This window comes from Coenobita brevimanus, chromosome 80, assembly GCF_032717465.1.
Source record: "Coenobita brevimanus isolate Jiangsu-jjx chromosome 80, ASM3271746v2, whole genome shotgun sequence".
Classification (NCBI taxonomy): domain Eukaryota; kingdom Metazoa; phylum Arthropoda; class Malacostraca; order Decapoda; family Coenobitidae; genus Coenobita; species Coenobita brevimanus.
Genome location: NC_137033.1, coordinates 1,597,001 through 1,669,089, shown reverse-complemented (window position 1 = coordinate 1,669,089; position 72,089 = coordinate 1,597,001).

The window sequence follows — 72,089 nt, the reverse complement described above, 5'->3', positions numbered from 1 at the left end:
ATGACTCATTCTCGGCACGAAAAATATAATCTGAAGTTAGCTTGAGTTGAACTGTAAAAAGATGGGGTAAAGACAGGTTTCTATGGTCCAGGGAATACGATATAAATTTCCCTTGGCTGGATACAGTCATGTGGGGCAAGCAACAGTAAACAAGTGCATTCTGTATTGCCATGCAATACGAGTCCACTACCGGATGATAACCATACATATGTAATTGATCTTGGCAGTAGACGGCTGGTTGTTGCGCGGGACACACCGTCATGGTATGGGGAATAACTGTGTGAAGTTATGTCAAAATCTGTCCATCCATGTGGAAGTTACAAAGCGGACACGAACGTAGGTATGGCTGTTGAATATGACAGCACCCGACCTTGTTTGAGCCCCAAGCGTGACCTTGACCTTGGGAGTAGATGGCTGGTTGTTGCGCGCGACACACCGTCATGGCATGGGGAACAACTGTGTGAAGTTACATCAAAATCTGTCCATGCCTGTGGAAGTTTCTGAGCGAACACAAAATGGCAGACGGACTGACGGAACAGCGCAAACCTAGAATCCCCCTTCATTCTGAATGGTTAGCGTTGAACCTGTTGCTTTCCTTCCTCTTTCCCTTCTCCCCATAGAGGTAGGATGCTTCTCCCCCTCCCCCTCCCTACTTCCCTTTCCTTTTCCCCTCCCCCTCCCTACTTCCCTTTCCTTTTCCCCTCCCCCTCCCTTCTCCCCCTCGCCGTTCCCCTCCCCCCTACCCTCTTCCCCCTCTCCCCTCCTCCCCCCAGGAATGTACTGTAGAGTGGAGTCGCCTAATGGATGTGGGTGCAAGCCTGGGGAAAATCCACTGGCTTAATGGCTCTGTAATTATTCGTGGCTTTTTATTCTCGACGGAATGTAATAGTTTATACCAGATTTATTAACTTCCGTATATAGTGGACGCACGGTTAGTATATGACATTATAAACATGTTTATATAGGCAGACAGACAGACAGACGGACTGGCGTATATAGAGACAGACAGACAGGTAGGCAGATATGGTAGATACACAAATAGATAGATACAGCTAGAGAGAGAGAGAGAGAGAGTCAATCAGATGCACAGATCATGGAAACTTCATGGATGTGCGTACGTGGCGGGATTTAAACTAAATGGGCGGGCTTTGGGAGCGGTGGGCGTGGCTAGGAATGTTGAGAAGGGGTGGGAGACGCACCACCTTGGTTATAAAATGTGGAATATATTCACTGCAATCTTGGCGGGATGTCTCTCTCTCTCTCTCTCTCTCTCTCTCTCTCTCTCTCTCAACAGGGTACTAACTTACAGGCCAGGGAGAAGATTAATTTTCTGACGTGCAATCTCTCAGTTTGTAAGATCAATTCGTCTCTCTTCCACCTCGTACAATAACTTGCATTCCGGATATTATAGAAGGAAGAACTCCTTTATTGCTTAACTTAGCCTAAAGTAATCGTCCCTTCATAGTGAATGCTAGCCTGTACCACCAGATTAACAGCAGGATATGGTGCTAGTCAAAGAGAAATGCTACGGAAATGATTTAGCAGATGCCATTACTTGCCAACTATTAACACCACTGCAACCACCTGTGCATTACTGTTACCACTAAGGGCGCAGCTACACTTGCTCCAAACACTGATTGACAAGAAACAAGGCTCTGGGGTTCGTTCAACGCTCAGACACGGATATTGCAGTGGCTCTAACCCGGTGCTTCGTTTCATCTTGTCCATCACATGTTTCGTGCAAGTGTGGCTGCACCTTCACGCCTTCATGACCAACCTCATCGTCACTAACACTACCATACAACACGGACAACATCATTGTAAAGTTTGGGAATCCTAAATTAAAGGATTACCAGAACGTTTATATTATCTGAAATGCAGTCCTTTATGCCTTCTCATTCTGTCCTCATGCTTAAATTCATCCATCTTTTTCGGACACGTGTGCATCTCTACATTTCATCCTATTCATCATTCCTCCTCCCGGCTTTCATACCCTTCACGTTTATCGTTGCTCAGTTGCAGCCATTCCATCCATAACAATTTATCTCGATGCACATACTTCTCAGTCTTCTCTAGACCTAAATGCAGTTCATTAGTCTCATACTACCGTCTTTCCCTCTCTCTCTCTCTCTCTCTCTCTCTCTCTCTCTCTCTCTCTCTCTCTCTCTCTGTCTTTTACACATCGTATCTTCAGTATTTCATCTTACACTCCACCTTCCTTGCAGACACTCGTTAATCTTATCTCCACTCAGCTGCAATCCTTCATCCTACCCCGCTCCATCATTATGCATAAACGCCCTAATTTTATCTTGACCTCACTACCTTATTTTCTTCTTCCATTATATATTTTTCCTACACATCAAGCTACTTCTTCACTTTGTCCTGAGCCAAGTACAGTCCTTCAGTCCATATTATTCTGTCTTCACATATCCTTCTTCATCTTGTCTGGTCTCATCTTAAGTCCCTCTAATCCATTCTGCTTCTCAATTTTGCAGATGTTCCCTACTCTCATTCTGACTCAGCTACAATCCACCTCATTCCAATTCTTCCTCCCTGGATTATACTCTTAATCTATGCTGAATCAAACGCAGTCCATCGATCCATTTTAGTCTAATTTCATGCATATATTCCTCAATTTCATCTGAACTCAACAACAGCTCTTTTACTCACTCTATCCCAGTCCACCATCCTTAAACCTCTTGACTCATCTACAATCCAGCATTTCATCTGACACTTCACCTTCCTTGCAGACACTCATTAGTCTTATCTCGACCCAACTAGAGCCATTAATTCCACCCATTTGTACTTTTCTGCATAAACGCCTCAATTTTATCTTAACTCCGACGACACGTTAACTCTTCCATGGCTGCCCCGTCTCTCGTATTTCATTCCGATTAACGCCAGACGATTGTATTCAGCCCAAAGTGTATTTATAGGAAGCTGCGGATGTTAAAACTGGGACCACTAACCCTCACGGCCAGGACGAACCTAGTATTATGCTTCAAATTGATCGTGATTTTGTTCAGCTGAGTTATGTTAGTTTAGGCGTGTTATTAATGATACCATCGACCTCCTTATGACTGGAATAAAGCTACTGACATACACACACACACACACACACACACACACACACACACATACACATACACACACACACACACACAAACTTTCATAAACAATCGTATAAATGAGGGGCGTACACACACACACACACACACACACACACACACACACACACACACACACACACACACACACACACACACACACACTTTTACGCTGCCTGCCCCCACATTACAAAGCAAACCTGGCCACAGAAGGTCAGAAATTGGACATATAAGGGTAAAGAATGCTTAGACCTGATGCCAGGCCCCCACAGCCATCATCCCCAGTTCCCAGACAGGCAGGCAGGAGGGGTAGGAGACTGGGTGGACCCCCTTGGTGGATCAGGGGCGTCTCATATGGAATACATTTGGTGGACTCGCTTCATTGGGAGTGTTGGTGGTTTGATGTAGAGAAAAAAAAAGTAAAAACAAAGACTCTCCTCCTCCTCGTATTCTTCCTCCTTCTCTCCTTGCTTCTGTTCCTCCTCCTCCTCCTCCTCAGTTTTCCTCCCTTTCCTTCTTCTCACTTCTCGATCTCCTCCATCTCTCTCATTTCCCATCCTCTGTCTCCATCTCCATCAACACTTCAGCTGTTGTATTGCTCTTCTACCTTGTATGTTTTTTATCCCTTCATTGTTTTCCTCATTTGTCTCATACTTCCCTACCTCCCTCATCTCTGTATTCCTCTTCTAATTCTTTCCTATTCCCCCCCCCCTCTCTCTCTCTCTCTCTCTCTCTCTCTATACCTCATTCTCACCGCTAATCACCTTGTTTTTAAAGCCTCCTCCTCCTCCCCTCCTCCTCCTCCTCTTCTCTCCCTTCTTTACGCATTATCACTTCCATCTCTTCGTGCTACAGAATAAATCAAAGCTGCGGAATTTCGTGTCTCTCTCTCTCTCGCTCTCTCTCTCTCCCTCTCTGTCACACACACACACACACACACACACACACACACACACACACACACGCACACACGCACACACACACACACACACAAACATCTCAAAGACAGGCCACGGAGACCCCGATCATTAAGTCCTTTAGTTTGTGAAGCCCTTTGGTCCAGTACAATATTATCATTTAGTAGAGAGAATAATGCAGAGAATTAAGAACGAATCGGTTGATAAGATTTTCTCCTTCATAATAGGTTTTGTGTGTGTGTGTGTGTGTGTGTGTGTGTGTGTTTCGTTTGTTTGAAAGGAGGGAAACCCAGCGTCAAGGGAGAAATGAGAAAACATAAAAATTCTCCTTAAAAGCATCATTAGAGCGCACTTTCCTTTTTCCATTTTTATGAGAATCATCTGCTATAACCTGGCTCCCGAAACTAAAGGCTGCTGAAATGGAAGAGGAAGAGAGTAAAGTGAAGGAAAAGAGAGGGTGAAGAAGTGAGGAGTGCAAGGTCAAGGATGAAAATGAGCATCTGAAAATGCCCCTTTAATTCCCTCTCCCTAATCATCTTCCATCAGAACCACCTGCTTCGTACTGACTTCTGAGGGTAAGGGCCTGGGGAATAACAAGGGGAAAAGAAATGGAGAATGGCAAGAGAGGGAGGGGAAAGGTAAGGCTTGTAACACCGAGGAGAGTAATTAGGTCCGCACGCACGCACACGCACATTTTTTTTCTCTCTCTCTCTCAACAAAACCATCATCAACATCTATGCATCCAAGAGAGCCAGAGGAAGAACATGGAAAAATATGAGATTGGGAGGGAGACGATAAGATTGAAATAACATTATCTATGAAATGAAATACAACCATTCGGGGGTCGGATACATTATGTTGTTGGGTAAGGTATAAATTACCTACAAACCAAATGTGAAGAAAATTCGCAAATCTCTACGGAATTCAGTCACCGCGTTTCAAAAAAATCCATATTAAGAAATATGTGGCGGCTGGCATTCTGTTGTCTGTGATCAAATCCCCACAAGAAGTTTAGGCTTCTGTACAACCACATAGTTGCTATTTCCTGAAGGTTTGGTGAAAATTGGACCACAACTTTTCGAGCTATTTTGGTATCAGATACACACACACACACACACACATACAAAAGCTATAACGCCTCGCCTTGCTAAAGGCGAGCAATAGTTAGCCAGTGGAAAAGAAACCTACACTAACAAAACCACAACCATCTCCAAAACTTCTATGGGCATCTTAGCTTCCGAGAGCAAGAAAAAGAGGCCCCTAGCATGATGACCCTCCCAGATAGGCCAAGGCTGATGAAGGCTGGGTGGGTGCTGAAAGATATCCAGCAAATCACAGGGGCCAGGCTGTGTGGGTTGGCTTGCTTCCTTTTCACGCGGGACCCCTCTGGATTTCCCTGTCTGATGCTGCATGCCATTAACCTTACTTGTCTATCTAAACATCACAGCCCAGTCTCCCCCCCCCCCCTATCATTAGTAAGGAAAGGCCATACAGTATTGAAAACACAACCGCCTCTGCAGCGGTATCAGGAACAACAGCAGCGACCTGGTTTTTCTCTGAAAGGTGTAGCCACGCACTAATACAATACGTGAAGGAGATATATTTACTTGTTCATCCAAATATCACGCCTCAGATTCCCCTGTTAGGAAAGGCCATACTGATAATACTACCGCCTCTGCAACTGCTGTCTGGAATGTCAGCAGCGATCTGGCTCTAATTTCAAATTTTATGCGATGCTGAAGAGATTTTCGTCCTTTTGCAGTTTATTTCTCATAGTATGGGCACTGTAAGATGACACAGCGGCTCTACAACCTTTCCACAGCACTTTTTCGTGACAAACATCACATTCTAGGGTTAAGTTCTTGCTACAGAACAGAACTCAGAGATGACACTTTTAGGTCAATTTAAAGAGAACAGAATACAGAGACAATCACATTTACCTTACTACTCAGATATCTCGATTCTGGTTCCCCTGTCATTACCAAGGGAAGGCCATACTAATAACAGTGCATCTTCTGCAGCTGCCAACTAAAATAACAATAGCTATCTGGTTCCTTTCACAAAGCGCTGGCCGTCTGACAAACACGCTAATACAATACTATGAGATACACTAACCTGACTATCCAAATATTACAGCTTACACCCCTCCATCATTACCAGGGAACTAACAACACTGCTGTGTTTATCACTGTTACCTGCAATGTCAGTACCGACCTAGAAAGGGATTCACAAACTTACGATAATCTCCCTGTCGTTACTATGATAATTAAATGCTTGCAGGAAGGATATAAAGAGTGTTGGACGTCCCATCTTTCTTCTTGTGAAAATACCCTACGTTCTCACCACAGCCTAATACGGTACTAGGAGATACTGTACACTATTGGTCATCTAAGTACTGCGGTCCTAACTCGTCCTCCATTATCAAGGGGAAGGCCATATTAACACTACAGCTGCTATTTGAACGTTTGAAGCATGTTAGTACTTCTCTTTAAAGACCTTGCTGCCTTACAAGCATACATATAATGATGCAGGGAGGAATTTACTTAATTTTATATATCACTAATCACCATCACAGTACATCACACCATCATCACCAACATTACCCTATCACAATACTGCTGCCAAACTACCATCACCACCACACTACACACCACCATTAACATCACCATCACCACTCTATCATTATACATCTGCCGTTCTACCACCATCGCCACCACACTACACCACACCACCATCATCACCAAATCACATCACACGGACACACCGCAACCGCCACTACGAAATTAACAGAATACACTAACATGCTCACTAAGACCACAACCACTACCACAGTAATCTAGAATGTCACTAGCGACCGCGTTCCACTGCTCTCATTACTACTACTACTACTACTACTACTACTACTATTACTAGTACTACTAACTACTACTACCACCACGGTTATCTAGAATGTCACTGGCAACCGCATTCGCCTGCACTCACTGCCCTACGCCGCCCCGCAAGCCCGCTAATACAGTGTTGGAGGCAGATACAGCAGGGTAATTACTGGCCCCACAGCACATCACGGCAAGGATCCATCACTGTGCAGGGAAGGCGTCCGGTGAAGCTGTCGGCACCTACTATCAACATTCTAATTTAGTTTTTTTTTTCTCTCTCTCTCGTTTCTTCCCCTCTCCCTCTCGCCCTAGTCTTCCTTGCCCTCTCCCTCCCCCCCTGGTCCCCACTCCCCTCTCCCTCCCCCCCCTAGTCTTCCTTCCCCTCTCCCTCTTTCCCTAGTCTTCCTTCGTCTCTCCCTCTCCCTCTCTCTCTGGTCCCCATTCCCCTCTCCTTCTCCCCCTGATCTTCCTTTCCCTCTTCCTCTCCCCCTGGACTTTCTTCCCCTCTCCCTCTAGTATTCCTTTCCCTCTTCCTTTCCCTCTAGTCTTCCTCCCTCTCTCCCTCTGCCCATGGTCTTCCTTTCCCTCACCCTGTTTAATAATCTTCCTGGGTGTCTCCCTCTCTCCCTCTCCCTCCAGTCTTCCTTCACCCTCCCCTGGCCTTTAGTATTATACTCTTGCAAATTTACTTCGTCATACAAAAGACATTTAGAAAGTTATGAAGGGGCTACAACAAATCTCACAACCCATTCAGTACAATGACGTCCATATATAACTTGTTCTTGCTGTTGTCAAACGATTTTATCCAGGTCAAGAACGATTTAATGGAACAATGAACTTAAGAAAAAGAAATCTCTATCCACCCACATCATTTTGCCGCAGTGTGTCGCTAACTGTGTCACTCACTCACTCACTTGTAAATGCTGATTTTTAAGAGTGTCACACTTATGGAGGGAGTGGTATTCTGGGCTTGGGGATATTGGTGGTGTCTGCTGCTCGTCTGGGATGTACCCTGTGTGTGTGTGTGTGTGTGTGTGTGTATGTGTGTGTGTGTGCGTGTGTGTGTGTGTGTGTGTGTGTGTGTGTGTGTGTGTGTGTGTGTGTGTGTGTGTGTGTGTGTGTGTGTGTGTGTGTGTGTGTGAAGTCCATGCGTGTTTTGGGTGTATTTGAAGTGTGTTCAAAACCAGAGGACACCTTTTGCGGTACAATGGGGTAGGTGCGGCTATCAGAGGTGTCCTTTGTCTTGTTTTCTTTAATCTTCCTATCGCCAGAATTTTATCATAAGACTAAGAAGAGGCCTCTCAGTGAAGAAGTGAAAGCATTTTCCATTATCATCTTTAACACAATGACCAAGTATTTTATCGTACACCTGCTTCTGCTAGACAATTATGCTCGTGAGAGAGAGAGAGAGAGAGAGAGAGAGAGAGAGAGAGAGAGAGAGAGAGAGATTCCAGTTTTTACTACATCCATTCACTAAGATGTTTTTTGTTACCTTGTTTACGTCTGATATCGTCACATTTATTTTCGGCGTTAAATTCCTCGCCTTTTTTCCCCCCTTCGTGTATCTTATTAATGGTTTGTTTACTCAAGTCCTATATTACTGTCACTATCTTGATTCAGAATCTGTATTTCTCTCTCTCTCTCTCTCTCTCTCTCTCTCTCTCTCTCTCTCTCTCTCTCTCTCCACAGTGAACACATTTAATGGATTTTCCTGTGTCATTAATCAAGATGGATGCAAGCCAACCCGTCACTCTTACCTGCCTCTCTCTCTCTCTCTCTCTCTACTTATGTATGTAGATATCTTTTCATCTTCCCTACTTTTTTCGCATCAACCTACTTGCCGATGTATCTATCTGTCTGTCTGTCTGTCTACCTATCCATCTATCTATCGATCAATATACCTATCCATCTATCTGCCTACCTCTCAATCTATCTATATAACTGCCTCTATATTCTTCCCTATCTATCTGTCCACATACAGACAGACAGATTGATAGATAGATTTTCCCTTCCTCTCCTTTCCCATTTCTACCCGTTTTATTCCATCCTATATCATCATCCTTCTCCCCTTTCTTTCCCTGCACCCATTTTCCCCCATCTCTCTCTCTCTCTCTCTCTCTCTCTCTCTCTCTCTCTCTCTCTCTCTCTCTCGTTTAGTCGACGCCCTTGTTTTGGTCTCCATCCAGCTCTCTGCCCGTCGTACCAATTTATCATGAGAGAGAGAGAGAGAGAGAGATGAAGGTAAGAAACGAATAGAAACAACGTCACTAAGCTACGAACGATTAAATGACAAAGGAAAATTAAGAAAAGAAAAAAAAAAAGCTTAGAGTAACACGAAAAGACAGGTCAACACAAAATAAAAATGTATGGGAACCTGAAGGTAGAATCGTAGAAAAATCCAGAGGGAATGAGTAGACGGTGCAAGCCAGAAAGAATAGTAGACGGTGCAAGCCAGAAAGAATAGTAGACGGTGCAAGCCAGAAAGAATAGTAGACGGTGCAAGCCAGAAAGAATAGTAGACGGTGCAAGCCAGAAAGAATAGTAGACGGTGCAAGCCACAAAGAATAGTAGACGGTGCAAGCCAGAAAGAATAGTAGACGGTGCAAGCCAAGATCAATTAAAGAAAGAAACAAAAAGGAGAGAAAAATGAGAGTCAGGAGAAGGACAAGACAAGAAAATACAAGCCAGAGAGACAGAGAATGGAATGAAGAGAAGAGGATGTGAAGGAGAAATATGAAATAAAGAAACTGAGCGAAGCAGAAAGTGGATTTAAAAACAAAGGATGATGATGAAAAAGAAAGAGTAAGACAAGACAAAAAATGTGAAGTGGAGAGATAAAACAAAGATAAAGATGAGGCAATAGGGGAAAGAGAAATACGGGATGAGTAAATTGAGTAAATCGAGAGGAAAATTAAGATATTAGCAAAGGGAAACAGAGGACACAGCGAAACGTTGACAAAAATAACAACTTCTAGAAACATACAAACAAGTAAATGCAAGAGGCGAGAAGGAAGAGACAGAAATGAACAATACAGAAAATAGGAAATGAAACAGAAATTGGAAACAAAAATATAGAGAAACAGAAGACAACGTGAGCTGGGGATACACAGAAGAAAAAAGGATGAGTAAGACGAAAGAAATTATGATAAAGGAGATTGGAAAAAAATGACAAATATGGAGAGAGAGAGAGAGAGAGAGAGAGAGAGAGAGAGAGAGAGAACTAAGAACTATAAAAAACCCAAACAGATCAACACAAGCTAAACCATTCCTTCACCTTGAACCCTCACCCAGTGTTGCAATCGCTGTCACAAACACATACATAATACTCATTCCTATTGCCTTACGATCATAAACTTAATGCATTCTTATTTTCTTCAAAATCCTTTTAAAACTAACGTCTCAGTTCTGTTGCTTCATCTCTATCGCCTCTTCCCTTCTCACTCTCTTCCTTTTTACGTTTTTATATTTTACCGTTATCTTTATTCTGCTCCTTTCCACCTTCTTTCTCTTCTTCTTTTCCTTCTGATCTTTTATTGTTTATTATTATTAATATTATTATTGTTATTATTATTATTATTATTATTATTATTATTATTACTATTAGCAGTTGTAGTAGTAGTAGTAAGAGGAGTAATATTAGTAGTAGCTGTAGTTGTTGTTGTTGTAGTAGAAGTAGTAGTAGTAGAAGTAGTAGTAACAGTAGTAGTAGTAATAGTAGTAGTAGTAGTAGAAGTAGCAGAAGTAGTAGTAGTGGTAGTACTTGTAGTAGAAGCAGTGGTATAGGCTCACCAATCTAAAACCAAGGTTTGGGTGGAGTCCAGCCGGGGATTTCCCGGCGTACAGCGTTGCCTTGTTTCCTCTACTCTGATTGGGTAGTGGCTGACCTGACACCGTTAGAGTTCGTCCGCTCACACCTCGCCACCTGGCCTGACATGACTTCACCCACTTCTGTGTGTGTGTGTGTGTGTGTGTGTGTGTGTGTGTGTGTGTGTGTGTGTGTGTGTTTTGTGTGTGTAAAGACAAACTAATTTAAGTTATAAATATAATTTAAGTTACCGGTATATATATAACAAAGTGAACAGTGGAAGCACGTGACAGAAGCTTAATCTCCCTCCAATGGATTAACTCCCAGTTTGGGCCTGGATGTTGCCGCTCGTGAGTGTTTTAACTTATTTATTTCTATTAAGAAAATAGCGTATGTTCTACTGATTCCTTCAAATTATATTATAAAAGTAATTGTTACATTACTTACCCAACTTAGAACTACCGTGAAAGTCGGTAAAAGTAACTACATTTTTTTCAGCAACACTGTAAAATATGTATGCCACGATTCTTTATTGATGTACAAGAGCCATATGCATTACAAGTTTACCTTCCTTTGATATGCTAGAATACTTACGTTTATATTGTATTAGTATGTGTGTACCTATCTGTGATGCCTATTACATATATAACAGAATCTACTCATCGCTCGTTTAGGAAGTATGGCATGGCAGCACCCAGCGCCAGACCCCACCCAAACCTTGGTTTTAGATTGGTGAGACTATAGTAATAGTAGTAGTAACAGGGGTAGTAGCAGTAATAATAATGCGAGTATACTCTCTCTCTCTCTCTCTCTCTCTCTCTCTCTCTCTCTCTCTCTCTCTCTCTCTCTCACACACACACACACACACACACACACACACACACACAAACCTTGCTCCTGTGTATGCTTATCTCATTGCATACATTTTTTTCTGTCAGTCTCGAATGCACTCAATGCAAAACGAACAGAGTCCAAAGAGTTGAGGGTTAAGTTTTATCCTTAGATATATTTTACACGTGAATAGTGGCACTCTGCCTTCCTCATGGCTGACATTAAAATTTCTTCAGCTGATGTATTTTCTGCCATCACTGGCCTCGGTACTAACAAGGCATATGGGCCTGATGGGGTCCCTCCTGTTGTTCTCAAGATCTGTGCTTCTGTGCTCACACCCTGCCTAGGCAAACTCTTTCGCCTTTCTCTGTCAACTTGTACCTTTCCTTCTTGCTGGAAGTTTGTTCTCATTCAGCCAGTCCCAAAGAAGGGTGACCACTCCCAACCCTCCAACTATCGTCCAATTGCTTTAACGTCCTGTATTTCAAAAGTTTTCGAGTCAATTCTTAATAGTAAAATTTTAAGGCATCTTTCCTATCACAACCTTCTTTCCGATCGTCAGTATGGGTTCCGTCAGGGACGCTCCACTGGCGATCTTCTCACCTACCTTTCAGACTCCTGGTCATCCTCCTTTCGGGACTTTGGCGAAAGCTTTGCCATTGCACTTGACATCTCAAAGGCTTTCGATCGAGTCTGGCATAAATCTTTAATTTCCAAACTGCCCTCTTACGGTTTCTATCCTTCTATCTGTGCCTTCATCGCTAGCTTCCTTTCTGGTCGTTCTATAGCCGCTGTTGTAGACGGCCATCGTTCTTCTCCTAGATCTATCAACAGTGGTGTTCCTCAGGGCTCTGTCCTATCACCAACTCTCTTCCTTTTATTCATCAATGATCTTCTAAGCTGTACATCTAACCCTATCCACTCATACGCTGATGACTCCACCTTTCACCTTTCCATTCGGTTCCCGCAACGCCCATCTCAACAGTTACTTCAACAAACAAGGGATGAGGCTATGGCACACCTAATGTCTGACTTGGCTCGTATCTCTGACTGGGGTAAAACTAATATGGTTGTCTTTAATGCATCTAAGACTCAGTTCTTACACCTATCAACCCGACAAAATCTTCCACTGGTATACCCACTAATGTTTTATAATATTCAGCTTAATCCTGCATCATCCTTGAACATGCTTGGGGTTTCATTTACTCGGGACTTATCTTGGAAAGATCATATTACATCTCTTGTAAAATCTGCTTCCAAGAGATTGGGTGTGCTAAGCCGACTCAGCTCTTTCTTTACCCCTGCACAATTGTTGACTCTATACAGGGGTTTTATCCGCCCCTGTGTGGAGTACAACTCTCATGTGTGGGGAGGCTCCCCACATACAGATATTCTCAATAGGGTGGAGTCAAAGGTTTTTCGTCTCATTAACTCTCCTCCTCTTACTGACTCCCTTCAACCTCTGTCTCTTCGCCGCACTGTTGCATCTATCTCTTTTCTATCGCTACTTTAATGGTCACTGCTCCTCTGAACTGTCTGCTTGCATTCCTCCACCTCTACGACGGGCGCGTAGCACCCGTCTGGCAGCAAACTCTCATCCCTTTTCTGTCCAACTCTCTAATGCAAGAGTTAACCGTTACTCCCAGTCTTTTATTTATGCAACAGGTCAGCTCTGGAACTGTCTCCCTCTGTCTGTATTTCCTGCTGCCTATGATCTCCAGTCTTTCAAACGCAGTGTGTCCAGGCATCTCAAAATGATCGGATATTGAATTTGGCTCTATATTGTATTTTGTTTTTCTCTTGGAGGGAACTGTTACTGCGGGCTCATGGCCTTTGGTTCCTTCTTCCTCGCATTAAAAAAAAAAAACTCTGCCCTGCCCTGTACTGCCTCGCCCCTTCTCCCTCTCTCTACTTTCTTTTTCTTCTTCTCCTTCGTCTTCCTCTTCCTTCTCCTCCTCCTCCTCCTTCTTCTCCATCTTCTTCTCCTCTTCACCCTCCTTCTCTTTCTTCATTTCCTATCCTTCTTCATCTTAGTTTTCGTCTTCGTCTTACAACTCCTTATTTTCTTATACAGGAGCATCTCAAGGGGCGGCTCTGTCACCTGTCATCCTCCTCCCCCTCCTTTTTCATGAACGAGGTATTTCACGCCCATAGACTTTAACGAAGCCTCATAATAGGACCCTGAAGGTCCCTCATAAATAGTGTACTTTTGTAATTATTCCTTACTTCTTTTCTTCTGATTATTTCTCTCACTGTTTTTGCTGTTGGTAGTGTCGTTGTTCGTCTTCTTCTTTCTCACTCTTAACGATCTTATTATTACTTCTCTTTTCATTTCAAGTGGCTCTACACTGAGTGACGAGCCTACTGTTTCCTGTAACCTTGAAACAATTTACAAAGCTGGGTGGTAACCATATAACCAAATAACGGGCTGATGTGGAGCTTACTATGGTGACCCTGTTAACTGGGTAAAAAGACGCAGATGCGGCGTTCATCCGGGAACCAAACGTCCACGCTCTTCCCCGTTTATCGTTGTCGTGAGGCGCTGTCACCCATCAGGGAGCATCGGTTAACTTCACGGAATGCTACTGCACGGGCGGGTACTTGCCTGCAGCTGATGGGCCTGCTCGTACGGACAGAGAGGAGATACTCAACAACAACTATAACGGCAAGTGCGACTGTCCACCATCCACTTCTTTGATGCTGTTTTTTTATTATTTCCAGGTAACTCTACACTGAATGACAAACCTAACTGTTTCCTGTAGGCGAGACAACCATATACTATGCTGGACTTACACCCTTGTGGCAGCCGGGGTTTACTGCTCACATAATGCTACTCAGGGACGAGCGACTGGTCACTTGCCTTGAATGACTGAATTAAATAGTTTAGCCAACAGTCTATAGTTCCTGATTGACAACTACAGGCTTGGATTACAGAACACATGAAGATGATGATGATGATGATGATGATGACGATGACAATGACGACGACGACAACGATGAATAATAATAATAATAATAATAATAATAATAATAATCCATCCATTGCCAGACGCCATGTATCCCAAATGGGGTGGTCAAGGGCTTAGAGTTAATTGTTTTACACGGAGGGGCACTAATCCTCCACCAACCCCACTTGACACGTAATATAATAATAATAATAATAATAATAATAAGCATCTCACCTGAGAGTCCCAGGTTCGATTCCCGGCATATTGGTAATACACTGGATGATACAAGACAATGTTGTGTAATATGCAGATTAAATCACTAAGGACTGGGCTTTACAAAATCTCAAAAGCAAATCAGTATACGACTTTACAGAGCTTAATGGCAATCCTTCATTCCCTCCTGACTCGCCTTCCAGCATAAACTGTCATCTTATTTTATCCTCACTGCCGTCCTTTAAGCTATCTCGATCTGCCTTCCACCATAAGATTACACACCTTCAGTTCTGCAGTCAACTCCAATTTGCCTCTCCACATAATAATTCTTAGTCTCCGTCCTCCACACTGTTATATTGCAGTCTTCAGGTATCTCCCTCCTCTACCTGCTGTCCTTTACTTTATCCTTTAATATTTCCTTATTATATTTCTGATTATTCTGAGTCAGTTTCAAGTCTTCAGTCTATCCTAATCTGACTCTCAGCATAATTCACAGCTGTCGTCCTTCTCTCTGTCCTATCACTGTCTTCCAAACTCTACCCTAAACTCTACCCTTTCACCTTATCCTGCAATCCTTCATTCCATCCCAGTCCCTAATCCACCCAGAAGCACAGTATTTTCCTCCAACTTAGTCTTAATACTCGTTATCCTGACATGCACTTAGCTATCGCGGCACCCATCTCCCCATTTCCCAATTGGACTGACCACCTCATTGAAGAGATGGAGTAGGAGATAATTGTATACCCGGTCTATATATATATATATATATATATATATATATATATATATATACATATTAATATATATATATATATATTAATATATATATAAATATATATATATATTAATATATATATATATATATATATATATATATATATATATATATATATTAATACAGTATAAAAGAGAGAGAGAGAGAGAGAGAGAGAGAGACAGACAGACAGACAGACAGACACACAGAGACAGAGAAAGAAATTCTGTGAAGGAGAGATTTTACAGAATATTTTATTTCATCTCTGTCCATATTAACGATCTCTCTCTCTCTCTCTCTCTCTCAGACCGTCTCTTCAGTGAGGTGGTCAGGCCAATTGGGTAATGGACAGATGGGTGCAGTGATAGTCAAATGCATGTCAGAAGAACGTGTATTAAGAATAAGGTGAAGGAAAATACTGTGCTACATAGTGGATAAGAGACAGAGGTGGAAAGAAGGATTGCAGGATGTCACGGGGTTTTTCTATAATAATATCCGGGTAATTTAGATATAAATGGTTAAATATTATTTAAATTGATAATAATATTCAATAATATTGAAGAGCAGAGACAATGATTGTCTTGCTACATCAAGCAACGATTACTTTACGCTGGCTTAGCACGATTCTCTGAGAACGAGAATTTATAAACTTTCTCAACAGTACACAGCAGAGACTAATTACTCACAATTGCTGAATTACTGTACTGTTAGCCTCTGGAGAAAGTTACATCACCCCTGACAATAAATAACTAATACTAACATCAGGTTCTTGCCGATGCTTAACTCCCAGGTGGCACAACGGATATTAAGTTAATACAAGACTGGTCTAAGTACCAGTTATGAAAGCAAACGTTTATGCAAGCTAGGAGCTATATGGAAAATAAGCTTAATTTGGATTAAATGAAACAAGATTTTACTTTACATTGAAGCTCAAGAAATAGAACTGTTAAATTTATTAATCCCAAAAAATAAATTTAACGTTACATTTCAAATCAATGAGACGCACTCACTCACTCTCACACGAGCTAAATACTTACGTCTAAAAAAAAAACACCTTAATTAAACTCTTATAACTAGAAAATACACAAAAGAAATACTATAGTCGATGAATGCTGCGTATCACCAGATGGGTGGGAAGACTGGACTAACTGTGAAGTGGAGTTTGGGTACTAGCTGACCTCTCACACTGCGGCACAGGACCTTCCTCCGTCACAACAAACACAAGACTGAGTAAGTCGTGGGAAAGCGGAGCACTCGGCCGCATTTTTTTAACGGTCGAATGAGCAGGGGCGAACAATAAAAAACAATAGTATCGCTCAGTACAGCACTTAGTGACGTGCATTAAATCGGTCACCTTTTTGAAAACGGTGACGAATGATTTGAAAGTATACTCCGTAATGGAGGGAGAAACGGTTAGCTGAGCGATACACAGTGAGTTTTCCACTAATAGTTCGTGGCTTCTCACAAAAGGAAATGTCGCGAATTGATTCGTGACATTACGCCCTTAGAATGTTAAATTTTTTCCTTATGGGAAAAAATTTGTGGATATATATATATATGTGTACACATCCTAAGTCATTCGCACGAGATTCACACTGTGGTGTGTGTGCTATCCTGCTACAGGAGAAAGTCGCAGTCGCCAGTGAGCGAAAAAACCTCGTATTTACGTTAATAGAAACAAGCTTGAGGGAAAAACTCCGTGACGACTGTGAAAATCCTGTACTCAGGTCAAACTGAGCGAAAGTTCGCTACATTTACATTAACAACTAATTGTTATGTAGTGTTGTGTATGTAATACACGGTGTAGGTGTGACAGTTGTAGTGTAACTGTACCTACGTGTAAAATGACACAGTAATACAAATTTATAGTAAAATAATGATGACGAGGCAGAAGAGAAGGGCGGCAGCATGCAACAGGAACGGCCAGCTGATCTGCACGGCAATGCTGCACCCACCAGCTACACCTGCGAAAAGAATTAAGGTGGAGCATCAAAACTGTTATTTCTGTCTCTCTCTCTCTGCCTAGCAATCAGTACTTGTCATTATTAACCAGGAAACGTAATTCTTGAATTCACAAATTGCTTAGAACCCTTATAGCTTACTGGTTAACGCTTTCATTATTAACCAGGAAACGTGCCAGTTCTTGAATTCACAAATTGCTTAGAACGGGCAGTTTACTGGTTAACCTAACATTATTAACCAGGAAACGTGCCAGTTCTTGAATTCACAAATTGCTTAGAACGGGCAGTTTACTGGTTAACCTAACTCTACACTTACGAGTAATACAGGAAGCTGAAAATCGCTACGCAATCTCGGGCAGGTCACGTTTTAACACCCACCGTGGGTGTGAACACTCATGTGGGTAATGTGCATTCTCCGGGAATCCTCAGAGAGGCCCACAGCTCGAGACATTCCACAAGGTAATTCATACACAGCCTCGGACTGTCTCTGCAAGGTTCTCAAACTTCCCCCTTAACTTATGGTATACATGTATGTACAAGCCCTGGATATACTGTGTCCTGTAGGGCCAACGAGTGAGACGTCTGGTCTACACTTTTAACTGGGAACCAGGCTGGTCCTTGGATTACTCAAATCGCTTAGGATGCCTATCTTACGGAACCCAGCATGCAACAATTGCCCATATTAGTCAGCAGTTAGCAGGCGAGACATCAGGTCTGCATCTACGTTATCACTTCCCTTGATGTATCTCACAACAAGGTTAAACTGCTGTAAATACAGTGTCCAGCGTGTCAATCTTGCATTAGCCGTCTTGGTCGTGCTAAGACTAGTGAGTGGCATATGATCAGTTTCCAGAGTAAATGGTGCCCCAAAAAGATAATAATATTTTTTAACACCATCAACCACAGCCAAGAGTTCCTTCTCAACAGTACTGTAATTCCTCTCGGCAGGTTTTAGCCTACGGCTGTGGTATGCCACTGGGAAGATTCCACCTTCCGATTCCTGCATCAATACGGCACCTACTCCATCTTGTGAAGCATCAGTGCGCAGTATGAAAGGTTTGCTGGAATCAGGCAACTGCAAGATAGGCTCCTTGCACAACATGTTCTTAAGAGCAATAAAGGATCTCTCTTGCGCTTCTCCCCACTCAATGGTGTTTGGAGCATATTTCCGTAGCACTTCATACAATGGTTGGGCAATGAGAGCAAAGTTGGGGATAAAACTCCTATAATATCCCACTAGGCCAAGAAATGCCCTAACCTGTTTCTTGGTCACAGGTCTCGGGGCTTCTCTAACTTTCCTGATCTTGTCACCCTGACACCTGCAGTGATTGTTGCCAACAATATGACCGAGGAACTCCACCTCACTGTGAGCAATCTTGCATTTGCTAGGCTTCACAGTCATGTTGAAACTCTGGAGTCTACTGAAGACAATTTCCAAGAGTCTGAGGTGCTCCTCCAATGTGGCGGAATGAACGAGGACATCGTCAACGAACATCTCTACTCCTACAATACCATGGAGCACTTGTCTCATGGCACGATTAAATACTGCTGGGGAATTGGTAAGTCCAAATGGGAGGACTTTATACTGGTACAACCCCCTAGGAGTAGCAAAGGCAGTGAACTGATGACTCTCAGGATGAAGAGGAATCTGGAAGAATCCCTTCGCTAGGTCAAGCTTCGTGAAATATCGTGACCCTGCCAGCTTGGAGAAGATGGCAATATGGTCACCCATTGGCTCAGCATCCACTTTAGTGATTGCATTGAGCCTTCTATAGTCACCACATATCCTGACTCCACCATCTTTCTTGCGGACTACTACCATCGGACTACAGTAAGGAGATGAGGACTTTTCGATAATGCCTGCAGTCTCCATGTCAGCAATTTCCTTATCTACTGCACCCTGTAGTCGCATGGGAATCGGATATGGCTTAACCTTAATAGGAGCATTGCTGGTCAACTCAATTTTATGACACGCAACCTTTGCAAGTCTAGGTTGGTCTGAGAAGACATCAGCATACTGACAGAGCAGTGACCACAAGGCATTTTGGTCCCCTACTGCTAAGTCAGGGTTAAGTAAAACATCTCCGACAGTCTCTTCCTGATGGGACTGAGCGGTTAAGGGCTCGTCATCATGGTCATCAGCTGGGATCACCGCAGCTGCCCCGGTTTCTTCCAGTGGCTGGTCACTATCATCAGCTACTAGTAGGCCAGTCTCCTCGGGGTCTGACTCATGATAAGCCTTCAACATGTTAATGTGGAACCTTTTACGAAGATTCCCCATCTGTATTATGTAGTTGAGGTCTGAAATGCACTATACTACATCGAATGGACCCTTCCACTGCGCCAACAACTTGTTCTGGGCAGTGGGGAGTAATACCAAGCATTTATCGCCTGGACTAAACTTCCGAAGCTTTGCCTTCTTATCGTAATAAGCCTTTTGAACTTCACGCGCCTTAATCAGTTCTTCCTTAGCTAACTCGCACGTCGACTGGAGGCGGTCAGCCAAATCAAGGACGTAGGTGTAAGTGGTCTTGACTTCAGGGTCGGGTTCTTCATCGTCCCATAACTCACGAAGGACTTGAAGTGGGCCTCGGACCGACCTCCCATACACCAGTTCAAAGGGTGAGAATTTCAATGAATGCTGTGGGGCTTCTCGATAAGCAAATAGAAGAGGAGCAATGAACCGCGGCCATTCCTTTGGCTGTTCGGCGGTCATGCGCCTCAACATCTTCTTGAGAGTTCCATTGAACCTCTCACACAACCCGTTACACATGGGATGATACGGCGTAGTTCGTAAGCCTCGGATGGACAGCAACCTGAACGTTTCGTTCATCATTGCCGAAGTGAACTGCGAACCCCGGTCGCTCAAGACCTCCTTAGGGATACCTACACGACAGAACACTTCAATTAATGCCTCAGCAACAGTGACGGCCTCTATATTCTTAAGGGCCACGGCTTCAGGCCACCGTGTGCTGAAATCAACTATAGTGAGGATATACTTTGATCCATCACTAGCCCTAGGAGAGATTGGCCCAACTATGTCAACTGCTACTCTCTCGAACGGTTCAGAGATTATGGGCATTGGCTTCAATGGCGCAGGACGGACACGTCCCCGGTCAGTGGTACGCTGACACACATCACATGAACGTACGAGCCTCGTTATTTCCCGTCCCATTCCTGGCCAGAAAAAGTCAGCATAGATGCGGTCAGAGGTCTTCTTTTGACCCATGTGACCTCCCATCGCTGAACAGTGACCTAATTCAAACACTGCTCGGCGATACTTTGCAGGAACGACAAACTGCAGTCGAACCTCACCCTGGGGTGTCTGTGACTCACGGTACAGCCGTCCTCGCTTACGAAGGAACCTGGCTTGACCTCCCCGTGAATACTTGATCACTTTACCCTCCAGCTTCTTGCGCACTGAGGCAAGTGTCGAGTCAGTCTGTTGCTCTTGGACAACATCTTGACTACGAATCAGATCTTGCGGCGCTGCGACGGTCAACAGAGTGACGCGATTTGGAGCCTTGGCCATGGCTCGTGTTATCGCAGCAGCCAAAGTCTGAGTAGCAACATCTACGGCACAACTATTTTTGATGCCAGGTATGTTGCCTAAGATGAGGTCAAATAAAGGTTCTGGCATGACAACTGCAGCTGTCAAGCCAGTGAAAAATGGAGACGCCACCTGGATACGTGCCTCAGGGAACAATCTCACTGATCCATCAATAAGTCTAACTTGGATCTGTCGACCTGTATACTCATCAGGCCGAACTAAACTCTGCTTAACAGAGCAACCTGAGGAACCATTGTCCCTCAGGACATTTACAGAAACACCTCCCACAGACCCTGGCTGAACAAGAAAGGCAGTGTTGCTGGTGGAAGGGTCTGAGGAGGTAGCAGCCAGTCATTCATGAGACTGCGGAACAACCAATGCAGCAAACGTGGCGCCCAGGGAACTAGGTGTCTGAGGAGAGTTCATGGTCGGAGGGGGACTTGTGAACTGTTGTGAAGTACCTGTACTGGTAGAGATGGCACCACCGGGTACTTGTGGAATGAAGGCTGCATTTGCCTCCTGCCTCCGATACACTAATTGACCTGACTGAGGGTTACTTGGCTTGTCCTTGTATTGCTGCTGCTGCTGCTTGGGGAACTGCTGCTGGTTGGGGTGCTTGTTGTACCGCTTCCAAGCAGGCTGCTGTGTATTTTGCCCCTGGTCCTTCTGTGGTTTGCTTGGACCTTGACCATTACTCTGAGAACGGCCTTGGTGCTGGGATTCAGTCTGAGACGGCTTCCCAGACTTGGCAGTATCTTTTCTGCTCCAGGTGTTTTGCTTACGAGCTTGATACCCGTATGCAGTAAAGAATGCGTCAGCCTTCTCTACCATTTGGCTGGCATCTTTCACCTGGCAGATCTTAAGCTGTGCTATGAGCTCAGCAGGCCACGACCTCTCTAGCTGTGTACGCAGCATAAGGTCAATTATCCCCTCACGCGTGGAAGGAGTTTCATCTTTTTCCATCCACTCACCTAGGTAAGCAGTGAGACGGTCGAGGAACTGAACAGCTGTCTCCTTGTCTTGGAGACGAGCTCGCATGAACTGAGCTTTGGCGTCGTCTACTGTGAGACCATACGCCTTAATGAGTGCAGCTTTCATCACTTCATACGTGAGATTGTCTCCACGAATTCTGTGGAGAATATCGAGGGCAGGGCCCTCAAACAGGCTAAGAAACTGAAGCCGCTTAGCTGCATCATCGAGCTGGTAAAGCTGAGCCATGTCTTCGAATCGAGCTATGTATGGCTCGATTCGCTCGCCATCTTTGAATGGGGGAAGCTTGATGTGTGGGGTCGCCATAACATGTGCAGGGAGAGCGCTCGTGGAGCTTGAACCAACTGCACCAGATGTGTCTGAAGCCAAGGAATCTCGCTTGAGCTTCAGCACTTCAAGTTCATGTTTTTCTCGTGCTTCTCGCTCGGCACGTTCGTGTTCTCGTTCTCTGTCTCGTTGTTCACGCTCGTATTCGCGCTCTTTCTCACGCTGCTCTTGTTCATATGCACGCTCTCTTTCACGCTGTTCGCGCTGTTCTCGCTCGTGTTCCAAGTCGAGTTCGAGCTGTTTTTGCTCGTGTTCACGCTGTTCTCGCTCGTATTCGCGCTGAATTCTACGCTCTTCACGAGCATCTTTCTCACGTTCTTGCTCGTAATTGAACCGTGAGAGTATGTATTCTTTGATTTCAGTTGGGTCCGTAAGGCCCATATCTTTGGCTTCCTGTAAAAATATGGTGGTAGCCATGTCGCTAACTCAATCTAAATAACTAGCGACTCAGTACTGATTGCTGCTTCGCAAACGAATGCTAATAAACACAAGTAAAGAGTACAGACACAAGCTAGTGGTGACCAGTCTTATCCAGTTAACTGGCAAAGAATAAATCAAAAATGTAAATGACTGGGAAGACTATTGTCAATATGAAACACAATGGGTACGGTGACTTCCCAGGAGCGAATAAAATCGTGTGGCGTTACCAAGAATAAACTAGAGTTAAGTACTCTGGATTGATAAAGCAAAATTCACTTGCTAAATTAACGGTAAACACCAGTAAGCTTGTGTCTATAAACTTTAATGGTAAATACCTAAATATGAATGAGTGAGCACTATCTCGTGAATAGCTTTAGGGTTAGGAGTTAATATCCTGGAATGAGGTCGCCAATTGTCACGGGGTTTTTCTATAATAATATCCGGGTAATTTAGATATAAATGGTTAAATATTATTTAAATTGATAATAATATTCAATAATATTGAAGAGCAGAGACAATGATTGTCTTGCTACATCAAGCAACGATTACTTTACGCTGGCTTAGCACGATTCTCTGAGAACGAGAATTTATAAACTTTCTCAACAGTACACAGCAGAGACTAATTACTCACAATTGCTGAATTACTGTACTGTTAGCCTCTGGAGAAAGTTACATCACCCCTGACAATAAATAACTAATACTAACATCAGGTTCTTGCCGATGCTTAACTCCCAGGTGGCACAACGGATATTAAGTTAATACAAGACTGGTCTAAGTACCAGTTATGAAAGCAAACGTTTATGCAAGCTAGGAGCTATATGGAAAATAAGCTTAATTTGGATTAAATGAAACAAGATTTTACTTTACATTGAAGCTCAAGAAATAGAACTGTTAAATTTATTAATCCCAAAAAATAAATTTTTAACGTTACATTTCAAATCAATGAGACGCACTCACTCTCACACGAGCTAAATACTTACGTCTAAAAAAAAAAACACCTTAATTAAACTCTTATAACTAGAAAATACACAAAAGAAATACTATAGTCGATGAATGCTGCGTATCACCAGATGGGTGGGAAGACTGGACTAACTGTGAAGTGGAGTTTGGGTACTAGCTGACCTCTCACACTGCGGCACAGGACCTTCCTCCGTCACAACAAACACAAGACTGAGTAAGTCGTGGGAAAGCGGAGCACTCGGCCGCATTTTTTTAACGGTCGAATGAGCAGGGGCGAACAATAAAAAACAATAGTATCGCTCAGTACAGCACTTAGTGACGTGCATTAAATCGGTCACCTTTTTGAAAACGGTGACGAATGATTTGAAAGTATACTCCGTAATGGAGGGAGAAACGGTTAGCTGAGCGATACACAGTGAGTTTTCCACTAATAGTTCGTGGCTTCTCACAAAAAGGAAATGTCGCGAATTGATTCGTGACACAGGATATGATGAGATGTCCTGTAGCCGCAGCCGAGGTGTTTCCAAAAATGTTAGATTACAAGGTTGTTAGAAGAGAGCATATTCAAGTTGGTCTTGTCGTGGATGGCAAGAGAAAGATAAAGATGAGCATGGGGTTTGACTGCAGTTTTATTCTCAAGGGAGTTATCTTGAAAAGCAGTACTAAGATGAGGATGGTTTATGCTAGCTAACTCCGTGCCCTATACTCCTGCCTTTTCCACCGCGCCTTTCCTGTTTCCTATCGCGTCCCAACCCCTTCTGCCCTGTCTCTCCACTTTCCCCTGTATATGACTGGTTGGGTCATGTGTGTGGGCACGTGTAGTGTTCTTCCATCAGGTGTGTGGTGTTAGTTTTCCATTACGTCATAATGTGCTGTGTGCGAAATTCCCTACCTAGAATCTCCACTGATGGTTATTCCAGCTCCCTCAAATTTAGGCACGACTTTCCTCAAACCTCTATATTACATATTAACAGCATATAAGTCACTCGCTATTATGCAGTGTTATGATATCTTAGTGTTCTGACAGATGGAATGATGGAATGCACGATGGGGGAAGGGTTGAATTCAAGATGGAATGAAGAATTGCAAGACCAGGTGGTCGGAGATGGAATGAAGGATTGCAGGAGAAGGTGAAAGGGTAGAGTTAAGGATGGAGTAAAGGATAACTGGAAAGGGTATAGCTTAAGATGGTAAGTTTTTTTTTTTTTTTTATGTGTCCGATTCTGGGTATAGGCTTCACAGCCTGCTCTCAAGGCCCAATAGTCCTCCTACATACTATACACCTCTACATGTCACCACTTCGGCGCTAACACCCACCGTCCATATTGAATACATGCTAGGGCTATCTCATACAGGACTGGTGTATTGGTATTAGGGGGGGGGGTATTTTTACGACATGTCGGCGGGTCTTCTGGTAGATCAGTAAAGTCTGCTTTTATTAAATTCAAATCCTTAAACTGTTCCCTGCCTCAGCAGGGATTTGAACCTGGGTCCGGTAGGACTGCAGGTCACCTCTCTACCGATTGAGCCACCGCCTCCCCCTACTAAGGTGCAAAGGTTGTGTTTGGGATGGAATAAAGGTCTGCGGGATAAGGTGAGGAAAGAGAGAGAGAGAGAGAGAGAGAGAGAGAGAGAGAGAGGACATGTTTCCCCAAAGATAAGAAAAGGATTGTGGCCTTTTTTGCGATGCTTAAAGGCTGATAGAACGCAATGCTTGAGTCTAATGTGCTGAAGCTTTGTGTTGGAGATTCAGATCATTCTGGAAAGAAAGGAAGGAAGGAAAGAGGGCGGCAGGGAAGGAAAGAGTGATGGTGGGAATGAGTGGGGAAAGGAGCGTCACGAGGGTGGAAGGTAAGGAGAGAGGAATGAAGGGAGAGTGGGAGGCAGGGACGGGTTAAGGGACAAGAATGGGGGAAGGAAAGAGGGGAGGAGTAGGGAAGGAGAGAGGAAAGGAGAGAAGGAAGGAGAAAGGGAAGGAGTAGGGAAGGAGAGAAGAAAGGAGAGAGGGAAGGAGAGAAGAAAGGGAAGAGGGAAGGAGAAAGAGAGGGAGGGAAGTAGTAAGGAAGCTGGATCACCATACTTTCTTCCATGATTTAACTCCATAAAACTCTGGATCTAAGCTTTATATTTTTCACAACTCCAGTCGGTTTCGTTCAGCTTACACGAAACTTAATTAACTGTAGATATTATACACTGCCTTCATGAACCCCATCACTACAAGAAAGACCACCAACGATTTAAAAAAAAAAAAAAAAAAAAATGGCTATTAACAAGATTAACTATCCAATGTAACCTCCTGATGCCAAATAAACACTAAAAAAAAAAAAGGGTTCCAAACGCCGATGGATACACACAAAGGCAAACAAAACAAAATAAGTAAAAAATATCCAGGAAATAATGCCTGAAGAAAATTACCTTCTTATTCCTAAGAAGCGAAAGACAAAATATGCTGATACAGAAAACCAAATATCAAGAACTAACAAATGAGAATGAAAATCTTTAGAGAATCGTATCCAAAACATACCATTCGCTCTTCGTAATTATATAATAATACGGTGAAAACCAGTAAGGAAACAAAGTTTTTTTTTTTTTTTTTTTTTTCAAGGAGGAAGAAATCAGAGGCTAAATACCTGAAAGATTGTTTCTCAAAAAAAAAAAAAAATCAAGATCCGTTCATTTCTAGATGGCTGGACACAATGCGCTGATAAGACTGGAGGTTATAGGCACAGGGAAATACAGACAGATGAAGACAGTCCTAGAGTTGACCTGTTTCATACATGGACTGAGGGTAAGTTAACTCTTGCATCAGACAGTTGGAGAGAAAAGGGGATGAGAGTTTGCAGACAGACGGGTGCTACGCGCCCGCCGCAATGTCCACACGTGTAATGTGTGTTTTCCCAATCTAGGAAGACGCATTTTATGGCTGGAATAGATTAAAACTACTGTCACTTGCCAAGCTGCGTGGGGCTAAACAAAATCCAGACTGTGAGGTATGTCATCATATGGGTTTGAGCTGAAGGATATCCTCTCATACTGGATATACCTGGTTCTATATAAAATGCAAAAGGCTTAGCTTTTATCACACCATGGTGCAGTGATATCAGTGTCTGCCTCGTTTGATTCGCCTCCCGAGTTTGATTCGCGGCTAGAGCGCTAGATCGGTAAAATCTTTATATATATATATATATATATATATATATATATATATATATATATATACATCTATCACTCTATCTACAGAGAGAGAGAGAGAGAGAGAGAGAGAGAGAGAGAGAGAAATCATCGTCGATCAGAAGGGGCCTACTGTATAAGGAAGGAAAGTTGTTATGGAATATGTAATGAAAATAAGATGTACTCACAAGGACTGTGAGAGGATCCAAGCTGACGCCTTCCTTCCTACCTAGGGAGACAATATATAAATATACCCGGTATACATAAAAATAAAAATGTTTGAGTGAGTGAAGGTAAGAGCTAAACAAGGAAAGGGGACCTTAGCTTTCTCATTATCAAGACAACTGTGGTGTTTCATTATAGCTAACGTTAAGCTATTTTTTATTTAGCTAAGTGAGGTTATAGGAGTCACATCCCTAATGTTTTTCTTTTTTGACAGAGACAGGTGATGTTAAAAGGCTGAGAGTGAGTCATGAGGGGCTAAGAGTGAGTCATGGGGGGCTGAGTGAGTCATGAGGGGCTGAGTGAGTCATGAGGGACTGAGTGAGTCATAGGGGGCTGAAAGTAAGTCATGAGGGGCTGAGAGTGAGTCATGAGGGGCTGAGTGAGTCATAGGGGGCTGAAAGTGAGTCATGGGGGGCTGAGAGTGAGTCATGAGGGGCTGAGAGTGAGTCATGAGGGGCTGAGTGAGTCATGAGGGGCTGAAAGTGAGTCATGGGGGGCTGAGAGTGAGTCATGAGGGGCTAAGTGAGTCATAGGGGGCTGAAAGTGAGTCATGGGGGGCTGAGAGTGAGTCATGGTGGGCTGAGAGTGAGTCATGGGGGGCTGAGAGTGAGTCAATAGGGGCTGAAAGTGTTAATAATGCCATCACTTAGTCTATTATTCAGTTCCACCGAATGTGTGTGTGTGTGAGAGAGAGAGAGAGAGAGAGAGAGAGAGAGAGAGAGAGTGATTTAAATGAAACTCTGTATTTACAAACCTGACCCTGTTTCATATTTGCAGCTTCTGAGGAACACCCAGATTAAGAAAGCTCCCTAACACCTTTTCCTAAGCGGTTTGTTTTGTTTAGTGCACTTTAGTCTTTTATTCCGCGTTATGTAAATTCTCCTTATATCCTTCACGTGACATATACTGTATAACGTGTAAAAGGATATTAACCAGCCATTTCCAGAACAAATCACTAAGGAACAGGTGTTGGGAACTTCCTTATCGACGAGAATACGGACTGAAGAGACAAATGCTGCACACACACACACACACACACACACACACACACACACACACACACACACACACACACACACACAGTACTGAGTGGGCATCAGTGGGTCACCAGCACTGATCCAGTAGCCATACCGTAAGCCATTATCTGACGTTTATTTTTTATTCTGATTAACTTACAATCTTTTTCCCCTTGGCTGAGATCACCTTAAGGGAAAACGACTTAAAAACAGGTCTCGCACGCCTGTTTAACTAAAAGGAAATATAATTACGGAAAATGCAGCCATTCAAGTCAATAGGTTATGCTGAAGATTCTAGCAAGTTTAAAAGCTGAAGGAGACTGCTTTCAGAAGCTGGTGTACCCTCATCCTTCATCTACCTCCCCTTTCACATAACTCCCCCTCCACCTACCTCCTTCCCCAACTCTCTTTCACCATATACCGATACTTCCCTCTACACACACACACACACACACACACACACACACACACACACAAACCAAACCAAAATTTTCCGAGTAAGTCGCTAAAGAACCTTGGTGTTTATTTTGACAAGCATATGTTGTTTGATACACATGTCAGTGAAATGAGTACAAAATTTTTTGGTGTAATAATGTATATCAATAGCATAAAGGATAACATTAATAAGACAAGGAACACTGTCATACAGTCTTTCACTAAACATAATCAGTTATAATTTAAAAATTTGGGATGCAGCAACGAAACACATACAGCGTGTGCAGAAACTGCAGAACTTTGCTGTAAAAGTTGCAGTAGGAGGTGCAACCATACATGACCATGTTACACCATATTTAAAAGAACCAGAGCGGCTCGAACTTAATCAGATGTATAAGTATGATCCAGGTTTAACAGTGTTCAACATCGTAAAAAAACAAGAGTTCCTGACTGGTTATTCTCACTCCACAAGAGAAATCTGCAGTGTTAACACAGGGCAACAACAACAGTTCCGTGTTCCCAAATTAGTAATTGTATGGGGGCAAGGCCCCGGCAGGTGGCTGGACCAAAGATCTGGAACAGTCTCCCACATTATTGTAAGGAATGTTAATAGCATATCTGCTTTTACGAGGCACCTGAAATATTACCTTTTTAGTAACCAATTCAGTCAGTAACGTCTCTACTAGATGTTCAGTACTACAGTACTCTGTATACTTACACCTGCACAAAATGGTTGTATTATATATTCACATTAAGTCAGCTGTATATTTACATAAATTTTAAGTAATCTGTAATTTACCTTATAATAATGACTGTATTCTCATGCAAAGAATAACCATCATAATAATGGAAAATACTGATTCTGATTCTGACTTTGGTTCCCCTCCCTCCCTCCCCCTCCACCGTGCTCTCCACATCCACCTCCACTCCCACACACACTCCACCTTCCATCTTCACAGCTTCAAGACTGGACACATTAGGGTAATCACATTAGGCAAATCTCTCCAGCTACATTCAAGGGCCTTCTCCCCCCCTGCCTCTGAAACACGGAGCTGAGGCGGCATTATCTGTAAAAATTATCGGCAAAGACCCCTATCACCCCCCCCACACGCACACACATGCACCCACAACCCCCCCACACACACACATTCATACAAACATGCAAACACATACACACAACGGATACATAGCCTATACACATAAGCTCTTTCCATCTATCGATAATCTATATATCTACCTGCGCACCAGGTATCTATCTTTATCTCTCCACGACCTAAGTCTGAAACTTCAGTAATTTTGGACAAAGAAACACACACACACACACACACAAATACTACTACTACTACTACTATTACTACTTGTACTACTACTACTACTACCATTATAACTAGATACCCGGTACTACAACTGCTACTGCTACTTGTTCTACTACTACTACTACTACTGCTAATAATAATAATAATAATAACAGCAAAACGTCATGGAATGCAAAGCATTAATGGTATAAGAGATAAACAAACAGGATGAAGGATGAACAGATGAAGGACGAAATGGATTGGAAGATAGTGTATGGACGGACAAAGATAATAGGAAGATGGAAGGATGCAAGATTACTGGTGTGACAGGAAGGGGATGAGGTATGAGAAGGATGAAAGGATAGAAAGAAAAAAGGATAGCTGAATGCTGGAGAATGACAGGATGGTACAGGAAGAAGGATGGATGAAAAGGATAGGAAGCAGGACTGATACAGGATAAAGAGAATGGATAGGAAACTAAAGGAGTATCAGACAGACCAAAAGGATGGATGATGATCAAGTATTAAGATGAGGACAAAGGGAAAGGATAGAAATGGCAATGGGATGTGAAAGTATGCAACCGATAGGTAAGATGATGGCGGTTGTTGGAAGGACGAAGAAATATGATGGAATGCGGACGAATGGAACGGATAGAATGGGGGATAGATGCAGGACGGAAGAAAATGATTGGAAGGTGATGCAGTAGAGGAGATCCGGAAAAGGGAAATGGATAGAAACGAGGATGAATAAAAGGGAAACAAAGGCGATATGGATGAAAAGATTAGCAAGGCAATGAAATGTTTGAAGCGAATGAGAAGGGCAGGGGAAAGGATGTCGAACGGTGTAAATAACAGAAAACTGATAACATACAGAGAGACGATGGCAGGGTGATGGAGTATTATAGAGACGGAAGCTGCAGACAGAGGCTAGGAAGATGGATAATGGAGGTGATGGATGGTGACGTGATGGGATGTAAGTGTAGTCCCTTCCATCATTCTCTCAGCACTAATTATCTACATAATGACAAGAGTGTTAAGCAGTTCTTGAAATGCCGAAATAAAAAAACAGTCATCTCGCTGGCTTCGGAGGGTTCGAAACACATCTTCCTCGTCGACTTATTCTGTACTGTACATGGTAACACTATTTTTTTTTTCTCTCTCTCTCACACACACACACATACACACACACGTCATTAAATCCACATTTAACGCTAATGCATATACATTCACTCTCTTGGTTAGTCACAGCAATATACATAATTAGCCTCATCTCCATCCAACCTACCTTTGGATAATAGCCCACAAATTCACCAATGTCTTGTTTCTGTAGTAATCTGGTCTCTAGGTGGTCATAATAGGGGGTGACGGGGAGAGAGAGAGAGAGAGAGAGAGAGAGAGGGAGAGAGTTGACCTGTTTGCATGAAGGACTCAAAGTAGTGCGCCTGCAACAACTACCACAGATCAACCGAAGAGGAGATTTGGTATGAAGGCACATATAAGGCGATGGAAAGACTGGTAGACAGATTGACAGATAGACATAAAATAGATAGACAGAAGAATACACAGACAGATGAACAAGTACGGTAAATAGTTAGGCACAAAAAATGATAAAATGGATAGACTAGACTAGACAAACAGACATGTAGATAAAGATTAAAAGATAGATTGACTGATAGATAAAAAGTATATAATTAGATATACAGATGGACAGAAATATAGACAGACAGACAGAAACAGACAGACGGACAGATATATAAATAAGACGTATATTAACAAACAGATGGACACAGAAACAGACAATCACAGATATACAGATAAATACAGAGATATACAGAGCCGGGTATCTACCTAGCTAGCCAGACAGACACACAGACAGACGCAGACACAGTAGGAGACAGATGATAGATATAGAGACAGATAGATAGGTAGGTAGATACCGATAGCTCGATAGATAGATAGTGATGGAGATAGACAGACAGACAGGCAGACACAGATGGACAAGTAGACAGGTAGAAAGAAGCAGATAAATAGATACATACAGACAGACGAAAAACCCAGAGAGAGATAGACAAGTAGATAAACTGGTGGCTAGATACTGACCAGCCAGCCACCAGCCCCACACTGGAACCCTGAGGACCGAAGGGCAAGGCATGTCCTGACCCAAAAGTGTCCTGTCTAGGTAGCAAGGACACACACACACACACACACACACACACACACACACACACACACACACACACACACACACATCAGGACTCTCCACCGATCCGTGAAGGCAGGACACATACAAGATAGGGAAGGATGGATACATAGAAGGTGGGAGGGGAAAGATACGTACGGTAGATTAAGTTCTTTACACCGAGTTACATTCTCTCTCTCTCTCTCTCTCTCTCTCTCTCTCTCTCTCTCTCTCTCTCTCTCTCTCTCCACAACACAACCCCTGCCCTGCCGGACTCCTTAAATAACTCCAGGTTAAACTCTCGACACCCCGCCTTATCTGTTAAAGTCAACCCGTCTGCCTAGTTGAGATGTATATGGTCTGGCTCTTCACCTCCCCCTTTCTCTCCTTCCCTCCCTCCCTCTCTCTCCCCTCTTCTCTCCACTTTTCTTCCTACTACCCTTCTCCCTCCAGCCCTACCTAACTTTCTCTGCCCCTCCCTCCCTCATTCTCATTTCGGCCCCTCCCCCTCTTTCTCCTTTCCTACTTCCCTCACTCTTAAGTTTTTTCTTCCCTCCCTCAGCTTCATATTCTCCCTTCTTAAAACGTTTTCCTTCCTCAACTTTTTATTCTCTTTCTCCTTCTCTCCCCCCCCTCTCTCTCCTTCCCTTACTCTTCTCCTCTCATCCTTAATCCCTCCCTCTCCCCTTCCTCCTTTCACCTTCACACCCCCACTCTCTCACCTCCCTCACATTTTTCTCTCTCACTTTCCTTCCCATCCATTCATCCTTTCTTCCTCTTGCCGTGCCTCCTTGTCCCTTACACTTCCACTTTTCCCTCCCTGACTCTCTTATCTCTCTCACCCTTTTCCTCTCCAACCCTCCTCCCTTCCTGCCATCCCCTTCCTTCATAATCGAATTCTCCCTTCTTTCCTCATCCCCTCCTCCCATCCACCCTCATCCCTCCCCTCCTCATACTAATACCCTTCCTCCCGTTGCTTTGTTCTAGCCTTATAAATTTTACTTTCCTTATCGTTCTATGTTATTCTCCCTACCTAAACTCCGGGATTAGGTATCTGGAAACGGATAAATGATGTTTCTCCTTTGGCCTATATGCTAAACGCTTCCTTTCATATTCTCTCTCTCTCTCTCTCTCTCTCTCTCTCTCTCTCTCTCTCTCTCTCTCTCTCTCTCTCGTGCACTTTGAGGAAGGAGAGACAGCAAGAGGAGCACATTCAACAATTACTCACCCACCTTATCCAAAATATGACACTCAGCTGCCGTGGTGGGGGTTAGAATCTCTCTCTCTCTCTCTCTCTCTCTCTCTCTCTCTCTCTCTCTCTTGTATGAATCCTAATAAATTGACATAAGTGCACTGTAAGAAAAGCACTGTGTGTGTGTGTGTGTGTGTGTGTGTGTGTGTGTGTGTGTGTGTGTGTGTGTGTGTGTGTGTGTGTGTGTGTGTGTGTTTTCAATTTACACAATTCTAGCCATTTCATTGGATTTTATATCATTTTGTACTTATAACACAGGATAAATGTTGAATGAGAATGTAATATTACAAATGACTTATGTACAATCAACCTACGTCCTGAGCTTTTCCCAGTTATTCTTTCTATGATTTTCGAAATTCAGTGTGGTGCATCCGCAGCAACTGTCACTGACGAATTTATCTGGCCACAGGTAAGTAAATTTTACTGGGTCCAAACTGACATCTCCAAAACGGGAAACAAAAACAACAGCCATTGACTGATGTGGCTTAGTGATAATAATTTTACCGTATATAGCTTTAGGTAATGTAAACTATCCTAACCTTAAGAAGTCTAGGCCACCCAAAACTCATCCATTCTAACTCATCTAATCCAGCTTGGCCAAATTCAACTCACGCCAAATAACCATGACCTAAACCAACACAATCCAACGTACCATAACTCTCACAGACTCAGCTTACCCTGTCGGAACCGAGCTGACAGAAGTGCAACAACAATTATGGCCATTGTTCTGGAGCCTCAGTAAGCCCCTATCCAACCACCAAAACCCAACCCAACCCGGTTCACCCTAACCCAACCCAACCAAACTTGCCTTGGTCCAGTCACCCTACCCTGACCTATCCTAACCTAACCTAACCTAACCAAACCACTCCTAATTCAATCCAACTGAACAGTCAAATCCACTCAAATTTATTTATTAACCTAACCCAACTCAGTGCAATCCATTCAATGTTATTTCAGCTCAATCCAATAAAAGCGAGCCTAACCCAAATCAGTGCAATCCAAGCCTACCTAACCCAACTCAGTCCAATCCAGGCCGGCCTAACCCAACTCAGTCCAATCGAAGTCCACCTAACCTAACTCTGTCTAATCCGACACAATCTAACCTAGCATAATCTAATTTCATGTAACCTAATCCAATCGCATCTAATCACACTCAGTCTAGTCTAAGACAATTAAGGACAGTGCGACATAACTGAGGAAGCAGGGGGTGTACATACTGTAGATTCTGTAAACAGTCCCCCTGCTTTTACACCTCGCCATACCACTCCACCACCTAACCCTCATACCCAAACCCAATACAATCCACGTCAGCCTAACCTAACCCAGCATCACTCAGCCAAGACAAGCTCGCAAGTGAAATTCCTCGAGTTAAATTCTCATGCTGGTCAGACTGTTGGGCATAGTTTGTTTCCTCGCTGTCCCTCTTCACTCAGTAGTAACAGGGGCAGCAGGCTGTGTTTCAGATTGTTGCCTGTTTTATTCTGACAAAACATTCCAAAAGCTGATACTGTATTAATTATGCCTGTTCAATTAATAGGCTTGTTCTTGCAAAAATTACCGTACTGTCTTAATTACCATTCTGTAATCAATATACCGGTACCTTAATCTTAATCCTTCTTCTTTCTTCCGTTTAATCCAGTCCACCCGAACTGAATATATGCTAACCTAATTAAAATCAATTAATAAGGGTGCGGGTGGCTTAGGGACATGCAAATACGGTATCCTGTAACCAAGACTTACCTAGCGCTACACCTCACCATTCCATCATAACTCAATCTAACCTAATCAAACCTAACTCATTCCAACCCAGTATCATCCAGTCAAAACCAATCTAACCTAACCCAACACAACCCAGCTTAATCTATATCAACACACCGTAACTCACTCCAATATAACTCACCTTAACCTCACCCACCCTAACCACACTAAACCCAGCACATTCCAACTCAACATAATGCTCTCTAACCTAACCTAACCTAGCTCAGTCCAGTCTAACCAATGCTACGTAATACAGCCAACCAATTCAATCTGAGACTTTTTTTTTTTTCATTCTAGGTACCTGCAGACGAATACCGGTATATATTAGTTTTTGAGAGAAATCTGTTGGCGAAGGGTTTCATGAAGACTACATATACAGCCTCTTTACTTCTCGAAATCTCTCCTTACAAGAAAACAATCCGTGGATGCAGTAAAGGATGAAATATGTAAGTTATCGTAGTGAAGGGGTTACGCTAGTACAGGAATTGCGGAGGGGGGAGGGGAATGTAGTTAATCCATGTGCATGACCCCCCCCCCTTGTTGCTACACCTCACACTCCACCGCCAAGGAAGGGGAGAGGGACTGATTTGACGATAAGCTGCTTTGTCACCCTCGTCGCTCTCTCTCTCTCTCTCTCTCTCTCTTAAAATTCAACTTTTTCCAGTGAAATTGCTAATAGGCTACGTAAAACAGATGACACCAAATACGTCAACAGAATATGTGCCCTTCTCTGAATGCATTTGACACGGTACCCCATGACTCCTTCACCCAGTGAGGGCTGGGATGTTCACTACTGTTTATACTTACCATCTACTGACGATTTTATTCCTTTCTTGGCAGACTTTTCGAACGGCAGAGGTTAGATATAGCCTTATTAAACCTCTTGATAATAAAAATTCTTCCCTAACTTCAGTAAAATCTCTCCATAGCAGGAAGACTGTACTAAAATTGACATCAGCCGGTATCCAGGGGTTAAGACATTGAGGGTAATGAGAAAAACGTCATAGAGTTCATCGTGTTACTGGAGGATAATTTTAACTCTTCCCCATAAGGCAGTTTCCTGGGTTGAATTATATCGTCTGGCGGCAACAAGAATAATATAAGACAGTCGTCGGCCCTAATCGTGCTAAAGAGAACTGTTTTAAAAGGAGAAGTCTTATACTCTGTAAAAGTTACATACTGAATAACATTGTACTGTAATGCACTCCCTTCTGTGTAGGGGTCTCTTCCGGTCACGACGGCTGACAACTTACACATACCTACATTATAACTATCTATCAACATTTATCTATCATATCCATTTATCTATCTACCGATATATATATATATATATATCCCACTGGATCCCAGGGGTGCTGGGCGAGGCATGGCGCTGGGTGGGTACTAAGCGTACCGCCCTCCGTCTATCGGCTCATAGTCGCGAAGCTCATAGGTCCCTACCCGGGGGTTCCCTACTTTATAAAGACTTGAAAAATCCCAGTTCTGTCCAGTATTCCGGACACAGGGCTCCAATGGGATATATTATAAACTCAAGCTGCGAATGTTTTTGTCTGGGCGTTTAGCCTATTAGTTTCTTTCACGAGAACGGTAACTGATATCGACCTAATTCTTTTTGCATTAGGCCGACTTTCTGGTCAGAATTGATTTCTGTTCGCTCAATAACGGTATGGTAACAAAGACAGGCCTAATGGCATTTGCAAACATTTTGTGATGGAAAGACGACTAGTTAGTCCTGCAAATTTTAGCGGGCAAGCACTAGTTTATTTACTGTATACATACATATATATATATATATATATATATATATATATATATATATATTATATATATATTATATATATATATATATATATATATATATATATATATATATATATGTTCTGGTGTCAACATCTTTTTCCATAAGAGTTGTAGTATCACACATTTTACATAATAATTTTTAAAGCTGTTTAGTCATAATTAACAGTGTGTAATGAAGTGTGAATGATGAACAACCAAATATCATTTCGCTGTTAGCTGTGGTATAGGAAGAAGGTGGATGGCAGACCACAAGTGCCACCCTGTTTCAATTATAAAATGAAGGTTAGGAGAAGTGAAAAGATACCTGAATAGTGCGTAAGTGTAAAGTCCTGGGGAACCATTTATTATGTTGGTATATGTGAATGTACTTAATACCATTTTATAGAGGTGTATAATGTGCTAGTAGAGTTGTCATTTATCTCTACTTTTTGCATAAGCCCAGAGTATATGTAATGCTCGGCACCTCACTTTTAGCGGACCTAAGCACCGCGCCCAACTCGGGACAGTGAGCGTACAGCGTCAGAAGTCATTTAGATATCAAGGGAGGTGGTATCGCTCTTACATATCTCTCGGGTAGTAGTTATACCGTACTTATTCTGTGCCCAATAAAGAGCGATTTAATCTGCTCATTTCTGTCACCTTACGCTGCCACTTAATATAACAGACCAACTTCCACCTTCTAGTGAAAGAGGACCTTTGGTGGAAAGTGTCGGGCAGTGACGGCGAGTGGCTGACGTGTACTACAGACAGTGTCGTCGATCTCCAACACGGTGGTCTAGTTATACTATAACAGCAGAACACATATTATGTAGTCAGCTGTGCTATTCCATATAACGGCTACATAAATTGGTGGATCTGGTGGAATTAGCAGCTAAATTGACACACACACACACACACACACACACACACACACACACACACACATAATATATATATATATATATATATATATATATATATATATATATATATATATATATATATATATGTGTGTGTGTGTGTGTGTGTGTGTGAACATGAACCGCTGGGTCCAGTGTTTGGTCCAGCTCCTATTTCACTGATATCACCTAGTATTGTAAAGAAAGAAATCTTGAAAGGAAAAGGAAACATTATGAAGAAATATTGCACAGTATAATATAAAGCAAAATACTGCCTATCGTAAACACAAAACAATGTACACCCAGTCAAAAAAAAAAAAATCACAGGTGACCAATGGTTTCACATTCAGCGCTGTTACTTATCTCGTTTTTCTTTAGGGGAATACTTCTGAATGAATTATTTATATAGGCATACTTCATATATTGCATAAACTTCTTTTTCCATGTCGTACTGATAAATTTACTGGCCATATACAACTTTACACAGCTACTGGAGAATGTTTTCATATGTTTTCGTTCACTGCTTCAAAAGGTACGACGGAAGGTTGTAAAGATATTTTGATCGAGTGTACAGGATTGGCGTCACAAGAGTTGGCCACAGGGTCCAGTTTTGGGACCTGCTCTATTTAACTGATTAATGATGCAGATAAAAATTGGTTTGTAAAATATCCATATATGCCAAGGACACAGAATATCCAACAATGTATACACTCCAACACAGACAGCTGTATCGCAATAGTCTTGATAAATCGACCCAGTGAATCCAAATGCGTCAGCTGGACTATCAATGAAAAATGGATCTTAGCTACCTATTATTGTTCAATCAATTCAATTCAATCATTTCCTGTGGCACCCTCTGGGATGCATAGGGCCTCGATGAACTCACACCACCACATCCTATCTTGTGCTAACTCCTCAAGATCTCCCCAACACTCATCTCCAGCTCCCCGTCTCATTGTCCTCACCCACGTCTCTTTTGGCCTTCCTCTACCTCTCCTACCAAGTGCCACCCACCCTGGTGTACCTCGTACTATTCCCTGTCTCCTATACACATGTCCTAGCCACTTCCATCGTGAGAATCTAACATATTCATCGATCGGCTGCACTCCCGTTATTTCTCTAATTCTACTATTTGGTATCCTTTCCCACCACTTAACTCCTAATATTCTTCTAAGTGCTTTGTTTTCAAACACCAAGAATTTATTTTCCATAGTCACTGTGCTGTACCAAGACTCGTGTCCATAAATTAAGATACTCCTAACCATTACCTTATAAAGTTTGATTTTTGTATGCACAGAAAAATTGTTATTATTCCAAATATTTTTAAGCATTCCCATTTCCTGATTAGCCTTCTTTAACCTTTCCTCGAATTCAAAGTTCAAAGAACCATCCTTGGCTAAATAAGTACCTAAATATTTAAACCTATCAACTTGCTTTACAACCATACCTCCAATTACACATTCCTGCGCATTTTCCATATTCATATTGATTATTTCAGTTTTTCCACAATTAATAACCAAACCCACCTTGCGACCTTCACTCACCAAACAGTCCAACACTCTCTGCATCTCTTCTGGCCCATCACAAATCAAAACTATATCATCTGCATAATCTAAATCCAAAAGTTTCCTGTTCTCTTCCCAAAGTATACCTGCACCGGTTTCTGTTCCAACGCGTTTCATAATGTAATCAATGACCAATATAAATAGTAAAGGCGATAGAACACCACCTTGAATTACTCCGGACTTGACTTCAAACGAATCACTCAGACAACCATCAACCATAACTTTACAAAATGTGTCCTCATGCATGTTCATAATGACCCTCACAAACTCCTCTGGTATTCCATAATGTCTCATGATCTTCCCCATAGTCTCTCTCGAAACACTATCAAAAGCCTTTTCAAAATCAACAAAACAAAGACTTAACGGTACTCTCATTTCATTAACTTGCTGCATCAAATGCCTAACTATAAAGATCTGATCATTGCAACCACGTCCCTTTCTGAAACCAGCCTGTTCATTCCTCAGAATACCCTCAACCACCGGCTCCAACCTATTTAACAACACTCTACTGAAAACTTTCAAAGCTATCGGTGACAAAGAGATTCCCCTCCAATTACCACATTCACTCAGGTCTCCCTTCTTCGGAACTTTAACAATTACACCATTCTTCCAAACTGATGGTAGTAACCCCGTCACCCATATCTTATTGAATAGCTTGGTCAAGATCATTATTAATCTATCCCCCTCCACTTTAAACATTTCCGGAAATAAACCATCCTCCCCTGGTGCCTTATTATTCTTTAACTGTTTTACTGCTTTCTCCACTTCTGCAAGCCTCAACTCTCCTGTTTCTATATTTAAATCTTCCTGAGCAGACGGTATATCCTCTTCTGGTGGTATTGGTCTATTAAGAACTGTCTCAAAATGCTCTTTTCATCTATTTTTAATATCTCCATCTTTGGTCAATAAATTTCCTTCCCTGTCTCTAACTGGTATTTCCTTGCGTTTACCTGCATTACCACTCAGTTCTCTAATCGATTCATATGCTATTCTTTGACTCTGTCCATCATTTTTGTTTATTAAGATTTCAGTCTCTGCAACCTTTTCATCCACACATCTTCTTTTATCTCTCCTAGCTAACCTTCTTACTTCTGAATTCAAACTCCAGTATGCAGCTCTTGCTAATTCAATCTCTCATTCATCAACGCATTGCATCTCACTCCTCAATTTAGCCTTACCTCTCTTTTTTATCATATCCCACGTTTCCTCTGATATCCATTTCTTTCTCCTGAAGCTATGTCTCCTTCCAATCGTACATTCAGCAGTCTCATGCAAAACTTTGTTCACATCCTCCCACATCTCATCTACACTTCTCTCCCCCTCTTCCAACGTTTCCAACACCAAAAACCTATTTCTGCATTCTAATCTGAATTCCTCCTTTTCTTCTCCTTCCCTTCTAAGCTTAACAATATCGTATCTACCAACACCAGATTTTTCCTTCTTCTGATTTTTAAGGTTAAACCTTATTTTTGCAATGCTGAGTTGATGGTCACTACCAATATCCGCTCCCCGTTTAACATGAACATCTAGCAGAGAACTTCTATGCCTCCTACTGATAGCGATGTGATCAATCTGATTTTTATATTTTCCACACGGCGACACCCAAGTTGTCTTGTGTATATTGCAATGCTGAAAGAGTGTGCCCCCGATGACTAAGTCATTTGCTAGACAGAAGCTTCCAAACCTCACCTATTATTGTTAATGTAAAGAAAAAAGCAATCCCAGTCTTACATAATAGCAACGATTCGGAATGCAAAAATAAAACCTCAGTAAAAAATAGCCTCATCACTTTGCAGGAACGATCAGTAGTGTTGCATGAGTGCAGATAATTAAAGGTTTGACACGCAGTGTAAGAGGAATACACATACAAAACAATATAGCTCAATTAACCTCTTCACCTCGATTAAACTTTTTCATTTTTACTCTACGTAGCCACCCTAATGCTATCAGACCCACAGTCTAAGTAATATATTACTTAGACTGATCAGACCTATAATTACCCTGAGGATAACCACTCTACCCAGTTACCGTAAGTCTAACTTGGCCCAAAATTACCATCTCTCCATCTTGAATACACAGTTGTGGCAATAGATTTGATGCAAGTCATGAAAAAGTGCCGTGGAAACGATGTAGAGCCACAACATTATCTTCTCCCGATCAGCTACATGAAAAAAGCTGTAAAAGGAGAAAACTCTGGCCAGAGAGAGAGAGAGAGAGAGAGGATAAGTACAAAAACACCTAGTGCAGAGAAGGGACCCGTTTTGCTTCTGCAACACTGGACATAACAGCCTGGCTTCCTCCTAGTTAACAAGAACGCCAATAATTTTCCTATTATAAATAATCCTTTGCTTTGGGTAAAAGTATCAAATTTCTCAATATAAACAATTTCTAGTCACGTTCTTTTGTCATATATCATCTTCACTGCCTATCTAAAGAAAATTACTTTCTTCCACGTTTATTCTATATGTAGCATCCCACTTACGCATAATTCAGACTGAAATTTCTTAACATCACATTAATGGTCACTTATTTTTTTTTTCATATTCCTCCAATGCTTCTTCTATCTATACAGTACATGACCGTTCAGTCTTGACACGGTACACGGAAGTTTCCACCTTAAGCTCTCCTTGTTGAACGCCAAGACGTTTCACCAAACCCCCCCCCCCCAGTCGTGGTACAGGCAGATCTCGCCACTTCTGTGCCTGTTTCATACATTATGCCAGAAACGTTTTGCGACACTGAAGTGTTTGTGTACAGGTACGTCAATTTTTCAACTTTACCGTACATTCCCTTCTCTGGTAAATATATATGGCTTTTTCTCCTAGCGTTGAGGATGAAGTAGGGAGGGCATTTTAATCAGTGAGAGTGAAAGCAATGAAAATGAGTTGTTTTGAGAGAAGCAAATAACGTTACAAGGAGAGACAAACAAATGATGAAGTAAAGGAGCGTTGTGGTGCTGATGTGGACGTGATAAAGTGTTAAGTGAAATACTTTGAGAAAGTTTGGTCAGGTGGAGAGGATGGAGAATGAGAAGCTAAGTAGATGAGCGTATGTGTATGAGGCGAAGGGAAAACCAAGATAATATGGAGGGATGGAAGAGAGATTTATGAGGTGACTTGGAGTGAGGGCAGCTAAATGACGGAGGTGAATTGTCTGCGGCCACTTCTTACGAGATTGAGGCGTCTGACAGTAGATAATTATAGATGGAAAGTCTTATAAACATGATCATTCTTACAAAATACTCCTCCGAACAAATCCTCAGAGCTGCGACAAAAAATCAAACTTACGACAGGAACTGATGGTAAGTCTGTGAATCCCAATCGAGGATTTCCGTAAACACTTTAACTTATCTTTTTTTTTTTTTTTTTTTACTGCTATCTCTAGACAATTATATTAATCTGTGAGGGACATTTCGAGCTGGAGTGGTGAGGTATGGCTTTCAATGACTCGTTCCTAAGTATGGGACTCTCCTAAGCTGAAGAAAGTAGTCTGAGGTTAGCTAGAGAAACAAGACAAATACTTCTTGAATGTACTGGTTAACAACAGTTACTCCAAGCACTGGCTGAGGGAACAACATCCGTAACAGGAAAAATGACAAAATATAAATAAATAAGTTAATATAAAAAATAGCATTACAGGCCATTCATTCATTCAATTTTTTTTTTTTTTTTTAGCACACTTTAAAACCATAAAATTTACTCTCGTTTTCTAAGGCACAGCTGACTTCGCAACACCTTTCCTCTGGCAATTTATTTTACATTTAGCTAGTGTGTGTGTGTGTTCAATATCGACATACTGTACCTTGCATAAACAACGCACAGGAGGATACTCAAGTGTAATATTCAGAATAAAGCAATAACGGTAAGCTGTCACGAAATCTCCAAAGCCACTAAGAGAACAACCTTTCCACTCACCTGCAAAAATCTCTAAGCAGCCAGCTCCATTACTCTTGGCAGGAACCACTAAACTTCGTTCGCCTCAAGTTAACCCAGATTTTCGTACCTTTGCAGCTTATTTCAGGCAGCTTGATGGGAAAATAAATTAATACTACAGCTCTACGGCCATTCCACTGCACTTCTTTGTAACTATCACCACATTCTAGCATTACTGTTACAGCCTCAAGATGGAGATGGCAAATTGGCAATGTTTGTTCAAGTGCTGTTGAGATGTCAGCCAGTCCAACTCGCTAAAATGTCCCTTTAAATGTTTTTCTTCAACAACACACTACACCATTACAGTTTGCACGTTGAGTTGCACCGTAGCAAAAGCTCTGAGTAGCACACAAGCAATTCTTAACCCTCAAAACGTGACACAGCGTATAGCACTACCCTACCTCACCCAACAGAAACACATAACTGAGGCTGGTCGCTGGTCAGTGTTGCCAAATGGAAATTCTATCAATCCGCTAGACTGGTCTTAAAAGTGATAAAAATCAACCAGATTATGGGAAATCAGCCAAAAAAAAAACAGCCAGACAGGAGATAGAAAACTGCTAGGTATAGAGTAAAAACAAAGAACTCCCCGCCAGATTGGTTTTAAAACCTCAAGATTTAGCGTGAAAACCGCTAAATTGCCAATACTGCCGCTGATGCTGCAGTCAGACTCAGCGCCTACCCAAGATGCACAACAACACAGTTTAACTCATTTAGAAGAAGAAAAAAAAAAAAACTCGAAAACTTACATCCTGATCCCTTAATATTCCTAAAAATATAAGCACATAATATCGCTTATACTTACTCGGAAAAAAAAAAATGATAAAAAAGAAACATAAGAAATCTTTATGAACGTGCCATTGTTGGAACATTTGGCAGCACTGACTTCCTGCCCCAACGTTGGTCGGCAAGTGCAAGACTTATCTTTATTTTCTTAATTGTTTCTTCGCTGATGTGGAATACATTCTAAAATGACTTTATTTTTTTACAGATCCTTCAAGAGCAGTTAGTGATAGGTCGTGCTAACAACAGCATGTTATTCGGAAGCGATTAAACATATTAGAAAAATTATAAGAATAAAAAGCCATGGGGGACGGTTGTCTGCTGCAGGTTGAATAGCGCACGAGGTAAGGAAATAAAATGCTACGTCCAATTCTTGCATAAATATTTTGCTTAGTTAAACTCCGAGCTGCCCTCCCTTATTATTATTATTATTATTATTATTATTACCGGTATTATTATTATTATTATTATTATTAATACCTTCCCTACCTCCACCACCACCCATTCTCCAACACCCCCTCCCAGTCTTAGCCACACAAAAGTGCAGTCACGCTTTGAGGAAGGGAAAGGGGAAGTGGGATAAATAGAAGTAAACGGGAGGGGACAATTGGGTAGGGGGAAAGGAGAGGTGGGTAGCAGAAGGAGGAAGAGATGGAGAGGAAAACGTGAGGATTAGATGGAAAAGGGGAATAGTTTTTACTGATGTATCTAATGAATGAATGAACTGCAATAACTATGAACACATGAAGGTGCAAAGGTCTACACACACACACACACACCGCTCGCTGGCTCAGTGGTAGCGTTCTCGCTTGCCATCTGGTAGACCGGAGTTCGCACCTCGCTCAGGTTGCGAAAAGTTTCACTGACGCAGTGGGTGGTTACTGTCCCCTTTGAGCAAGGGGACGGGTGTGTGCGCGTGTGAAGGTCACAGCCTTGCCCTTAGATCGGACTATATGAGCTCCCCGCTCCCTTCCGGGAGGGTAAAAGCTGACGATCACGACCATCATGTGATCCTGACCGACCCGGTGAATTACACACACACACACACACACACACACAGCGGGAGGAGGGATCATCTGAATTCGTTTAGTGTTTGTAATTTAACTCCCTGTCATATACTCGTACATTAGTTTATCTGACAAGTTATAAATATTTATCCATGTTACTCTCTCTCTCTCTCTCTCTCTCTCTCTCTCTCTCTCTCTCTCTCTCTCTCCACAACGAAACCTTTCATTTTCTCCGACCTAGTTTGCATCTCGTGAGGGACTAATTTGTTCCATAAAGACTACTGAAAAAGTCTGTAAATATAAGAACAGAACTTCATAAGCCCTTAACTCTTTTGCTGCGATTTGCCAACTTCATATTATATTCCAAAGTTCTAAAGACGGTTTTATTTGTCTCCAGAAAACCCGCTAAGACATGAATGATAGGGGCTGTCTAGGTTAACCCTTCAGGAAGCTAATAATGAAGTCTGTTTTCCATTTTGGCTGACAGCGGATGATTTTTTGCATCTGTACCAAACACGCAGAAGCCAAGGCATTAGGCAATATCTCGTGGTTAATATAGTATTATAATCGTCACTGGTACTTTATTCAGGCTGTCAGTAAAAGACTGCTTATCTTTATTCAATTATTCTGACTCAGAGGTAAAAATGAAAAGTCGATTTGATTTTGCCATCAGCTACTTCTTATTGTTACTACGGGTGCGTGTTTCTTCCCTCCCCATCACCACTACTGCAGCTACCATCACTGATACTACCACTGCCACTCAACCACTACTGCAGCTACTACCACCACTGTCACTCCCCCACCTCTCAACCAACAGAGCATCATAAATTACCACCAACCTCACCACCACAATTACCACAACAATATTTTACCACACCTGCTATCCCCACCGCCCTCTCCAACATCACCATGACCACTATAATTGTTATCAGTACTACTTTCATTACCAGTTTCACTACTGCTACCACAGCTACTACTACTACTACTACCACCACAATCACCTCCATTCCTTTTATCATCACCACTCTCCACTAACACCATCCTCCATCATCACTGTCATCTCCTTTACTCCCTCTTATCCACCACAACACCAACTTTCTCCCCTCCTTTTGGCTCACACCTAAATATCAGTGAATTTTATCATTTCACTGTAAATGCGCTTAACTTTCTCAAAATCTCTCCTCCCAGCGCTTTCCATACCCTAAGGCCTAAGCTGTTTCTAATTTGCACTAGTAGCCAAAAGAATACCACTGTAAGTGAGGTGTATAAAATGTGTGATATGAGAGGACAGAACAAGTTAGAAAATATGGCAGAGAAAAAGTGTGGGTAACTTTATTGGGTTTGGGGTTTCATGTGATCGGTTTTCCTTTCTCCCTTTGTATTTAGTCCTCTGAGTAATGCAGGCCTACCAGTTAAGCTGCTCAAAAAAAAAAAAAAAAATGGAAATGACAAAATTAAAGTATGAAATTGTATCCAACCATCAAAGGGACTAGATAATATTAAATCAACAACAGCGAAAACATCAGGAGACACAAGAGAAATCCCTCAGTCTTTGCAAATAGCGGGACATTTGCAGGGGTCAGTATTCTGGTGGGGGTGGTGTTAAGCACTGCGTGGTGGTCATTGGTATTCAGGGGAGGGGTGGCGGGTGGAAAGGGGCAAGAGGGATGTAATTAATGGCGCTGTGTTGATGTACCGCCTCACACCTCAGCCACGGGGACCTGGAGGGGGTGGGGAGTTGGAGGGCATATACTGAACTTGCATGGGAGTATAATGTCACCCTGTCCTCCGCCATCAAGCTGCCCTCCCTCCAGGTTACCTTATCTCATTCCACAGATACCCACACTGAACTCACAATGCTCATAATTTCCTTTGTTTCCATGCTATAATAAATGAGTGTGTATGCGTGTTTTTTAGTTTTTTTTTTTTTTCTTAGAAGCATCACTACAGTTAACAATGAAGAGAATGCCCCAACCAAACCGGGCCAGGGTTACAGTACAGCCAGCAGAGTATCAAAATGTTAGTGTGCGAAGTAGGAATAAAAAGAATGATGTTTATGTGACCACCTATATATTACCAGCAGAAGATAAGAACATTTTGGTGACCTAATTTAAGATTGCTGGTTCCTTCTCTGTATGGGTGGGCAATCAGTGAGACAATGACATACTGTTTACGATAGGCGTATAAAGCTATATTAGGTTAAAGAAATCAATGCTGTATTTATGTTGCCTGTTAAGTGTACCATTGTTTTTATCTACGTGAAAGCGAAGTCAGGACAAACAGGGTCAGGGGTCAGGCACCATAAAGGCACAGACCCAGGAGTATCAGTCAGCGCACTGGGAAAGTGACCCCTCCATCCCCTTATTCTCGTCGGGTAAGGAAGCTTCCTAACACCTTTTCCTTGGCGATTTAATTTTTGGACACGATTGGTCACTATCAATTTGTGTGCTATTAATGTTCAGTATGGTGGTACTGGAATGATTTAAATGACACAGAAGAGGATAGTAATGAGTAATAAGCAAACTAAATCCCTTAGGAAGGGGTGTTAGGGAGCTTCCTTAACCGATCCACAACCTTTTAAACACTGGATGTAATTTGTCCACACACCAGTACCACCCGTTGTTCACCTGGCCATTATTACTGTTTATTACCTGGTCATTAATCCCAGAAGTCATCCAGGGTGGCCCAGGTAAAACATCTAGGCTTCTCTATCTCCATTTACCTCTATGTCTCCCATCCACCCCAAGCTTCACTTATACATATACTCCTGCACCCCCCCCCCCAGTCTCTCCATTATGCTTTGATTATACATATTTAAAGATGCAATGTCATAGACTTGTCTTCCCGCCGTGAGCTCAATTGTTTGGTATGAGGTAAACAACAAATGTCAGGAGAATTTGCTCAGTGGGGCAGAACATAAACACTATCCGGAACTACCTGAGCGAAAAAGTGCTTTGTTGTGAACGATACAGAGGCCTGGGATATGGGTACTTCACTGCACTTCGGTCAGATTTCAGTGAGTTTGGAGTAAAGTGGAGGCTGCACTGGGACTGGAAGGGTAACCAACCTCTGACTTGTCCTGTTCTTTCCTTCCTCCCCCAACAGATCTACTTTTCCCCTTCCCTCTCTCTTTCCTACTTCCCTTCCTCCGTCAGTCGCTCTTACCTCCCTCCAGCCCTTTCTAAACGCCGCCCTCCCCTTCGTTTTCATTCAGATATCTAGTACTCATCTTCCCAGTCAGATCGTTCCTGTCTTCTTTTGTCACTTCGTTCATCCATTTCATTTAATTATTTTTTTTTACATTAGCTTGAAGCTCCCCATACCCAACACTTCTTTGCTCTCTCTCTCTCTCTGTCTCTCTCTCTGTCTCTCTCTCTCTCACAGTAATAATCACTGACTCATTCACTCACTTCTCTCTCTCTCTCTCTCTCTCTCTCTCTCTCTCTCTCTCTCTCTCTCTCTCTCTCTCTCTCTCTCTCAGCAAGTCAGCACGAATCCTCTACCGCGTAATATCACCTGACCATTGCCAAGGAACAAATAATTCTCTTTGTGTTTGAGGGAAGACAGCCAAGGTCAACAAAAGGTCATCAGCATCAGGAATAAGACGAGATAATTGGCATATAGGTCACCAGGTCGGAATGCCCCTCTAAGTGGCGGAGATAATGTGAGTAGTGGTGATAGTGGTGGAGGTGGAAGGGAGGGGAGTTGGTGACTGGTGAAGGAGGTTGTGTGTGTGTGTGTGTGTGTGTGTGTGTGTGTGTGTGTGTGTGTGTGAAAAACTACCACTTTGATATTGTGACCTTGCTTAACGAAGGCCATCAGCGTCTCGTGCCTCTGTTGCCTTTTCTTTCGTGGTATAGCCTGGAGCATGACAATACAAGGTTGTGGGTGGGGTGGGAGAGCGAAGTGTGTAGTACCGGGTATTATTATTTACTCCCTAGATATTAATTATAGATAGAAACCAAGGTAAAGACATGCGAAGTGCCGTGCTGTGTCCTCTATATTTAGCCTCTTGTCGGGGTCATCCGAGGAGGCCACACGAGTGAGAGGGTCAGAGGGAGGAAGGGAAAGAGGGGAGAGTCAGGACAAGAGAATATAGTACCGTAATGATATTTATCACACTTTTATCAGTCGATTTCTTGAACACCATAAGCATTCGTCTTCCAAGTCTCTCCAAAGACGGTAAGATGTAATTTTATCTCTGCCCTTGAATCGGAACCCCTTTGTACAATGGTTTTCTGAATTGTGAGTAAAATCGTTTAAATTGAATGAGAGAGAGAGAGAGAGAGAGAGAGAGAGAGAGAGAGAGAGAGAGAGAGCATAATAGTCAATTATATCCTACACCCAAAACCATACATGCATATTCTCACACTCACACCCACTTCCTCACCCCCTTGACCCCTTTCGGCATCCAGTAACACTCCGTTAAGGTCGTGGAGACAGGGAGGAGAGAGGAATGATGAGGAAGAAAGAAGAATGGAGAAGGACGGAGAAGAATGAGAAGGTAGAAGGAGGGAGGAAGAGGAGGTAAGGAGGGAGGAGGAGTGACGAGAGAAGAAGAGGAAAAGAAAGGAGGAAGAAAAAATTAAGATGGAGGAAAGGAGAAGAGAGGAGTGGGAAGGAAAAAAGATGAAAGACAAGAGGGAGGAAGAGGCACAAAGAAAAGAGGAGTACAATAAGAAAGAAATGAAAGAAGGAAGATGGAAGGAAGAAAAGAAGGAATGAAGGAAGGAACGGTATCATGGGGTGAAACAATTATTGTGATGCAGGTAGGAGATACATGATGCTTTTGAACTTAGGGAGTAAAACAACAGGACAAGAAGGAAAGGTTACAGTCCACTCTATCTGTGTCGTCTGTCTGTCCGTCTGTCTGTCTGTCTGCCTCTCTCTCTCTCTCTCTCTCTCTCTCTCTCTCTCTCTCTCTCTCTCTCCACGTTATGGTTCTGATTCCTTGACCTCATTACCAGTACATGCAAAATAAGATCTTAATGACTCGGGTGGAACATGAGTAACGTGTATTAACGCCATAAGGCCCTAAGAGATAATAACGTTTTTATCAGTCCGTGGAAGGGCTGACCTTACTTAATAAAACCTGGTGTATATACGCGGCCTTGACTTGCATTCTCTTCCCACGGCAACTGATCTGATTTTGGACGAACACAGTGGCGTGGTTTGCCGTGGATGATAAGTATAGTACATCACGACACACACTGGCTTGCCTTGTAACACTTCCCGCTGCTGTTAAGAGCGTCAAAGAGCCTAGAGAATAAAGAACGTGGAGACTGCCTAAGGAATGGTGTGTGTGCGAGAGAGCTTAGGGAATGATGTGTGTGAGTGAGCCTACGAAATGCTGGGCGTGATAAAGAGTCTAGGCCCAAGGGCAGGGCTATTCAAGTACTTCAGGAGCAGGGCCAGATTATGAAACTCAGATTGATAGCAGGGCCACACATTTATTTTAGTTCCATTTTTTTCCTCTGTCTAAACACTTATATATAGAGCAAAACGAAAAATTCATAAATAATTTGCTTTTACATTTTCTGCTAAGCACATAAATAAAAGAATTTTGCAGAATTGTTTATGTCTGTTTATTTGCATTCTTCCGAGTCTGTCAAAGGGCCAATGAAAAACAACTCAAGGGCCGGAATGAATAGCCCTGCCCTAGGGAATGATGAGAGACACAGAGCCTAGTGAATGGTGAGTGCGAGAGACGGCCTAAGAAATGGCGAGCTTTAGAGACACTAGGAAATGCTGAGCGTGATAGACTATGGAAGGGTGATTGTGGGTGTGCTTAAAATGCGGAATGGTCATTGTGAGAAAATCCTTTGCTAAACTCTGTGGTCTATCATGTTTAGGTGATTGATTTGATCTGATTACCTGATTACAACATATTAGGCCTCTTCTTGACCAGAATTAAATTGCAGGTACGATTAACCACCTCTCATAACGCAGATTTTTTGGTATGGTTTGGTTTTTGTTTTCAGGAGCAACGAAAGACATGGAGAGTTTCTCTGCTCACATGTCCTTGTCCTACCTGCATATTAACAACTCTTACTTAACATATTGACAATGAATCTCCATCATAATGTTTCTATTCATGAACTCAAAATTACATCCCTTTTTATTTCGTCCTGCCTCCCGAACCACCTCTTGGATTACCTCGTTCGAAGCCAGCAGACACCTTGTTATCTGTCTGGCATACCTATATGTACTCTCACCTCCTCAATATCTCGCTTACCGTGCCCACCCCCTTCCGTATCCAATCACCTCTCAAACAGTGAACAAATTGGCCACCACAGGGATCCAATCAGAGGGCCAGCCAGGGTCAGGGCCACACAGTCAATCCTACTCAGTTATGGTAACGGGTGGATGGTTGGTGACCCCATGCTACCCTCTGCCGTCCAGCCACATCGTCTCTTGCCTTATGCCAGCTTCTTCACCGAGGAAAATGCTAATATGGAGGTGGTGTATGCAGCCACCTATTACCTTATGATGGAGAGGTGCGCTGGCCTGCATATCATAATAACATCGACGTCCCCTTCAGAGGCTATAATGCTTTACACTTTCAAATCGCAGTAGCCACATCACACACACACACACACACACACACACACACACACACACACACACACACACACACACACACACACACACACACACACACACAGATACAGCCAGTTTGCTGACCGCAACTTACAATAATTATGATCACAAAATACAGTGCTGATAAACAATAAAACACATACAACATCTACTATTTAAATAATTGCAGTCCACAATAGTTATAATTATCATGTATTACCTTTAAGTGAACAATCTATCTCAAATTCATAACCCCTAATCTACAATTTTCCACAAAATATATCAAACCGTCACATATCTTTGTGTGAACCTTATACAAATCTTTAATCACTGACAATCATTTATACACCTGTAATACATCATGGATAACTTTACACATCATCTCATTCGAAGTCAGAAGGGTGAGGACATACTCCTCCACTATGTGCCTTTTAGTCTGCAACGCGCCTCAGCTACAGTCCTTCCTCGACCGGTAGATGGCCACGCCCGCACCTGTTCCAGCGCCCCGTCTCTACAGCTAGGCTGTAGCCACACATACACACACACATTCCCATGGCGGGATGACTGGGTGAGAAGGGTGGTGGAGGGAGAGAAGTGGGTGGGGTGGGGCAGGACTGGGAAACAGGGACAGAGTACTGAATCTGGCAGGAAAGTGCAAATGAAGAAATATCAATTAGTGTCCCGGTGAAATAAATAATCCATCCAGCCATTTCATATTCAGGCATAGCAATAAATAACTAATAAATGGATAAGAAAATATAATTACTACAGCGTTGTGGAATTCTTGTGTCTGTGTGCTGGGAAACACCCACACACACATACACACACCATTCATACTCGTCCCCCTCCACTCTACTTCCAGTAAAAGTTATCACGCTTTTTTGCTTCCCTCCTCCTCTTAGTTCCGTTTAGTTTCAGGATAAAATTTCCCAGTTAATCGTCATGACTGGTAACAAAGTGAGTACAACTATATAAAAAAAAATAGTATGGTATTTTAACCTGTTCATATCACAGTGATAGGAGGGGAGTACTGTATGGAAATGCTACTCACAGCCAGGCTTGCACACACACACACACACACACACACACACACACACACACACACACACATTTTCAAAGTAATAGAGACCACAGTGCTTATTATGTCTCTACAAATTGTGAAGGGCTACTGCAGATCCTGTGTTTCTTTCTTTCTTCCAAACATTTTCTTTCATCTTGACGCCATTCCGTTATTTCTTCATCAATTTGCTGCAGACTTAGCACAACTGTTCTTTTGGTCAACAGCCCCAGACACCCTTTTCATTTCTTTTCTAAGATTTAAATATTCAAAAGGGAGTGATGTGGTCAAACTTCGAATCAGAGAAAGACTCAGATTTTGAGATTCTATATTTTTGTACGTTCCTTAATTCTCATAGCAATTCGTACAGAAATTTTCATCAGTGTGTGGAGCCCACCTTACATTCCCTTAAGAATACTGTATTGGCAATCTTGCTTTGAATACCATCTTACCAGCTTTTCAACAACCTCTGAACAAACTGTACGTTCTCTGAAGTTATCGAGTGTGTGCGTATACAAGGGACAAGTGAAGCCTGGGTGAATACAGAGGGTCTTTGTCAAGAGTAAGTTAATAAGCGTTTGAATCCTGTTGGTTATGCTGGTGGGATGGTGTTTGTACTGCGACCCGTGAGCCAGGCACGGTCCATCTTTATAAACAGTGACGGAGCTGAGTCCAAATGTCAGCGAAAGTGGTGGAGTTCCCGGTAGTCCAGTCCAAGGTATAAACTCTATATACCCTTACACCTTTATTCCCTGCTCTAGTCATCCCACCACCTCGCTCCTCAGTGTTTACCTGAACACTCTACAAGGCAAGGAAACAAACACCTTGGGAAGTTATATGGTAACTCTTCACTGATTTTTGAGCATGTCAAAAGCATATATTTCTTTACGCAAAAATATCTTAAATATGCACTTATCTGGGGAAAATACACATCGCTATATATTAGTCACACACACACACACACACACACACACACACTCATTTATAGGGGGAAAAAAAAAAAAAAAACTATCAGCTGGACCCGAATCAGATCAAACAACGATAAACACATCGAACAGAGAGCGACCTGCCTCCTTTACCACATTCAACCGCGACAAAAAAATTCACCCCCTCCCAGCCCACAAATCTTTGTCTGTCTGTCTCTCTCAAATCCATGGAAGGGCAGAGTTACCAGCAAGGTTGACTGAGAGATGTCACAGCGCCCCAAGGTCATAGTGTCGACAAAACGGTCACCCTGGGTCGCAGACGCCTTGAGTTACTCCACTTTTTTTTTTTTTTTTTTTCGATTTATTGAAGGTGCGTGAATGAAAGTTTGGCCGACTCATTTGGACAGATTTTGTGTTAGCTTATATTCTTCTTTTTTTTTCTTTTCTGAACCCTACTTCTCCCCATCTATACGAGAGAAAAGAGGTCTAGATGATGATGAGGAGGATAAGAATGAGGAGGTGGAGGAGGAGGAGGATGTTTAAGATCACCTGCTTGTGTGTCGAGGGTAGGACGGTGGAGGTTAGGAAACGGAGAGTTTGTGAAGATGTAGGCACAAGAAAATGTAGCAAACAATCTCGAAAGAACCATTAGATATGTCAGTAATTGCTTTCCTTTGTAATACGAGGAGTTCAGACACAAGAGCGTGAGTGAGGTAAGAAATGAGCAAGTGTGGGAAACTACGCGAAGTACAAGTTTTTGAGAGGAAAGAATGAGTGTTTGTGTGTAAGTTGGACTGTGGTGGCGATAGGAAAGTGTAAAGTGCTTAACCGTAGTAGTGGATGTTTGCAACAAGGGTGCGGTGGTGGGAAGAATGAAAGTGTGTAGGAGAATGGTGGTGACTGGGTATGTAGGGAGAGTGTGTTGGTGGGGATTAGGTTGTGTGAATGTGAGATGTACGAGTGTGACGGTGACTTAGATAACAGGATAAATCAACCTCCCCGCACCACCCCCCCCCCCACACACACATGTAGCCTAATATCCCGATTACATAACTAGCCTCAGTATTTTGACTACGTCGCAAAAGAAGAGCACGGCAAACTTATGCAAGAGCGGTGGGGTACTCCTTAGTAAAGCAGCGATGCCTTCAGTGTACCAGCCGCCTGACGGTGCAGAAAGGTACATTGGTTAACAGACCTAACTTATCGAACTGCATTTGATAAGAGGCGTTAAACAGCACTCTTTGTAGTCGATTAGCCTTCCTGAACCACCGGAAATGTAGACTGCACGAGGGTGAAACGGTGAATATATAAGCAGAAAGAACTAAGAAAAAATAGAAGCTGAGTGAATGTAGGTAGTTTTTAATAGTACAGCAGATTATTGTAGCATCTCTCTCTCTCTCTCTCTCTCTCTCTCTCTCTCTCTGTTATTATATCATGACAATCTATTCCTGGTATATGCGCGCACACTTGAAATGTAAATATGCAATTACATAAGAGATATCACTTTGGAAATTAACACTGGAAAAATTATAATAGACTGTTGTGGAATGCACCAACGTATCCCTTTAACGTGTTGGATCAGTTCTTCCAGTTTTAGAAGACTGGCCACGGTAGCAGGTGAATAGCGGATGTTGCCTTCACCCATTCTTACGAATATTATTCCTAACACATTTATTCGGCCTTAAAGAATATCCCTTCCGATAATTTCCATGATCAGATAGCACTGAAGTGTACCAGTAATGATCACTGAATATCATACTGATCGCCAAGCAATACAGGAGTTTAGGAAAATAAAGCAGCATCTCACTTTCGGCACCTAGCGTCGGGGCTGCAGATCAAGGCTGCCATTCGTTCCAAAAGTGACACATTGGTATATTTGTTATATATTCAATTTTTACTGTACGTATTTTCGATTGAGTATAAAATGGTAGTTTTTTTTTTTTTTTTTAACAATCACTGGTGTGTCAGCAGGTGGTGTTTCCCGCACATTTTATATTATTAGTAAATATGGGTGATTGTGTATCCAACGCATCGCAACAAAGACAACCTCAGTGTGTTTTATATTGGGGTGGGTCGGGAGTGCTATATATTCTGTCACAATTACCACATTTTTGGGGAGTTGAAGTGCTTGTGTGGTGACTCGGTGTTCGCTACAGTTTAAACACAAACCCACAGTGAAACTCTAGACATAGAAATCAAAGTGATACAGTGAAATGGCATAGAAAAACACTTGATTTAGTGGACAATGAAATGATCAGTTCTCGGACTCGCCTAGATGTTTTGGCGCATCAAGATATTACACCGTACTGTGACGATAATGCACGTGTGACGAAAACTGGTGGACTTGGCAGGCTGGAGATTGTGCAGGTGAGTGTGATTTTAATGGTTGGGATTAGGGAGGACAGGAAAATTGGAAAGATGATAAAGAATAGCCAATGTTTTTGTCAATATTAATATTTGTTTGCGGGTAGGGTCTGTTTATAGGCTGCATGATTAAACTTTACTATTATTTTTATTTTATTATTATTATTATTATTATTACACCCGTCCTCGTGAAGCAAAACTGGTGTTATAATCTCCGAGTATATATATATATATATATATATATATATATATATATATATATATTATATATATATATTATATATATATATATATATATATATATATATATATATTGTGTGTGTGTGTGTGTGTGTGTGTGTGTGTGTGTGACAGCATCGTCGTTTTTTGTTTTCCTGAACCATCTGAACATTTTCCTCCAGACACTGTGCTGTTTAAAGCGATTATTTGTTCAGTTTTATATTTTCCCTTAATCCTGCTGTGCAAAATAAACTGGTGAACCTTTCGGGACCCACAAGGCTAGTTCTCCCACGCCGACAGATGCCACCAAACACCCGTATTTCACTGATTGTGTGAATACCGACCCGCTTATGCTGAATACAATAGGAGTGGTGTGTTTGTGTGAGTGTGTGTGTGTGTGTGTGTGTGTGTTTTAGATGATAAGTGAAGATTGTACTGGTGAAGGTCTAGGCGTGCTCCCCAAAACAAATATTGATAATTTTATGACATGAATTAAGTTTCATAATTGTGTACCTCATTTTTGACACCCAGATTCTACAGAAATAGTTGATTTGATACTCGTAGAAATATGGTTAAATTTCTGTATACTAGAAATCAAAAGCTACAACTAGAGGTGGATTAGAAAGGAAAACTAAATTACCGGTACCGGTATTGTGGTTATCGCAATAACAAACTCCATACACGTCCACGGCCCAGCACAAAACTAATCACATCCACGCCCTAGGACAAAACTAGTCAAACTCCACCACGCCCACGCCCTTACACTCAAAACTAATCAAATGAAAGAAAAACCATTAGGGAACCGGATGCTAATCGCCCGCCGGAATATGCTGTCGGCCAAGTCCTTAGGTCATATCATGATACCCTGGAGGTTTCATGCTGATTGTTCAAGCCGTTCATGAGATATCATGGTGCTAAAAGCAAACGATAAACGCTAGTTGACCTTTGCTAGCTATTTTGGTGACCTTGACCTTGATCTCGAGTGATCATTTTCGAACTCGCCGAAGATTTTGGCCATTTCTTAGTACCCTGAAGTTTTCATATCGATAGCTCAAGCCACTCGTGAGATATAATAGTGCTAAAAGCGGGCAATAAACACTAGTTGACCTTTCGCAGCCATTTTGGTGACGTTGACCTTGATCTCGAGTGCCCATTTTCGAACTCGGACAAGATTTTGGCCATATGTTGATACCCTGACGGTTTCATGTTGATAGCTCAAGCCGTTGATGAGATATAATTGGATGTATTTTCTGCCATCACTGGCCTTAGTACTAACAAGGCATATGGGCCTGATGGGGTCCCTCCTGTTGTTCTCAAGAACTGTGCTTCTGTGCTTACACCCTGCCTAGGCAAACTTGCCTTTGTCTGTCAACTTGTACCTTTCCTTCTTGCTGAAAGTTTGCTCTCATTCAGCCAGTCCCAGAGAAGGGTGACCACTCCCAACCCTACAACTATCGTCCAATTGCTTTAACGTCCTGTATTTCAAAAGTTTTCGAGTCAATTCTCAATAGAAAAATTTTAAGGCATCTTTCCTATCACAATCTTCTTTCCGATCGTCAGTATGGGTTCCGTCAGGGACGCTCCACTGGCGATCTTCTCACCTACCTTTCAGACTCCTGGTCATCCTTCTTTCGGGACTTTGGCGAAAGCTTTGCCATTGCACTTGACATCTCAAAGGCTTTCGATCGAGTCTGGCATAAATCTTTAATTTCCAAACTGCCCTCGTACAGTTTCTATCCTATCTGTGCCTTCGTCGCTAGCTTCCTTTCTGGTCGTTCTATAGCCGCTGTTGTAGACGGCCATCGTTCTTCTCCTAGATCTATCAACAGTGGTGTTCCTCAGGGCTCTGTCCTATCACCAACTCTCTTCCTTTTATTCATCAATGATCTTCTAAGCTGTACATCTAACCCTATCCACTCATACAGTGATGACTCCACCCTTCACCTTTCCATTCGGTTCCCGCAACGCCCATCTCAACAGTTACTTCAACAAACAAGGGATGAGGCTATGGCACACCTAATGTCTGACTTGGCTCGTATCTCTGACTGGGGTAAAAATAATATGGTTGTTTTTAATGCATCTAAGACTCAGTTCTTACACCTATCAACCTGACAAAATCTTCCACAGGTATACCCACTAATGTTTAATAATATTCAGCTTAATCCTGCATCATCCTTGAACATGCTTGGGGTTTCATTTACTCGGGACTTATCTTGGAAAGATCATATTACATCTCTTGTAAAATCTGCTTCCAAGAGATTGGGTGTGCTAAGCCGACTCAGCTCTTTCTTTACCCCTGCACAACTGTTGACTCTATACAGGGGTTTTATCCGCCCCTGTGTGGAGTACAACTCTCATGTGTGGGGAGGCTCCCCACATACAGATATTCTCAATAGGGTGGAGTCAAAGGCTTTTCGTCTCATTAACTCTCCTCCTTTTACTGACTCCCTTCAACCTCTGTCTCTTCGCCGCACTGTTGCATCTTTATCTCTTTTCTATCGCTACTTTAATGGTCACTGCTCCTCTGAACTGTCTGCTTGCATTTCTCCACCTCTACGACGGGCGCGTAGCACCCGTCTGGCAGCAAACTCTCATCCCTTTTCTGTCCAACTCTCTAATGCAAGAGTTAACCGTTACTCCCAATCTTTCATTTATGCAACAGGTCAGCTCTGGAACGATCTCCCTCTGTCTATTTCCTGCTGCCTATGATCTCCAGTCTTTCAAACGCAGTGTGTCCAGGCATCAGGAGGGAACTGTTACTGCGGGTTCATGGCCTTTGGTTCCTTCTTCCTCGCATAAAAACACACACACACACACACACACACACACACACACACACACACACACACACACACACTCACACACACAGGCAGGCAAAAGCTTAACTAGGACGCCCACGCAGACAAAAATATAACTATCACGCCCACGCTCACGTCCACGCACCAGTACATAACAGTAGTCAAATACCAGGTACAGACACTGGGTGCATATCGGTACCGGTTTGCGATTTTTATCTTACTGGTGATAAAGTTAGGAGTTAGATGGCTACAAGAGTGGCTGAAGAGATGGTGGTGTAATGAGAGCTCGGATAACCTACGATGACGTGGTTTGTGTTCGTGACGTACTTCCATGTTACTAGATGCCCAGGGAATGGTAGAATGCGTTTTGGTGTGTTATAGAGTGTGTAGGAAGTTGAGTGAGTTATTGATATTGTTAGCGGTTGTGTGTTGAGTGCTTATGGGGAGTGATTAAGCTTGTGTATTCTGGTGTGCTTTGAAATGTGTGGAAGTTGATTGAGTTCTATAGATTCTGTGAGATTGTGTTTCTGAGTGCATGTGATGAGTGTGTCCCTGGTGGAACTGTGTGTGTGTGTGTGTGTGTGTGTGTGTGTGTGTGTGTCTATAGTGGGGCGTTACCTGGTGAGTTTCACCTAGCTGTTGAATATGTGTGTGTGTGTGTGTGTGTGTGTGTGTGTGTGTGTGTGTGTGTGTGTGTGGAGAGAGAGAGAGAGAGAGAGAGAGAGAGAGAGAGAGAGAGAGAGCGAGAGCAGAAAACGCTCTAGCAACATAATAAGAAACAGGAACTTAAAAGACCAGAAAGACCAGACCAAATAAGACACAGGCAGGAAAAGACTGAGAGACATGCATAGATTAAGACAGCATTACCCAGCCAGAGGACGGATAGACAAAATAGGACAGGATACGATACCGGTATATTTGGTATGGTACAGATAAGGAGATAAAGAGTGACGGGGGTACAGATTAAGACACGAATACCCAGCTAGAGGAAGGGAAAGGTTACACTGACAGAGTAAGGAACAGGAGGAGGAGGGTATACAGGTAGGAAAGAAAGGAAGTAGGGGGGAAGAGGTACCGTAAGGAGGGAGGAGGAACACTAAGGAGAGAGAGGAAAGAGAGGAGGAGAGGAGAGGTAAGGAGAAAGGAAGAAGAACGTAAGGTAACGAGAGGGGCAGGGGAGGGATAAGGAGGATGAAGCAGAAGGAGGGAAGAGATGTAGACTAAGAGTAAATACAAGTGGTGGAGGGGAACTAGGGAGGAGAGGTAATGATAGGGGAGGAAGAAATGGGGGAGGATAGACGTAGGGAGACAGGAGGATAAGGGAAATAAGTGTGAAAAGAGGAGAGGTAGGCTAAGGAAGAAGAGGAAGAGGGGGACGGTAGAAGTAAAAGAGCGTGGAGTGCAGCATCTAGTGACAGAATTTTGTGCCGCGTTGAGATCTTTTCCGGACCCATGCCCCCCTCCCTCCTAAAAAAAAAAGAAAAGGAAAAGAAAAGTGGAATGGAGAGGGGCAGTCATGGATGTGGAAAATAAATCGGAATAATACGACGACGTAAAGATTCTGAGTTAATGGAAATGCATGAGGACAGAACACGATGGAACTTTAAGTGTTGAGTGTGAGATGTGGCTTCGGGTAAGTCAAGCACATACACTTATCTTTAGTTTCCAAGCTGCTCTCCAAGTTTTTATGCATTACAGGTACCAGGTACCGAACTTTTCGTCTGTGCCTTCATCAAAGCTTTTTTCTTTTAGCCAACCAATAGCTGTAACCGTAGACAACCATTGTTTTCTTATTCGTGATTGGTATTCCTCAGGATTCAGTTCGTTCTTTATTTTTCGTGTTATATTCCTGAGTAATATTCTGATCTGTACCGTACATGTTGCTCGATCCACTCATGCCTATGATTCCATCCTTCATGTTTACATCCACCAACTTCTTTGATCGGGATTCTCTTTCATTAGTTTAGTGCTGTTGTGGAGTGTGAGGAGTGTGATACAACTGCATGGAAAGGACAGTTTGACATTGCTTCTGTCCTAACCTCTTCCTTTATTGCTTTCCATTCCCCTTACACACACACACACACACACACACACACACACACACACACACACACACACACACACACACACACACACACACGCACGCACACACACACTATCTATCTATCTATTGCCAGACGCCTCAATCCCGTTTGGGGTGGCCACAAACAAATCGCCTCCAAGTCTCCCTGTCCCCCGCCATTTCACTGCCCTGCTCTCAACTCACACCCCCCTCTCTCATATACCTCTCCACCCCATCCCTCCATCTCATCCTCGGCCTCCCCCTCCCTCTTCCCCCCTCCACCTCACTCACATACACTCTCTTCGTCAGTCTTTCACCCTCCATCCTCTCCACATGGCCAAACCACCTCAGTGTGTTCCTTATAACGCTTCCTATCACATCCACATCCACACCACAACGCTCCTTTATATCCTCATTCGTCAGCCTGTCTCTCCACGTGACTCCACAGGCTCCTCTTAAATAACTCATTTCCACTGCTCTCACTCTTGACTTGTGTCCTTCCAACAATGTCCAAGCTTCACTTCCGTACGTTAGAGTTGGTATCACAATACTGTCATGTAGTAACTTTTTCACTTCCATGCTCACTTCCCTGTTTCTTATCACTGCTTTCAAAGAACCAGCAACCTTTCTTCCCTGCTGTCCCCTTTCAAGCACTTCACCCTTCAAACCTCCATCCTTACTCATCACACTACCCAAATACTTAAACGTACTCACATTTTCCAATTCCTCACCATCCAACCTCGCTGTACATTCACTAACTTCACCTCTCTCAAAGACCATCACTTTACTCTTCCCTACATTCACCTTTAGGTTCCGTTTCTTACACACTCTCTCAAACTCATCCACCAAGCCTTGCAGCTCCCCTTCGTCTTCACACAACAACACAGTATCATCTGCAAACAACAGTACAGGGAGTTTCCAAACACTATCCTCTCTCACCAGGGCCACTCCAACATCCACTACCCTACCTTGTACCTCTTTTATTACCCCATCCATGTACAGATTGAACAACCACGGAGACATGACACATCCCTGTTTCAAACCAACTTTCAGAGAGAAAAAGTCACTTAGTTCACCATCCACACGCACTGCAGCCTTCGCACCATCGTACATACTCCTCACAGCACTCAACAACTTCCCATCTACTCCATATATTCTTAACACTTTCCACAATCCCTGTCTATCCACACACACACACACCGCCTAAATAGATATATAGATAGATATAGGTAGATAAATAAATAGGTAGATTGATAGATATACAGATATTTCGGCATTACTTTCCTTGTTCTTCCTTCCATTATTAAAGAAAAAAATCTTTGCTGCTCCTACTTCTCCTCATGGAGTTACTTATCTTTCATATCCTTCTCCACCCTGCTCTCCCTCTCTCCCTCTCTCTCTCTCTCTCTCTCTCTCTTCCCCCGCACCACTAGTCGATTTTACTCCATTATCACAGATCTGTATGTATATCCTGCCCAGAATATTTTCCTCTATGTCCACACGATCAGTATCAGTCAAATTTAAGTTCCCTATTGAACAGACTTTAACCTTTTCCCTCCAGTGTTGTGTTTTTAGTTACTCTAACTACCACCAGTGTTATATTGACCTCGGGAAAGCTCACTCTTGCTGAACGGGTTAACAAAAGCTTTATCTAACCCATCGAGCTTAAAAGTCTTATCTACGTGTAAGACGGATGAAATTGTCTGCAGATAACAAGGGTATATAAAACATCACCGGACTGAAGGGTTAATGGAAGTAATATAAGGACCCAGTTTAGCTTTTCTGTCCAAGTCTCTAATGCAGGGGTTAACTGATACTCCCATTCCTTTATGTATTTTTTTTTTTTTTTTTTTTAAATAACAGAACGGAGGAAGGAAAAACAAATGGAGAAAAAAAATAATCCATACACCAGATTACTGGTGTCCTCTGTTCATAAAATATCTGTAACAGTTAGACTTGAACAGTTGTAGGTTGAAATTTGGAGGAAAACAACTCTGGGGAAGCAAGTTCCAGAGAGATGCAGTTCGGGGAATGAAAGAATTCTGATAGGCAGAAGTTCTGCAATGTGGTTGAGTGACATTCCAGTCATGAGCGCTACCAGATGCCCGTGTAGCACGAGGGAAGGCATGGAGAGGTGGCACCATGGACGCAACTTCGTCTGAGCATTTGCCAAAAAAATATCTGTAAAATAATGCAAGGGAGGCAACATTCCTTCTTACTTGCAGGGGAGGTAGTTTATATATAATGGCAGGGTTGTTAATGATTCTAACAGCTTTATTCTGAATTTTGTCTAGTTGTCTTAATGCAACCTCTCCACAACCATTCCACAAGGGTGAGCAATATTCAAGCTGAGAGCGCACATGACTCTTATAAATTATAGCTAACTGCTCATCGAGCGAAGAAGTTACGGACTCTGTACAATAATCCAAGTTTCTTTGAGGCGGTTTTAGCAAGTGATCTGACATGAGAGGTCCAGCTGAGGGCACTGTTAAGTGAGACACCAAGAATTTCAATACTTTTGGAGATGGGAATATTAGTAGCACTGAAGGTAATGTACGAATCTGGCAATATCTGTCTATTAGTAAACTGTATATATTTAGTTTTACTAGCATTAAAAGAGACAAGGTTGTTTTGTCCCCATTCACTGATTGTAGATAGATCTTGATTTATGGAGATGGCTGTATTGAGTTGAGAGGTAGAGATATTAGACTTTGTAAATGGATTTCTGAGTGTGAATGAACTATGTAGTGTTGAGTCATCTGCATATGAGTGAATGGGATTGTGAGTGACAGATAAGAGATCATTAATATGAACCAGAAATAGGGTTGGCGCCAGAACTGATCCCTGTGGCACGCCGGCGTTAATTGAGTGGAAATTCGAATATACATCATCTACTTTTACTCTTATTTTCCTGTCACTAAGATAAGAAGAAATCAAAGGAACAAAAGACGTTAGTCCATAGCAAGGGAGTTTGGACAGCAGGGAATGGTGCCATATTCTGTCGAAAGCTTTAGAGATATCAAGAGCTACTGCATGAGTTTCTCCAAAAAGATCAATTGATTGATGGATGGTATGAGTTAAGAGATTGAGTATGTCAATGGTGGATCTTTCGTGGCGAAAACCGTATTGTCTATCATTAATTAAGTTGTTGGATTCAAGATGTTTAACAATATGCTTATTAATTAAAGTTTCAAATACCTTACCAAGAGAAGATGTGATAGCTATTGGTCTGTAATTGGAGGGGTCAGACGAACTTCCTTTCTTCGGAACTGGGTGGATATTGGCTTCTTTCCATGAATTTGGGTATAAAGAAGTACGTATGCATAGTCTGAATAATTTAGCTAGGACAGAGGCAAGTTCAGGGGAACACTTTTTCAAAACAAGTGGCGGAATTCCATCTGGGCCTGGAGCTTTGTTGGTAGGTAAATTGTCTAGGATGGATTTTACAAATCTTGTCTGTATTTTAAGTGGGGCAATTTCGGGAGAATCAAGTTCCAGTACTGAGACATTCTGGCTGGTATCATCTATGGTAGAGTTTCTTGCAAAGGTACTAGCAAAGATATCTGCTTTCCCACGTGGGTCATTTGTAATATTGCCATCTGAAGATTTTAGTGGGGGAATGGAAGATGACTTGTTAAAGTTATTATTGAAAGAATTAAGAGTTGACCAGAATATTCTGTTGTCATTAGGGTTGTTAAGTAGTTTTGATGCTTGCTTTTGAAGAAAGTTTGATTTAGATAGATTTAATATAGCTTTTGCATGATTTCTAGCAATTTTAAATTGGGAGAGTGATTCAGGTGTTTTTGATTTTAAGTAAGAGTTATATGCTAATGACTTTTGGGCTGTTGCTCTGGCACAATTGCCATCAAACCATTTTGGAGAGTTTGATCTTTTAGTGAATTGTTGACTTGGTATGAATAAATCCATACCAGCTAGTATTAAGTCACAAATGTGGGACTGGGTAGAATTGGGATCACTAGAGAAGAAAGACTGCCATGGAACATCAGCAAGATAATTTCTAAATCCATCCCAGTCTGCCCTGTCAAAGTGCCATCGGGTCACCCTGACAGGTTCGGAATGGGGAGATGTAGGAGGGTAAACTAATGAGGCTTTGATGAGATTGTGGTCAGAGGATCCAAGTGGTGACAGTACCTCTATCCTGTATTGATCTGGATTATTTGTCAAGAATAAATCCAAGAGATGGGCATTATGGTCAGGATTATCAGGTATTCTGGTTGGTTGCTTTACCAACTGGGTGAGATTAAACGATTCTGCAAACAGCTCGCATTCTAGACCAGCGTCGTCAGTCCGGGCAGAATGCAATAACCATTCAACATTGTGTATGTTAAAATCACCCAAAATGGTAATTTCATTGCCAAGGGCAAGGTCAAGGTTACTCAACTGAGTGGATATGGAATTAAATACACTGGGTTCCGAAGAAGCATTGGGGGAACGATAAACTACACAGATATATTTGGTAATGTTTTGGCAATTTAATTTATATAATGAGTAATCAAAACTGGATGAAGTGAAGTTTAAAATAGTGTCAACTGCATATTGGGATTTGATATAACAACAGGTGCCGCCCTTGTTTCGAAAGTTTGTAAGGAGATGGTAACCGGGAAAACAAAATGGAGATATATCGGTAGAGGGTGAGATTTGTGGTTCTGTGAGGAAAAGGGCCAAAGGGGATATGCAGCAGGTCAGCTCTGAAACTGTCTTCCTTTGTATTTCCCTCTGCCTATAATCTCCAGTCTTTTAAACGCACTGTCCAGGCATCTCGAAATGAACGGATCTTGAATTTGGCTCGTTTCTTTTCAGGGAACAGTCTTGTAGGCTTCTAGTCTTTGGGTCCCTCCTTCTTGCATTAAAAAAAAAAAAAGAAAACTAATGAGCTGAAGGGATTTGTTTGTAGTTTGATGACTGTATGTAAAACTAATATAAACATGACTTTGAAAGCTTTAACATTTTGTCTTCGAGGACTTCATAGGTTTAACTCATGGTATATCCAGAAAGTTTTAATTGGCTCGGAGTTGACATGTGTGTGTGTGTGTGTGTGTGTGTGTGTGTGTGTGTGTGTGTGTGTGTGTGTGTGTGTATGTGTGTGTGTGTTATGGTTATGATAGACTGGAAGTATGTGGATAAGTGTTGATGTAATGTATAACGTTTTAATAATTATTAAAAGAAAACCATGAACGAAACTTTGTAAATTGATAATGGTAAAACAAAAAATTTCTAACTTAGCTTTCTTGTCTTTCTCATGCAAGAAAAATCAGTATTTCTTGTCAAATAAAAACAATGACCTGAGCCATAAAAATGTTCTAAATAAATGATAAATAGATAATTAAAACAGTTTTAAAGACAGTAGAAGGACGTCGGATAAAAAGAAATAAAAAGTATCGGTAAATATATAACAATAAGTAGCAAATACAGTATAATGTTTAGTGGTTTAAGTCAGGATATAAAGAGGAAGGAAAGCACAAGCTGTTACGAAGAATGGTAAATGTATACGGTACAAATTAAAAAGGAAGATATACGTACTGACACCGTATCCATCTCACCAGCCACCTTGACCCGCCATATACGACTGATAATTGACAGGTATCGGGTAACATATCTCTTTAACTCTCCTGCTGTGCATGACCTCCTCATCTCTAACCATACTGGTACCCCTGCCCTGACCCCGCCTGCTTTCACCTCTTATCACTTCCCTGTCCTCTTTCCCCATGCCGCTCCTCCCCACCTATGCTTGCCCACCTTTAGCCACGCCATGCCTTGCCTCTTCCTGCATCTTCTATCTTATTCCCCTTCCCTGCCCTACCCTGCAATCCTTTCCCTCACCAGTCCTTCTAATGACGCACTTTTACTTACCAATCCGTAACCATCACCTGCCCTGCCTCTCCCTGATTATTTTTTTAAGTCATGGTCCTACTCTGTCTTCCTGTCTCTCACGTCCCAAGTTCTGTCTCCCATCCCTTACTCATACCTTGCCTTGGCCCCACCCTTTATCTTTTAATTCATCCCCTTATTCAGCCTTCCTTTCCTTAGTTTCTGCTAAAGACCCCATATGTTAACTCATCGAAACCCTTACCATGGCCTGCCTCTCCCTGCATCTTTGTATTCATACTCCAGCCCTTGCCTGGCCACCCTCCTTTATTTCATAGCTCCTCTTAATGAACAGTTTTCCTTACCCCACTCTAAAACTCTGTCCCTTCCCTGGCTTGACCTGTCCACTGCTGTCCAGCTCACCATCTTTCCCTTTCTGCCATGCCTATGCTGCCTTCACATAAACGTGACCGTGCCCTACTCTGCTCTACCTTTTCCTGCCCTCTACCGCCCTACCTCTACTAACCTTCACTCGCCTAATCCTGTCCCTTCTCTGCTGTCCTCTACCTTGTTCTTCTCTACATTTTCTACTCTTTTCTATCCTGCTTCTCACCAAGTCTATCTTCGCCCTGCCATCAGCCTTCTTTCCTTCTACTCTTGCTCTTCTGCTTCACTACCTCCTAACACGTACATTATTTTCAGTGTTATTTCTCATTTCTCACACGCCTTCGGTGCCCCATTATTCTTAAAGTTATCTTTCCATTCCTTTCAGTCCATATTTTACCCATTCTTCTATATAGGTTCTTCCTTGCTCCATCTCTTCCCTGTATGCTTTCCCCTTATCTTTGAATTCCACTTCCTTTATATTTTATTCTTATCACTGTTTCACATCTTTCTTAACATTGTTTTTATCTCTGTTTTATGCTGTCGTTTATACCTTTCCTCATCCTGCGTCCCCCTTATCCCTCTGCCTACCTCCTCTTCTCTTTCTCTGGCTTCTCCTATTGTGCCTCCGCTGGTGCCTGCCTAGCTACTTATCTCGTGCCTGACTCTTTGCCTGCTAAGTAGTCTGTCCACTTGTCTTATAGTAGTTGTTCCTAACTATCAGTGTCCTATTACTTCCCTTTCTGTCCACACACTCAGACAAATGCACACATGTGCAGACACAAGAAAAAACATATACCGTACTGGGAGAGACAAACAGAATAGCTATTATACGTGGTTAGATATACCGCAAACATTCAGACTGTCTTTTGGAATACTAGCTGTTGTTTAAATGTTTTCGTAGCTTTCACCATTAATTACCTTTGTCGCATTACATATAACGACCAGTTAATACCCACATTATAACTAGAAGATTTTTCTTTTGTTTTTATTCATCTGAGATTGTGTAAAGTGTATGTGTTAACAGGAGGAAATGGAGAGAGTGGGGGTTTAATGGAAGGGTGGAGAGAACTGCGGTAGCAGGGGAAGGGTGGTGATGATAGTGGTCGTGGTGGAAGATGAAGATGGGGAGATAATGGGGTGATAATGGTGTGATGGGCGGTGGTAGTGAAAATGGGGAGATAGTGGGGGTATTAATGGTAGGACTGGGGGAATAAGGGTAGCAGGGGAATGGTGGTGATGGTGGTAGTGGTGGTGGTGGGAGATGGGGAGATAATGGGAGTGTTAATGGCAGGGTGGGTGGCAAGGGAAGGTGGTGGTGTTTTTCATGGGAGATGTGGGGATAATGGAGATGTTAATGGCTGGATTGCGGGAGTACGGGTGGTGGTGGTGGGGGATGAGGAGATAATGTGTTAATGGCAGGAATGGGGGAGGGAGGTCAGGATGTTAGAGGAAGGGTGGTGGTGTTAATGGTGGTGGTGGTGGGAGATGGGGAGAAAGGGGGGGGTAATGGTAGGATGGGGGAGTGGATGGTGGCAGGAGAAGGGTAATGGTAGGAGGATAGTATGGATGAATAGGCTTAATGATAACTGTAGAAGCAGTGGTGATGAAACTGGAAGGAAGGAAGGGATTGTGGTGATGACTCGTAGTGGTGAGAATGTTGGTAGATGGACTTATGTATATTGAATTTTAAAGTATTCCTGAAAAATGACAAACTGGCGGTAAGAGATACAGTGTGTAACAATATCCTTATAAGTGTGTACTGTATTTTTTTTTTTTTTTTTATGTGCCCGACTCTGGGCATAGGCTTCACAGCCTGCTATCAAGGCCCAGTAGTCCTCCTACATACCATACACCTCTACATGTCACCACTTCGGCGCTAACACCCACCGTCCATATTGAATACATGCTAGGGCTGTCTCATACAGAACTGGTGTATTGGTATTAGCGGGGGTATTTTTTCGACATGTCGGCGGGTCTTCTGGTAGATCAGTAAAGCCTGATTTAATGAAATTCAAATCCTTAAACTGTTCCCTGCCCCAGCCGGGATTCGAACCTGGGTCCGCTAGGACTGCAGGCCACCTCTCTACCGATTGAGCCACCGCCTCCCCCTATGCACTAAGCACCACTATCATCACCACCATCAGCGATTTCTCGATGTGAGTCACTCCCTTAACTTAATCTGAACAATCTGTGCACTCACTCACCCAGTACGATAGTGACACGAATAACTAGTCGAAGTTGGGATAATAAACATGCAAAGCTGCGTTTAGTCCCCGGTTTGTATTATTATATATAATAAAACGATAGGTTCTGACTTTAAAAAATATATTGTCTGCAACAAGATGACGAAAAACAGTAAAGCTGCGTAAAAAATTATCTTTAATAATTTAAGCCACGTGAAAATTAAAGGCAAATTTCCAGACCAAAGAAAAAATATGATGAACAGTTATTCGTTTTCAGCGGATAATTACAGCACTAATATTTTTAAAATTAACGTTACAGACTCAGTTCCAAAATATGGTAAATAATTGTAGCAGTATTACCAAGTGACTTTAGGGTCTCTCTAGGCAGAGGAATTTTGAGTGACTTAAGAAATTACACTTTTTTTTTTTTTTTCACTGAATTATTACCAGTGGCAAGAAATCTGTATGAAAGCAGCGATAGATGGAGAGGCGTTAAGTAAGTATTTATAAGACAAAAAGAAAACTCACGAACAGTACAAGAAGAAAAAGAAAAGGGATGAGAAGGAGGAGGAGGAGGACGTGGGAGTATAGGAGAAGGGAAAACAAAATGAGATAGATACAGTAATTAAAAAATGATGAAAGCAGTCAGACGGGTGAGGGTAAGGTATGCGAAGGGATTATGTGGCATCACCCTGACCTGATAATTACTGTATCTTTATTGTTGGGCGGGAGTGTTGGACTAAAGAACATATCCACTGATTTCATTCGAAACTCCTTGCCGCTATCGCACCCCCTTATATCTCTAAATTCATACCTCCACCGGCTCGCTCTCTCTCTCTCTCTCTCACCACCTCTGTCCCATTTCCAGATCATTCTCTCCATCCTCCTCACCCCTTCTTGTCTTCCACCACCAATACCCCTGCACCCTTCACCCAGCCGTCCTTCGAGCTGCTTCTGTTATCTCTGTATGTCAGGGAAGATAGCAAGGTAAATCCGATGTGTTGGTCAGAGAATTGCGGTGTGTGTGTGTGTGAGAGAGAGGGAGAGAGAGAGAGAGAGAGCTAATATACAACAATGGATACAGTGTGACAAGCACCACGATCATATACTGAGATACCGGTACGCTGCCCATCGATTATTGTCACCCATTGTTCCTTAGGCTACCCCAACATTTAACCCTTGGACGCCACTTCTGAGGTGAATAAAATGGCCATTCAGTAGGAAAACCAATTACAAAAAAGTACGGTAGATAATTATACCCACCACAACCACCACTTATTGTCACCCATTGTTGTCTACCGTCATGTTTGGTAAATCTCAGATAGGCTATACAGTACGTTTCAAAAGTCTCTGCACAGAAGAAGACGGAACGTGTAGAGTGTGTCCTGTGTAAAGATGTCATGTGGCAGTGTAGTAATGTTGTGTACGATTCGTTATTGGGAGGGCCATGAAGTATCTGAGAGGCAGTGTGTGTGTGTGTGTGTGTGTGTGTGTGTGCTTTGGTTCCTAGTTAATTATTTTCAGGTTAAATTTGTTATGGACCTCTTGACTAGAATGCTAAGTTGAGTTTGGTTAGTTACCGTATTAATCTTGCTGTTATTGATACTAGTTTATTTTAGATTAAATTAAGCTTAGTCAAGGTTAGCGTGGGTAATTTAAGTTTTATTTGGTACTACTAGAGAGTAGAGGTGGGGGGGGGGCAGGTACTGGAGAACTGGAGAGCCGGCGGTGGGAGAGAGGAACGGGAGAGGAAGATGGTGGGAAAGGGGGAGGAAAAGCAGGAGGAGGAGGCAGGGTAGGATAGGGAGAGAGGGAGGGAGGGGTAGGTTTAGGGTTGTTGGAGTGGAGAGTAGAGGGAGCGGAGGGGATTACGGAATGTGTGTGTGTGTGTGTGTGTGTGTGTGTGTGTGTGTGTGTGTGTGTGTGTGTGTGTGTTTGTGTGTGTGTTGTAAAATTGTCGTGCCTAGTGAGGTGTTCAGTCTGTGTGAGTCTTTCCACACCTGTGCGTTTTCGTACACTGGAGAACGAGGGTTCTCGCCCTGCCAGGGCGTTCTTCCATTCACGTACTGCTTTGGCGGACATAAGGGGTGCTGTGATTGAACCATACTATAAAGTATGCTTGTACCCAGTCGGTTTGCACTGGCCGATTACACATACATCCAAAGCCACTCCAACACTACAATTACACTTACAAGCACCGAGTCCGAATTCTCCCCAGTTTACGGTAATTCGGAGAGAGTTTAAGTAATCTTTCTACCAGCGAGAGAGAGAGAGAGAGAGAGAGAGAGAGAGAGAGAGAGAGAGAGAGCAGCGAAAAAAAAAAAAAAAAGCATAAATACGCCGCGGTAGTGAGTATCGGTTATGTCTGAGTCGGTTACGTTAGATTCGGTTCGGGTCAGTTTTTTCTGAGTCGGTTATGTCATTCAGGTCATCGTGGTGTCCAAGGCACAGTCCATATCACAGTCCAAGTTCATAGCCAGGGTCGTCATCCAGGGTCGTCATCGTGGTGTCCAGGGCACAGTCCACATCACAGTCCAAGTTCATAGCCAGGGTCGTCATCCAGGGTCGTCATCGTGGTGTCCAAAGCACAGTCCACATCACAGTCCAAGTTCATAGCCAGGGTCGTCATCCAGGGTCGTCATCGTGGTGTCCAAAGCACAGTCCACATCACAGTCCAAGTTCATAGCCAGGGTCGTCATCGTGGTGTCCAAAGCACAGTCCACATCACAGTCCA